Below are 70,994 nucleotides of genomic sequence, written 5' to 3'. Positions count from 1 at the left end.
AACATAGTATCAAAGGCAGGGCAAGACTGCGATCTCCAAGAGAAGAAAAAGCATGCGGTGAGCCCGCTAGCTCCTTGGATCTGCACCTGGGGTACTCCCTGGACCACTCCCTGGACCACAGTGCAGCCTGTGAGTGTCCACGCAGAACTCAGAGGGCCCACTGAACAGAGGGCGCAGAGATGGGGCTTTAGGGTCACTGAAGCAGCTAGGATCTTCAGGGCTGGAAGCTGCATGCGGGAAAGGGAGAAAGTCCATGTGAGGGTCCTTGGGTTCTGGTGAGACCATCTGAGGCTTAACAGGTGGTCTCAATCCCTAAAGTTTTGAAAGTGGAACAGAAATACTAGATGTCAAGCAATGCTAGGGAACTCTCGGATTTTTGCTCAAAAGTGGAACAACCTCACTAACACTAGGCCATCCAAACGTAACACAACAAAGGCTTCGTCTTAGTAATAAAGACCACACAGTGGAGTAAAGCCAATTGTAGACCTTCCATAACAGAGCTTAAAGCCAACTTCAGTAGAACTGGCAATTTGGAGTTTGATTCTCACCATGTTAGGGAAGTTTGGGAGATACCGTCCACTTTCATTGACCATAACAAATACTAAACCATGACCACACATACTCAAGTGATTGACTGGTAATTAACCTGACTGCTAGAACAAGAATCAACCCTTTTCAGAGGGAGATACTGGAACAGCATTTCTACAACACATCATTCACAATGTCCAGTATATAATCAACAATTACCAAATATACAAAGAAGCAGAACTGTGTGACTCATAGCCAAGAACAGAAAACAAGGATCAATAGAAATCAATCCCTATTGATTGATAGCCTATCCCTTCTCCAGAGGATCTTCCCAACCCAGGAATTGAACCAGGGTTTCCTGCACTGCAGGTGGATTCTTTACCAGCTGAGCTACCAGGGAAGCCCCCTAGAGAGCTTAAGTAACTGCAGATAACACCCATCCTTTCAACCCTACAACTCAGAGGACCCTGCACCCCTCAAGCAGAGCTTCAGCCAGCCTTGCACCTTTCGAAGCCCAACCACTAACTGCAAGATCCTTGTGAAGCAGAGAGAGGCCTTGGGGATCCTATTCTGCTGACAAGAGTTGCTTTGGGAAAACTGCTCTGAGTGGGGCTCCTCGCTGGGTACCAAGCAGATGAGTTCTCCTGCTTCCTCCCACTCTTGCTCAAAGCGCTCTGTGATCTTGCTTGATCTTGGGAGCCAGCAGTCTCCCCAGAGACACCCCATCCCCGTAGGCTCCAGAACATGAGGGGTGGGGGACAGTTGTCAGGACCTGCTCTTTTGTTGAAACAAACAAAAAAAATAGGAACAGGGCTGCTGAGACGGGGGTAAAGAACTAACCCCAGCCCAGTAATGATTCAAAGTAGTCTTTACCTGAACGCTCACCTTGGACCAGCACTGAGCTAAGAACCTTGCAGTAACTGTCATAGCATCCCTCTTCTCCAGGTGAGGACACAGAGGCCTAAAGGACTTTAGTGACTAGCACATGGACAGTAGTAGGGCCGGGTCATGAACCCCGGGTGCTCTGACTCCAGAGCCTGCGTATTTAAAGTGAGGTGTCTGCCTGCCTGTTCTTCAACCCTGTTTCTTAGAGTCATCCTGGTCTCTGAAAAGGATTCGTCATCCTCCCAGGTCCTCAGGCCAAACACCTGGGAACCACCCCACTTGCCTTCTCCCTCCTGACAATCCACAAACCACGTCTGTTGTCTGTACGTACAAAGTACATCCTGAACCTGCCCCGCCTTCCCAGCTCTGTCTCCATGGCCCTCATCGGTCTGTCTCCAGAGTAGCCTCATCCACGGTGATCTGCTCACCCCCGTCCTTGTTTCTCCTCCCGTATCACTCTGTATACCCCACCTGGGAGCCAAAGACATCCTTTGAAAGATTCACTCAGACCAGTCCTCCTCCTCCTAACGCTCTCCCTTGGTTCTACATACTGCTCAGAACAAAATCCACAGTTCTCACCTACAAGACTCTGCATGACTGGACCCTCCTAGCTTCACACCCTCCTTTCAGGTCATAAGCCTCATTATTCTTAGTCTGCTCCAATCATACCGGCTTTTAAAACATTCTTGACAGACCTAACTTTGCTTCTGTTTCAGGACCTTGGCAGGTCTGTGCCTATGTCTTCTTCAGATCTTCCTTCTTCAGATCTTCCTCAAATATTGAACATTTTCCTGACAGCTAAAGTATACCTTCTCAGCTACAGAACTTCCGTGAGGCAACAGGGGCATTTATTTGTCTTCTGTATGTTTCCCTTGACCTCACCACCATTCCCCTCACACACACTAGGAATGCTATCAGGAGAGGAACAATCTGATCATTTTCTAGGTCCCTGGAAGCTAACAGAGGAGGTAGCTGGGTATCAATTTTTATGGATGTTGACTGGCTGGCTGGATGGGTGGGTGGATGGATGAGAGATGGGTAAGTGGGTGAAAAGATGGGTGGATGTATGGATGGGTGTGTGGATGAGTGGGTAGATGGGTGGATGGATGGATAGGTGGGTAGATGGATGGATGGATGGGTAGATGGATGGATGAATGTGTGGATGGGTGGATGGATGGATGGATGGATAGGTGGATGGATGGATAGAGATGGGTGGATTGATGGATGGGTGGGTAAATAAATGGATGGATGGGTGGATGGGTGGATGGATGGCTGTGTATAGAGAGTCCCCACACCCTCCTTTTCCTCCACAGTGGTTAGTTTTGTGGCTGTCTCGGTGTTGTCCATTGAAGGATGGCTCTTTAGAGGGCAAGGGCAGGCCTGGGAGGTCTGGATGGGAGGCCCAGGCCCCCACTCCCTTCCCCACACACGTTCCCCTTCTCCTCACAGTCCCTCCTCAACGAGACCTCACATATGACACCTCTTTGAGGGGTCAGCTTTCCAGGAAGCTCCACCAGAATCAAATCACCGTGATCCCTTCCATGAACCACCCACTGCAGATGCTGCTGGCTTTGGCCTCCCTCTTCTCAGCGTCCCAAATCCAGCCCCTCCGCGGGCCCCCACCCCCAGCCCAGAGCTGTCCCCCTCACCGCAGCTGTCCACACTTACAAAGCCTGACTGTTCGATAAGGCTGTGCCAGCTGGAACGAGACACTTCCCGTCCAACGGGAGGTTCTGCACAGAGCCTGGGGGCAGCTGTCAGCTTGGGGGGCACAGGACCGGATCTGGGGCCTCCTGGGGGCCGGCACCCTCCTGGGCCTCAGCAGAGACTCCTCCGGGCCTGGTTTCAGGTCCCCACATTGGCTCCACAGAGTGGAGGGCTGGAGTGGGAGTCAGGGGAGCTGGGGGAAGAGGCTGCAGTTGCTAGAACCTTCAGAGACCTCATGTCCAGGGCCTTAGGAAACCTTCGCCTTTCGGAGACACAGGGGTCAGGAGCTGCTCTGGAGTCTGGGGCCTGGCAGGATCTGCTGGCCCCCTCCCCGAGGTGACACTGTCCTCCTTGGTCATTAGCCACTGGTGACTGTGGCAGAGGCTACAGGAAGAGGTGAAGGTCAGTATAAGCACCAGGCATGGCCCTCGGCTTGGCCCCCGCGGCCGGGATGGACACTGCTCTTGACCAGCATGTGGGCCAGGGTACTGAGTTCTGGCTGAGTCTAGCCCAAGCAAGGAGCTGGGGAATCTCTTCTGGACAAACCATCAGCAAAGGGTCTTTGGGGCAGCTGAAATGGTCACTCTCCAGGCCTTCAACCTGACTCCTATTGGTTGGGCACCTACTGTGTGCCGGGCGTGGGGACACCACAGGCCGGAAATCCCTGCCTTCATGGAGCCCATGGTCCCTGGTACGCCCCCCCAACCTGGGGCCGCCCTGCCGGGACCCCAGGCCCAGACCCCGGGCCTAGACCCCAGGCCCGTCAGAGCCTGCGCCTTTTCTGGCTCTGATTCCTCCTCAAAGTCTCTAATTATATCCTGGGAGAAACAATTAGAACGAAACTAAGGGGTTTTTTTTGTCTCTCCTCCAGGCCGGACCTGTTTAATAACTTAATTAAATAAACAGAATTATAATTATAATGTTAATATTTCCTTTCTGTAATGTCGACACCTTCTGCTGGAAAAAGCCTCTCTTGGGAATGGGGGCTCCGTGCGCTCCCCAGCACCTCCCCGGTTCGAGGCTGGCCGCCCACCGGCCCCCATCTGGGCCCACCCGGTTCTGGGGCCCAGCAGAGCTGGCAGGAGCCCCAGCCAGGGGGAAAGCGGCGTCCTCTTCATCGTGAGTGTTTACAGTCGAGCTCAAACCACACGATGGAAATTCCTCTGAAGCTCCTAATTGCACATTTCCTTCCTCCAACCATTTTCTTTTGACAGTCGACTTTGAAAACATTCAGCACTTAATTCTCCCCAGGCGGGAAGGGGGAGAAGGACTGAGCCTGCTGCAGTGGGGCTCCCTCCCCCACCCCACTAAGGGGCCGGCCTCGGGGACCAGGATGCTCAGGCATCTTTGGTGGGGACCCCGGGGGTCCCGGGCAGTGAATCTTGCTTACCTGCCTCTGTGCCACGAACCATCTCCAGCTGACCCAGGGGGACAAGTAAGCTCAGTGTCATTTCCTTGTCTGTAAGACACGATTAAGAATATTCATTTGCCAGGTGATGGTAGGAAATCGTCGGGCACATAATAGGTACTGATAAGGGTGAGACTCCTCCAGCTTCTTGGAGGAAACGCAGCGTGTCAAGATGGGATTCTTCCAGCCGTTCTCTCTACGTGCGTAGTGTGTGTGTGTGTGCTAAGCGGCTTCAGTCGTGTCCGACTCTTTGTGACGCCATGGACCATAGCCTGCCAGGCTCCTCTGTCTCTGGGATTCTCCAGGCAAGAATCCTGGAGTGGGTTGTCATGCCCTGCTCCACACATGTAGTGTAGACAGAGGTTAAGAGCAGGCTACCTGGGGTCACACTTCAGCCTGGCCTTTTAATGGCAGAGCAGTGAGGCCCGGGGAAGCCTCTTGTTTCCTTTGTGACTTGGTTTCCAGGTCCGTAAGAGGGGACCTGGCTGTGTCGACATCACTAGTCATCTTGAGGATTGTGCGACTTGACCATCATGAAAGGCCTGACACAGGGTGGGTGCAGAAAGCTGACATGGACAACGACCCCCAGGGGTCAGTCTGGGGATGGCCGGTGGGCTTTGGCATCAGACCGACTTGGCTTCCAGTCCCCGCTGTTCAGGGACCTGATTTCCCGGATCATGCACATCCCTGCTGTGAAACGGATGTGATAACACACGGGGCTGTTTGCAAGGTTCGAGGCAGACAATAGGCATAAAGACCTGGGCAGAGAGAGACAGGACTCCTGTCCCTAGACTGGGGGTCCCAGGGGACCTCAGTCTCAGGGGTGATGGGTCGCGGGGAGAGGCCGCACGGTCAGAAGAGACCTTCTGTTGGGGCTGAGCCTCCCCGTCTCACCGTGCCCAAGACCCAGCCTCTCTCCATCCACAGCCAGGCCCCGGAGCCGAGTGGCTTCAGCCCTGGCTCACTGGGTGAACTTGAGCAAGTTATGGAACCTCTCTGAGCCTCCATCTCTACATCTGCAAACTAGGAGCAATAGCTGGGCTGCTGGGACAATTGGTGAGTGAAAGCTGTCAAGTGTTTTCTAGTGCCTGGCACACGGTAGGTGCCTGATGTATGTTAGCATAACATCCATGTGTTAAAAGTCACTCAGTCGTGTCTGACTCTTTGCGACCCCACAGACTGTAGCCCACCAGGCTCCTCTGTCCAAGGAATTCCCCAGGCAAGATGGAATGGGTTGCCATTCCCTCTTCCAGGGGATCTTCTCGACCCAGGGATTGAACCCGGTCTCCCACATTGCAGGCAGATTCGTTACCATCTGAGCCACCAGGGAAGCCCCAAAGATTGATGTGTGTGTCACTTAGTCGTGTCCAATTATTTGCGACCCCATGGACTGCAGCCCACCAGCCTCCTTTGTCTGTGGAATTCTCCAGGCAAGAATTCTGGAGTGGGTGGCCATTCCCTTCTCCAAGGGGTCTTCCAAGACTGCTATTTATTCTCCTCAAGCAAAGTGCCGGGCCTGGGTGGTCCCGGAGCTGATGGAGACCTAGCCGTCTCCCTGAGCGTCATCCTGGGCAGAGGTCAGGATACATTTTCTCTGCCTGGAGCTCCTCTCCCGCCCCCACAGCTGGATGGGAGGCCCATGTCCCCACAGCCCCACGTCCGGGGGCCCTGCTCATCATCTGTCTCCTCTCGCAGGCTTTCCGCAGGCTCAGGCTCCAGGGCTGGACTCTATTCTCCCCAGACCCTCCTCTCGGCACGTCTTCACTCCCGGTGCGTTAAACAAATACTAAGGTTCTGTTGGACTTGATTCCCTAGGGCAGGGGCCGCTGGCTTATCTCCACCTGTCTCTCTGCTGCTCTTCCCCGCTAGGTGCCGTGGGAAACCCCAAGAGGCTGGGGTAGGACCTGGACCAAGATGCTTTCACTTGTGTGGGCGGGGAGTCAGAGGTCGCCATGGAGATGGAGAGAGGGACCTATTGTGAGGCAGGATGGCTGAGGGGGATACAGTGGGTACAGTGAAGATGCAGAGAATGAGATGGATTGAGATTCATGAAAGAAGCTGGAACACTGAAATGAAGTGGAGAATCTGAGAGCTGCGTCCGAGAGATGATGGACTGGATGGGCTTTGAAAAGACATGTCAGGAGTGACGGCTGTGTGTGAGGCTTGGCACCATTCCCTGAGATGGGGAGCACCGTGGAGATCCAGATTGGGGCTGGTGGGGTGGTCACCAGTTTGGTCTGGGGTGTGTTGAGTTGAGGGAGCCTTTGAACAACCTAACTGGTGGTTGGGAGATAGATCTGGGGGTGCCTTTGCACACTTGATGATGACAATGAGTAGGTGGTTGAAGACAGGTCTGGGGTGCCCTTGAGCACCCACGGTGACATTCTGATGGGTGGAAGAGGGGACCTGGGGCTTGGAGGAGAGGTTGCAGCTGTGAGATGCCCAGCCACTACTGTTCATGCTTTTGCCCCAGGATCACACAGAGCTATGAGCAGAGCTGGGCCCAGGACCTGGGTCTCCACTACCCCCCAGGTCCAGTCTGGAGACTGTCCATCCCTCCTTGTGGCTTTTCCAAGAGGATGCAGGGTGGACAAAGCCCAAAGAGGAATGTTCCCTTGAAAACACAGATCCTTTCAGCTGTTTTCCTCTTGAATCATTGGCGAGGACCCAAAATCTATACATTTTTTCCTGGTGAAAAAGAATGGCAAGCCTGCCCTGGTCACTCACACCGTGAAATCAGAGGCAGCAGACAGGGGGCCCTCGGAGCGTTCCCAGCCCCGGTGGCCTCCTGCTTCAGAGAGAGCCAGGCGCCAGCAGCTCTGTGCCCGCGAGGAACAGGTGCTGTGGGCAGGAGGGCCTGACACAGCTCGTGGGCCTGGAGTGGATGCAAATAAACGCCCTGTCTCCTCCATGCACCCCCTCCTGGAGGAATCTCATCATCATCTGAGGTCTCCAGGGGTCCCCCGGACCCTCAGATCGTATTCTCTGGCCAAGACTTCTCCCTGGGTCTAGAACTGCTAATCCAGCTACTCAGGGCTCCCCTTTGCCCTTGAGAGATCTGTGAGCAGTGAAACCTCAGCATGCCCCCACACCAACCCCACCCCTTCACGTCCTGTCCCCTGGGGTGCTCCTCCTGTAGGCATCCAGTCACCCAGCCACCAAGCTGGGGACATGTCCACAGAGCCCCGCTGAGCCACTCTTCTAGGCATTCAGGCTTCTGTGAGGCATCTCCCCCAGCTTGCTGCCTTGCCCGGCTCCCCTCCTGATGTGCCCTGCACCTGTCTCAGGAGTCCTTCGAGCAGGACCCTGCTATTGTTGCCTCCTGCTCCCGTGGGGCTCCAGGTGGGCTTCTGAGGCCCTCCGGCGCCTTGCCACCCCTCAGCCCTCCTCCAGGTCCCGTCCTGAGGTCCACACCACTGCCTCCTCTGTAAGACCCAGCGGGGCAACCACCAACCTGCCCAATCTTCTGGTTCATTGCCTTCACACATGCTGTTCCCTCTCCCAGCATGCCCTTCCCGCATCTGCGGCTGAGCCGGATCCCTCCTCCCCATCACCTTCTCTAGCTCAGCCTAGGGGCTTCTACTCTGGGGGTGCACCCCCAGGAGTAGCTTCCATCCTGGGGGCTGCCTAGTGGCCTCCTCCCTTGCCAGGAGGGGCTCTCTGTGCGAGAGGAGGTCGTAACGACCTTGGTGAAAACCCGGGTCTTGCAGTCAGACAGAGCCAGGTTCAGATTCACACAAGAACAGGAACGTGGCCGGCAGGCCGTCCGTTTCCAAGACAGGCAGCATCTCCACGCACTAAGTGCAGGCAACAGCGTGACCTGCCCCGCAGGGGCCTTCCCACATTGGTTCAGAGACTCCTTATGGAGCATCTCGAATGTGCCAAGCCTGGCTGTAGGTGAAGGGGACAGAGCAGTGGACAAAACACCAGAGTCTCTGCTGCCAGGCTGCAGGCAGACAGAGGCAGCGGCCACACGGCCAACACGGAAGACACCTGGCATGTTCGGGGGCGGTGGGGGGTGGGCAGTGGTGTAAATAGAGGCCCCAGAGAGGCGAACCCAGCAGGCCTTCATGTGCACAGACACTGCCATGTCAGAAAATGTCACAGCAAGTGCAGTCCCTGGGGTAGGAAGCCGACTGCCAGGCCAGAGGAGTGTCAGGGTAGCCACTGTGGCTGGAGACAAGGAAGGAACAAGGAGGAGACCAGAGAAGGAACCAGAAGGGGCGGGCAGGGATGTGCGGCTGCAGGTCTGGAAGACTCTGCCGTTCCCTCTGAAATGGAGCAATGGGAGGTGAGCGCAGGACAGGCGTGACAAGACTCAGATTCTAACAAGATCACTGCCTGGGGGGTCAGGGAAGAGCTCCGAGGAGGCCAGGGAGGCTGGAGACACAAGAAGGGGGTGGTGGTGGGACCCACTGGGGTCCATGCCATGCGGACGGACGGGGAGAACCAAGCATGGAAGGCACTTCAGAGTGCATCTGGCATGAGGTGCACGTTCAGGGGCCGAGAGGAGTTTGTTTTGGCCTGTTGTTGTTTTGTCAGTAAATCATGTCCAACTCTTTGTGACCCCGTGGACTGCAGCAGGCCAGGCTTCCCTGTCCTTCACTATCTCCTGGAGTTTGCTCAAACTCATGTCCATTAAGTCGGTGATGCCATCCGACCATCTAATCCTTTGCCACCCCCTTCTCCTCCTGCCCTCAATCTTTCCCAGCATCAGAGTCAGCTCTTTGCATCAGGTGGCCAAAGGATTGGAGCTTCGGCTTCAGCATCAGCCTTTCCAGTGAATATTCAGGGTTGATTTCCTTCAGGATTGACTGGTTGGATCTCCTTGCTGTCCAAGGGACTCTCAGAGTCTTCTCCAGCACCACAGTTTGAAAGCATCGATTCTTTGGCCAGTAAATAACACAAACATGCAGGGGACGATCCCCATGACTAAGGCCAGGGCGCAGGAATCCGATGGAGGGAGAGGCTGCTTTTCTGACCTGGGAAGGTGGGGTTAGGGGTCACATGGTCCTGATGGGAGAAACTGGAGGAAGCTACCTACTCCTGCTTCCCCCTGTCCAGTCCCAACCCTAACCCTTTGGGTCTGCTGGGCAGGAATTGGCTCCACCAGGGTTTTGGAGTGAGAGGAATCACCAGGACCCTAGGCTGTCTGGGAGACACAGACGGTGCCCAGGGGTCTGGCTGCAGGGGCGCCGGGCGTCCCCTGGTTCCCGAGCCAGCACCTTCTAACTCAGCTAGCTGTTCATGTGACCTCTGGCCCCGCGGCTAACTTCCTGGTGGCAAAAGGAAGCGGCAATAATGCAAATGCTCCTTGGACGGGAAGGAAGAACATTCTGGAGTTGAGCACACAGGGGGTGGGTGGAGAGCGGTTCTGCTGGTCAGCTATTTCATTCTGGCATGTTCCTCTGTCCCAGAGGTCGCAGGGTGACCCTAGTCCTGAGTTCACCAGGTGTCAACAGCGGAGGAGACCAGGGCTCCTGGGGACCACCCAGTAACCGGGTCCCTGTCTGGGCCTCCGGTCCTCTTCTCGTGTTGTTGGGTGTCTCCTGAAAGGAGACAGTCCACGGGGACTAACATCTGTGAGATGTAATGGCCTCCACTGATTGAAAGAACTCCAGTCCTAGGTCGCCTGGCCTCAAGCCCCCTCTCTCCACCTCTGTCTACACCGCCAGCGCCAGCTCACCATACGTATATGTCAGTGTCCTTCCTGACCGTGCACCTTCCCAGCTCAGTAAGTGTGTTCCGTAACTGGCCAGTGCCCCTGGAGGCCCTTCCTACCTCTCATCAGCTTCCCCAGAAATGGTTCTCCCACTGGCTGGGGTCTTTTTTGGCCTAAGCCCCACCCTTCATCCCCAGCTGCCCTCAAGAAGATGCCCATCAGGGCCCTGTTCCTTAACCACATGGGCAGCAAGAAGGCCTTGGTGAATGCTGCCGCCATGTGCCCAGCGTTCTGCCAGGCCAACCCCATTTCAAAGATCCTCCTGGAGCAGCTCCTTGTCCAGAGGCCTCCAGGCATACCACTGGGAATGGGGATGTCCAGGACCTCTGGCAGCGGGCCTTCTGCTTCCCGTACGACTGTGAACTCATCCCTGAGTTTCTCTGCCTCAGTCTTCCCATCTGTGAGATGGGACCCCACCTCCCTCACAGCTCTGACCATGCAGATCTCTGCTCAGGATGGAGCAATGAAGGTCATCTGCAACGTCGGCCCTTGACCCCGGCTCCGCCCCCTACAAGGGGTCACTTCAATAGGAAAGCACCTCCTATCTTTGGAGCTCTCATCTGGGGCCAGCCACTTTACAAATAATACATCTTGACATCAGCCCACATAGATTAACCCATTTTATTCTTTATTACTCCAGTCTTCTTGCCTGGGAAATCCCACGGATAGAGGAGGCTGTCTGGCTACAGTACATGGGGTCCCAAAGAGTCGGACACGACTTAGCCACTAAACAACAACAATCGTGTATATATGTCAATCCCAGTCTCCCAGCCCTTTTAATTCTTAAAGCAACACTGCAAGGAAATTATCACCATCACCCCCATTTTACAGATAAACAGAGGCTCCAAGAGGTTGCCCAAAAATACACAGGTGGAAGAGGCCAGCCCGAGCTCAGAGGCCCTGTTCTTAACCACTGCACCACTAGGCCTCCGTTCCGATGAAGCAGAGACTGTCCAGAGAGGGAGGAGGCCTGAAGAAGCTTACCCAGCGGCCGCTGGCGCACCAACCCAGGAGTCCTGGACCAGGAATTCCAGGCCTCAGTTCCTGCTCCTACACCCCTAATTCATATCTTCCGGGGGTAATCTGGGCAGGTTTTTTTGCAGGAGAGAAACACAAAAGAAACGTCTCCTTGAAGGAGGTGCCTCCTGAGATTCCTGAGCAAGATTAATAAAATCTTATCCAAGAACACAATGATTCACGCCAACCCACCGAGTCAATCAGGAATCGGCAGGACTGTAATTTCTATCAAACTATAATTAGTTGAATTTCCTTTTGTAATCTTGGGAATCTGAACAGCGTGCAGCCTATCATTGGAGCCGTGGATAATGACCAGCCACCTCGCGTACAAAACGGTTCGGAGTAAAAATGTCCTCCGGGTCCCTTTGATGTGTAAAGAGGAATCATGAGTGCAAAGACACGAAAAAATTAGTGGAATTTCAAATACAAAACAATTGTAGCCTTGTTGGGATACAGAGTTTAGCAGGGGGAGGGCTGCTGGCAAGGTCGTTAAAACCAGGATGCTGTTCTGGCTGCCTTGCCCCTCCCTGGGCTAGATGGCGTTTCTCCAGGGCTGGTACAACGCTGGGGAGACTGAATGCAGGCGAGAAACGTGTAGAGGATGAATGAACGAGTGAGTGGAGAGCAAGAGACAGGTGAGGCGAGACAGCAGCTGGGCCATTTCTCTCTCCTTGGTCCACTGAAACTCAATGAGCTGGCGAGGCCACGCGTCCCCAGGCCCCCAGATCTCAGGACCTCATGGAAGCAGGAACCTGGCCCGCCCATTGGCAGGCTCCTGGCCAGTGAGGCTCAGAGCGTTCCTGGGCCAGAGTGGGGCTCAGGAAGTGCCCACCCCCTCCCTGAGAAGTTGCACTATCTGGTCCTCTCTCCCTGCCAGGGTTAAGGGGCCAAGCCCTTGGTCCATCCAGTCAGGGCAGGCTGAGCGCCCCCCACACCCTTGGCAACTTCCCCAGGGAGGAGTCCAGGGAGGTGCTCTTTGGGATGAAACCGAATGAATGAGAGAATGTGCGGTAGGAAGTGACTGGTGACTCAGGGTTACTCAGCCTGGAGCCTGCCAGGGGCCTGCTGCACCACTGTCTGTGATCACAGCAGCTCGTCGCCCTCCCCACTCAGGGCAGGGGCCAGGTCTCCTTTCCCCGGGGCCCGGCTCTCCACCAGCTTTGTGCCCAGACACCTGGAGGGCACTGGGGGAGAGGGAGCATGGCAGGTGCCTGGAGCCGAGTCTGGGAAAGACGTGGAGGGAAAGCCCGTGAGCGGGAGGGGAGGGCTGAGCTGTGGCCCCTCCCCCGGGGGCCCGACCGCCACCCCCACCTTCCTCAGAAGCCCATCCCGTCCAGCATCCTCACATTACAGACAGACAGGGAAACCAAGGCCTGGAGAGGGGGCCACCGGCCAAAGTCAAGGAGCCAAGAAAGCTGGGGCACCAAGAGGATGCAGGCCCGGGTTCGTTGGGTCACTGACCCCCAAGCTGGTGCCCAGCTGGTGGAGGACATGGTCCTGGGGCTAGGCATGCGGAAACCCTCTCCAGGAGGTCCTGCCGGCCCCACCAAGGTCTCTGCTAGCATCATCTCTCATGGCCCGTGTTCCCTCTTTGAGATGGACCGATACACTTGCTCCACTGTCTTCCAGCCCACCAATCCATCCATCCGTCCATCCATCCGTCCATCCATCCGTCCATCCATCTATCCATCCATCCATCCATCCATCTATCCATCCATCTATCCGTGCATCCATCGTCCATCCAGTGTGACCCCTTGTAGCCTGGCCTTACCCTCAGCATCCCTTTGGAACACACACACACGTTTATCCTGTGTTCTTCATGCCCCATTCTCTGTCCATCCCTCCATCACCTATCCACCAGCCATCCATCCATCCTTCTGTGCTCTCACACATTCACCCATCACCTGTCAGTCCACCCATCCACCCCTCTATCTACCCACATTGTCATCCACCTATCCATTCACACACCCGCTCACCAACCCTCCCTCAGACTATCCAGGTGTTGGTCAGTCCGCTTATCCTTCCACATACCCATCTGGCCATCCATCTATCCATCAGTTATTTAGTCATCGAACCAAGCTTAGTAAGCCGTGACCAGACAGCGGGCTCTGTGGCTTTCCTCTACCCCCACTCTTCCACGGCCCACTTCCTCCTCTCCAGACATCAAACTCTGTCCATCCCAGTAGCCTCTGTGACTTAGGCCACGGCCCATGCCCTTCAGGAGCTTTCGGTTGCCAGTGTTCTGGGATCCAGACCTGGAAAGCCCTCGACCACGTGAAACCATCCCCTCCTCCCGTCCTGGTTGACTGTGGAACTTGGTCTTGCTCCTACCGCTGCTGACCTTCAGCATTCACGTGGTTGAATGAGACATGGCCCCCAAGCTCCCCATCCTCCTACCGGCGTGGTCAAGGACAGCTGGGGTGGTGCCTCCAGGAGGAGGCAGGGGCCCTGAACTCCAGGGCAGCAGTGAGTGTGAGCAATCCTTGCTGCTTCCTGTCTGGCCCCAGCCTGCCACTCCCAGGCTCCTAGGTGCCGTCTGCTGTCCTTGGCTGCAGGGCCTAATTAATTCTGGACCCGGGCGCTTTGAGATCACTGGATAAGAGGGAATTCCAGAGGGACAACTCAGCCTCATAAAACCTTAACTGGCTGTGTTTTGAATAATTGCAATGATCTCTTCGGGCTTTTGCATCTCAAAGTGTTTCTCTCCTGTGATTGGATTTAGGGCCTGCAGCAACAGCACAGGGGGATTAGAAGGTCAGTTGAAAGACCACTGGACGACACGGCCCTGTGTGAGCCAGGACTGAAATATCCCCTGGAACCTCAGTGTCCTCCCACTCGGCCAGGGGGGCACAAGATCTGAATGAATCCTCTACAGGAGCACCCAGCACAGTACCCTGTGGGTTCGTTACAGGAGGCTGTGGCCAGTCGGGCAAGGATGGCGGAATGGGGTGAGGTTCTCCCACCTGCCGCTGAGAAACTTCGTCCCCTCGAGTGGTTCAGAGGTACCACAAACATGAAGCTCCATGGCAACCTCCGGCAAACTTCCTCCTCTGGCCACACCCTGGCGGGCCCCTTCTAAGCCTTCAGCCACCTCTCTCATTTTCCCTGCTGCTTTGTCATGCTCCATTATTAACTGTAAGATGCAAGCAAGGTAACCGAGCTAGTCTCTACAGGTAAGAAACGGCCACGGATGGCAGATGGGACCCACAGCGCAGTCAGGAGCCCATGTGGCAGGCCTGGATGGGGGCCCAGCCTGCACCTGGGGCCGGCGGGCGGCGGCTTTGGGCCACCCCTGCTCCCCCATCCCCCCACTCCTCGGGGTCCCAGAGCCCCTGGAGCCTGCGGACAAGGTTGGCGCTGAGCCGCGTCCCAGGAGAGTGCCAGGGACACGGCTCTGCCCGGAGAGAGGGCCCAGGCCCCGCGTGGGGGATGCAGGGCTGGCTGTGGCTCTCTCATAGGACTCCCTCTTCGGTTTCAAGCTCAGGGCTGAGGCCCTCCCCACCTCCATCCTGTCTCAGCTTTCCCCGAACCAGCCAAGGTGCCAGGTCTTAGACCTCCTTCTGCCTACTGGGTCTGGGTGCGGGGAGCTGGGGGAGGGGGTTCCTCGCACCGTTCTGGGGGCAGTCCTGTGGCTGGGGCACAGCCTTGCTGTTGAGTGTAAGTAAGCCCTCCCTACCCACCCTGCCCACGGAGGCAGAGAGGAGCCAGTTCCCAAAGCAAACCAAGCCCACGACAGCTCCCCAGCATCGCTGAGTTCTGCCCCCAGGTTCAGCAGGACCTCCCTCCCCTCTAGCCTCTGCCTTGTCCTGCCCCCCACCCAGAGGACACTCTGCTCAGCTGCCCTGACAGGTCTCTGCCTCCAGCCTCCGCATGAACTGTCCCCTCCGCCTGGAGCCCTTCCTGTCGCCTCCCCTCCACCCTCACCCCGGCTAATGTCCCCTCACCCTTCAGGGCTCGGCCCCAGCCCCCCTCCTCCTGGAAGGCTTCTCTGACCCCCCAGCCGGGCTGGGTCTCTTCTCTGCCTGTCTCCTGCTGAGGCACTGCCCACCCTGTATTCTCACCGTCTGGCTGTCCAGCAGTCTCCACCCTCAGACTGGCAGCTCCAGAGGGAAAGGATCGAGTCAAGTCACTGATGGACCCGCAACGCCCTGGCCTGGAGGGGCCTCAGGACCAGCTGATGAGCCCTCGATGCGTGACGCTGGTGCGGCCCCAGGGCCCCCCGCCGGAGGGAGCAGCGAGTGGCTGGGTTGGGAAACGTGTGCCCCGAAGGCGCCTTGCTCTTCTTACCACTCTGTCTTCCCTCCTTCTTTGATCCACTCATCCTGGGGGGTGGGAACCACAGAGGGGAAGGCACCCATAGGGCAGGAGGCAGTCTGCCTGGTCTCCAGACTGCCTGGACCCCCGGGGGAGAAGCAAGGCCTCCGTGACAAGTCCCCACCTCCCATGCCTGCCCCCCACTTCACCCCGTCCCTGAACCAGCCTCCAGGGAAGATGAGCCAAGAGGCTGGAGGGAGATGCCTAGATGGTCACCAGCCACGTGGACGCACAAACTCTTAACCCCGCCCCCGAGCATCTCATTCCCTGCAAACCTGCAAACACAACGAGCCGGCAGGACCCGTGAGGCAGGCAGGTCCTGTTTTTGTGAATGGAGCCATGGCCTGGGTCCCTGCCTCTGCCAGATCCTGCCGGCCTCGCCTGACCACTCCGTAACCTCCCCAGAAACGCTGACAAAAAGGGGAACTTCAAAACCTAAGTGTGAGTCAGACAGAGGAGGAAAAGAGGGAAATTCTTCTTCAGCCTCACTAAGGCCTCATACTGAGACCTGCCCTGGGGCTGGAGCTCCAGGTCCGGCACCCACAGGAGCCCCCCAGGCTCATCATCACCCACAAGTCTCCTCGGCCTGCCCCCTGGCCCCCAGCCTCAGGGAGGAGCCAGCCCAGGCTCCAAACGGAGGACGCCTAGAATGCCCTGCAGCCACTCAGCCTTCATCTGTCCGTTCTGTGAATTGGCCGGGCGTTGTGCTGCAAACAAGACTCGCAATATCCCTGCCTTCATGGGGCTGATGGTCTGGAGGGCGTGGGGAAGCCCATGAACACGCACTGAGCAGGGTGGGAGCTGTCCCTCACTCTGGTAGAACTGAGGGAGCTCTGGGGCAGGCCTGGCAGGGGGACCTCGGGAGAGGGGACAGGACCGCAAACATCAGGGCCATGCAGTCCAGGTGGCCGGAGGGGCTGCCCAAGAGGCAGCTCGGACATCCTAGGACCTGCGATGGGAAGAAGGCAGGACCAAGAGGGTGGCTACGGAGTTCCGATGGCCTCTGAGCTTGGGTGGGGTTTCTTGCCAGGCAAGAAGCAAGGTCGCCGAGGGCCCGGAGCTTCCCGCCCTGCAGACGATCAGCTCTGGACGGGGAGGGGGGGCAATCACAAGCTCCTCTCCCCGGCAGCGGGCAGGAAACCCCCTCCATCCTGAGGGAGGGCGGATGGAGGCATGCTGCCTGCCAGAGGTCCCCAAGCTCCTTCCTGACCTCCGACCGCCGCTTCCCCTTCCTCGCCTGCCTGCCCCGAGGAATCAGCCCTGCCGTCCCTTTAAAGGGGCCTGATTCAGAGAATTAAGAATGAAACTGACTCACGATGGATGGACGGGTGGTCACTGGGCTGGCCGGGTGCCAGGGCTGCGGCGGCAGAGGAAGCCGGGCGACCGCAGCTGCCTGTGTGCGCTCTGCTGAGAAGGGCAGAAACCACAAAACCCCATTTGAAATTCCACCATGTGGCGTGGCTTGTGTAATGAGGTTACCCCTCATAAAGGGGGCATTCAGGGCCCACGCGGGCCTGTGGAGCTGGGGACTTGCCCCCCAGGGCCAGCTGATGATGATGTCATCTTCCGTTAGGAGTCTTCCCCCACCTCCCCCAATGAAGGACTTTAAAAAAAAAAAAAATGCACCAGGAAACTAAAGTGAGAGCCAGAACGGAAGTCTTGGTTTTATTTATAGTTGATAACTTACGTCCGGCCTGCTCCACGGGAGGCCCGGCAGGGAGGATGAAAGTATGAGGACGGGGCTGACACAAATATGACCCAAAGCCTAGGCTGATGTGGCCCCGAGAGTCAGCCCAAAGCTCCAGGCTGAGCTCCCTAGCAGACGGAGCAAAGAGGGGAACGGGACAGCGTGACATTATGGAAAACTGGGATCTGGGAAACCGGGCTTCAGACCCCAGCTCTGCCACACAGGAGCTGTAAGATCTCAGGAGCTTCTTTCTCACCCGGAAAGGGAGAGAAGAATGAAAAGTTGGTTTGGAGGGCCAGGCCAGGCACCCAGCACTACCTGGATGCATATTAGAGGCTCTGTTGGCCTGGAGTCTACAGGTTGAAGCACAGCTTCCCAAGCTCCCACACCTCTGGGCACGGCAGACATCATTAATGGATTGTAGCACACTTTCCCCGAGCCAGATTCTGCCTCCCAAGCCCCTCGCAACGCAGTTCTCCAGGGGAGTGAAGTTGCTCAGTCGTGTCCGACTCTTTGCAATCCCATGGACTATAGCCTACCAGGCTCCTCCGTCCATGGAATTTTCCAGGCAAGAGTACGGGAGTGGGTAGCCATTCTCTTCCTGACCCAGGGACCGAACCCAGGTCTCCCGCATTGCAGGCAGAAGCTTTACCATCTGAGCCACCAGGGAGGCCACCAGCAATGTGCCAGAATCAGCCTGGGCACCAACCTGCTTGTCATCCTGCCTCTAAGCGGCTGAGGAGAGGCCCAGGAGGGGCTGAGTCATCTCGGTATTCCCAGCACCTGGCTGGTGCCCGCACCCAGTGGATGCTCAATTAAAATTTTTCTAGTAAAGGGGGAGGGGGACTTCCCTGGTGGCTCAGAGGTAAAGAATTCGCCTGCCGATGTAGGTGATTCAGGAGACCCGGGTTTGATCTCTGGGTTGGAAAGATCCCCTGGAGAAGGAAATGGCAACTCTCTCCAGTATTCCTGCCTGGAGACTCCCATGGACGGAGGAGCCTGGAGGGCCACAATCCATGGGGTGGCAGAGTCGGACACAACGGAGTGACTTAGCATGCATGCAGGGAGCATGCTGCCCTGCGCTTAAGGGGGACTGCAGTGAACAAGAGGACAGACAGGAGCGGGCCGACCATCGGCAGGCCAGGCCCGTTGCCCAGGGAGGCAGACACTGCCGAGTCAGGGAAGCAAGCAGTGGGCACCACTGCTGCTCGGAATGGCCACCAAGGCCGGCCAAGGAGGTAACCTGAAACTGAGGGCCAAAGGCAAGGAAGAGGCTGCTCCGGGTACAGGGAACGGAGTGTGCAAAGGCCCGGGTGGGGACAGGGTGTGAGCAGACACGCCGCGGGCCAGCCCTCCAGGGCACGTGGAGCGGACATCCGTGGCCATTGTTCTGAATGCCTGGGACGTCGCTGGAGGCGGTGATCACAGCATGACCCACTTGATTTACTACCTGGTTGCTCCTAAGCAGATCCTGACTCCAGGAGACATGCCGGGGCTGACTCCCTGCAGGAGCCCCCCACCCACACGTCACCTCCTCAGGCTGCTTTCTCACACCACTTCTATCAGGGTGAGGGCCAGCAACCACGCCACACCTGGGTCCCATGGCCTCCGGGTCCCTCCACATCTTTATTCACCAGCCCAGAACCTGGAAGGTAGAGAGACCTGCCCAGAACCCCGGAGCAGCCCAGCCCAGGAGCCCCTCCCACTGTCCTGGAGGAAGGGACGAGCAGCCTTCTCAGCTAAGGTTCTCGACCCGAGATCAGGGGTCTTTGGGACCCTCCTGCCCTCCGCTCGAGACAATGACCAAGCAGAAGCCACTGGGCTGTCTTGGAGGGGGCGGCGGTTGGAGGCCTCGTGTCATACAATGGCCCAGCCTTGGCACTACCTCGGGCAGGCTGCCCTCTGCCCCCGCCAGGCAGCTCTCCACACTCCAGCCAAAGGGCTTTCCTTAAAACACAACAAACACCACTTTCCCCGCTCAGGCCAGCAGGGCCCAGCCACCTCACTCTGGATAAAACCCAGACTCTCCACCAGGCTGAAAGGGCCACGTGATTGCCGCCAGTTGTCTGTCCTCTTGGGGTGGGGGGTCCCTGGCCAGCGGATGGCCCAACAACTGCTCCACCAAAAGATACGAGACCAAGACAGGCCCCAGTTCCCTCTGTCCAGGCGACACCCACCATCGCCCCCAGATCTCCATGAGGCGGGGCCTGAGTTGAGCTATGCCCTCCTCGCCCCCCCACCCCAGGAGCCAGGGCCCCCCGGTAAAGAGCAGCAAGGTCCAGAAAGCTTGTGGCTCAGAGGCTGGCGGAACTCTCTGATACAAGGTACCCATCATCCGACCAGGCTGTCTCTGAGATGGTGAGGTCCCTGGCCCCAGAGGTATGAAAGCTGGGACCCTCGACATGGGTACTGGGGCTGAGACAGCTGGTGGACTCACCCGGCCCAAGAGTGTTCACAGCAGCAGTGCCCTCCCTGTCTCCTACACAGGAGGAGCAGAGGGTGGGAGACAGTCGTGGGACCCGGTGAGAGAGCACCCCAGCCACCGGCAGCTAGCCCAGCCCCAGCCCCATCTCCCAAGTCACCTGCCCTCTCCCAGACTCACCTTCCTCCTTGGTAAGACAGCGGGGCGCGTGGACGGAGCCAGCCAGAAAGGGAGCAGACCCAAGACCTCAGAAGTGAGGTGGGCGGGGCAGTCGGGGTGGGCGGGGCATCTGGGTGGGCGGGGCTTCCCCCATCACCCGTCCTTCCCCTGGGGTTAAGGTCAGGATGGAGAGACACCCACCCTGCCCTGGGTGTCAGGGCACCCCGCTTGGCTTGGGTCACCCCATGGAGGATCTACACAGCCACCTCCTTCAGGGAGGCTGGAGGCGCCCAGGGGACCAGGGGATGGTGCAGCCAGGGTGCCCCTTACTCCTTTCTTCCTTCCTTCATTCATTATTCATTGCTTTCACCATCCCCGTCCCAGGCAATAATAATAGGCCCACAGATACAGAACATTCTGCAGCTCCTCCATACCCAGTGCCCCCTCTCCCACCCCAGGTCGCTTTCATGCCCACCAGCACCACCTACTGGAGGTCCAGGGCAGGCCCCCAGTGGTGTCCTGATGTGTCCCCACTTTAGAGAACGGGGAGCTGAGGCCAAAGAGGCCTGTCTGAGACCATCCAGCGAGAGGCAGAGGTGGCGTGAGACCTCTGGGGTCCTGCCAAGCAGCCCCTCTCCAAAGAGCCGCTTCTGAGGAGCAGATGGAAAGAGGTGGGTGCCAGGAGATGCCTCATCCCACTGCTGTCTGCTGTCAACATCCCAGCAACCCTAGATACTTCCAGCACCCCCATGCTGACCCCAGACTCAGTCCCACCAGAGCCTAGTGTTGGCTAACAAAATGTATTCCCTTGAGCAAGTGGCTGCTTCTGTGACCACCCCACCACCTGCTGGGCCCTGCTGGGAGGTGATGACTACTATAGAATTGTGACTGGTCTTGGCTGAATTCTCTCCCTCTGGGTGCAAGTCCACCTGTTAAACCAATGATGAGATGATATGGTGATGCTGTGGTGATGATGGTGGTGGTGATGGTGATAGTGATGGTAATGATAACACTGATGCTGACCGTGATGATGGTGATGATGATGGAGATGGCAATGAAGACAGTGGCGATACTGGGGATGCTGGTGAGTGACGGACGTGACAACGTTGATGGAGATAATGATGATGGAGATAATGATGATGGAGATGGCGATGAAGACAGTGATCATATTGGTGGTGGCGTCAGTGGTGACAGGATGACAGTAATGATGACGACGGTGATGGTGGTGAGGGTGGGATGAAGACGATAAGGGAGAGGATAATTTTACGGAACACTCACTACCTGCCAATTGCATTCCCACACCAATTCATTTAATCCTCGTAACAACATTTTGAGCGCAGTCCCCTACTTATCTCCATTTTACAAGAGGAAGATGAGGTTGATTTCGGGGCGGTTCAGTCACATAGCTAGTTAGCAGTCGAGGTGAGAGGCTCATACAGGCGGTTGTAGCAGAGTCTGCTCACTGAGCACTCCCTACCCTGCCTTTGTCGTGAAACAGCTTGCCAGGTGTGCCCCTCCTATGATACTCATTGTTTGCCTCCAAAGGAAAACACCGTCCCCATCGATACCCTTCAGGCCGCTCTTTCCCAGTAAGACCCAAGGAGGAAGCTGAGGTCGCTGATGGGGGCACACAGGGTCATGGTGCCCTGTAAGGTACTGCCAACACCGCTCCATTGCTGGAGGCACATGACCGCCTCACCTGCCGCCACTCCCCACCCAAGGTTCCTGCTCTAACCCTAACCCTAACCCATTGGTCAGGCATGGCCCTGACATTCTTCCCCTCATAGCAACTGGCCAGCTGCAACCTCCAGCCAGGACAGGCACCGGTCAGCACACGGCATGTCTCTCAAGGACCCCCATCTGGTAATCAGGCCCTTTCCTGGCCACACTTGCCTGGAACAATGCCTAAAGTGTACTTGGATGCGTTGAGCCTGAAAACATGCTTTATATCCATCCCATCCTGCTTGAAATGAAATGGAAAGCTGGGTTGTTTTTAAAAACCGTGATACAGCAGCCGTGTTCATTACACGGTCCACCAAAACCCTCGTCTGCTTGACTCATTCGGCTGTCTTGCTGTCCCACCAGTGGCTCTCATTCCATTTTACAGATGAGCAAACTGAAGCCTGGAACAGTTAAGTTGCTTCCTTGAGGCTCTCAATCATTGGGAAAAAGTGAAAGTGCTAGTCACTCAGTCGTGTCCGACTCTTTGCGACCCCGTGACTGTAGCCCACCAGGCTCCTCTGTCCATGGAATCAAACCTGTGTCTACTGAATTGTAGGCAGATTCTTTACCATCTGAGCCACAGTGGAAGCCAAATCACTGGGGAGGGAGCTGTGATTCGAGCCCACCCAGCCCACCAGTCCACCTGCTGCTGCCATGGGTGGGGAGCCCACCCAGCCCAGCACCTGCTGCCTCCATGGAAACGAGCCCCTGGGACCAAGGTGGTCACATGCTGAGCGTGTTGCTTCATTGCGGTGGGCAGAATTCTAAAGTGGTCCCCATGATCCCACCAACCCGGTGCATGACCCTCTACTCCCTGCTACTGTGAATATGATGGGTTCCACTCCTGTGACAAGTGGTGTTACAACACACAACCTGTTCACTCTAAGAAAGGGATATCAATTAGGTCGGGGGGCTGACCTCACCATGGGAGCCCTTTGGAAGCAAGGGGTTTTCTTCAGCAAAGAAATGGGGACATCAGTCCCACAGCCTCAAGGAATTGAGTCTGGTGAATTCAATTCAATCTGAATGATGCAGAAGTGGATTCTTCCCAGAGCCTCCAGGAGGAATGCAGCCTGGCTGATAGTATGCTGGTATTAACAATAATTGAGCAGACTCTGGGAGATAGGGAAGGACTAGGAAGCCTGGCATGCTGCAGTCCATAGGGCCACAAAGAGTTGGATATGACTGAGTGACTGAACAACAACAACAATAGTTGTTTTATGATTTCCATGCAGATGGAAGAGGTGCCCAGCTAAGTTCTGGGACAGGAGAACAGACTTTGGCATCTCTGCCTCCCTGGTTAGAGTCCCAGGTGAGAATCTCACACCCAAGGAGCAACAAAGAGGCCAGTTTGTGCCTCCCCGCCCCCAGTTCCTGGGGCAGACAGGAACCCTGCCATCCACTAGAAAAGCCCACATACTCATGCCCTCAAGAACCTTTCAGAGGAGTTTAAAAAAAAAAAAGTATTTATCAAACACCCTGATGGCTCAGATGGTAAAGAATCTTCCTGCAATGTGGTTCCATCCATGGGTTGGGAAGAATCCTTGGAGGAGGGTATGGCAACCCACTCCAGTATTCTTGCCTGGAGAATCGCATGGACAGAGGAGCCTGGTGGACTACAGTCCATAGGGGTCACAAAGAGTCGGACATGACTGAGCAGCTAAGCATGGCATAACATTTATCAAACAGGGCTTCTCTGGTGGTTCAGTGGCAAGGAATCCTCCCACAATGCAGGATACCTGGGTTCGATCTTTGGCTCAGGAAAATCCCCTGGAGAAGGGACTAGCAACCCACTCCAGTATTTTTGCCTGGAGAATCCCATGGACAGAGGAGCCTGGAGGGCTACAGTCTATGGGGTTGCAAAGAGTCAGACACGACTGAGCATCTAACACACATACATACACACACATTTATCAAGCAATGATAAAAAGTACATCTTAAAAACCTACAAGGGCCTTTATTCTGTGTCCATGGACTCTGAATGAACTGGACACAGGTCCTCTGCTGGTACCACTAGGACCAAAATAAACCCAGTCGCTGCTTCCATGAGCCCTGGCAGAGGCAGACTCGGGAATGACAGCTGACACAAGCCACCAAGGAGAGAGGCAACTGTCCTGTGCCACTCGGAGGGCACCCGCCTGCACCACACCCCGGGCTGGGCTGAGTTCTGGGCCCTGGAATCGAGCAGAGGACAGAGACCCAGCGCATAGGCTGTTTATCATGTGGTGTGATCCGTGGGGAGGCTGTGGAGCTCGAAGATGGTGGGCCGAAACGGTCAGGAAGCTTTATCTGAGCCTCATGGAGCCAGAAGAGGCTTTCCGGGCAGACCAGGTGAGGAAAAGCATAGTGGGCAGAAGGAACAGCCTGGGCAAAGGTACAGAGGCTTGTTGGGGAAGCACGTGCTGCTGGGCACAAGGTGGGCTGTCGGCTCTGGGAAGGAGCCCTGGGCCCCACTTCTGGAAGGGGATTCCTTTGCTGCTATTTCTTCCAAGACTGACTCAGATGATTAATTAACCAAACGCACCACTTTCCCATTAAGTTTTACAGACTGAGCCAGCCACCAAATAGGGCCCAAGGGAGACCCCAGAGGGTGAGAGCAGAGGCCAAGAATCTGGTGATGCTGAGCTCAGCAGAGGTTTAGCCCTCACCTGGTGTCTGAGGCCATCGGGTGACCCTGGGCAATGGGCGAGGCCAATGTGGGTTTTTAATCTCAGGACGTGTCACAAGGTACTCCAGGCCCTTGAGATAAAGTTCAATGGCTTTGTTCAGGAACATTCACGATTTTTCCTCAAAAGCTACTTCAATTTAGATCTTAGAGCAGGGCCAGCACTTGCTAAGCACGCATGCTATCCCTTTCCATAATCCGTGGTAGAATTCTCAACCCAGTTACTCAAGCAACTGATCCTTCAGGGTATTTGGGGTTTGAGCCATTGTGCCCACTGAGATGGACACTAGCTTTGTCATGAAGCCCACTAGGGTCTGAGTCTCCATGCTCTGGCCAGTTTTGGCCAAGACAATTGGAAGATTATAGAAACCAGTATAACAGGAGTCACTGCGGATGGTGACTGCAGCCATGAAATTAGAAGATACTTGCTCCTTGGAAGAAAAGCTATGTCAAACCTAGACAGTATATTAAAAAGCAGAGACATCACTTTTTAACAAAGATCTGTATAGTCAAGGCTGTGGTCTTTCCAGTACTCATGTACAGATGTGAGAACTGGACCATAAAAAAGGCTGAGCATCAAAGAACTGATGGTTTTGAACAGCAAGGAGATCAAACCAGTCCATCCTAAAGAAAATCAACTCTGAATATTCATTGGAAGGACTGATGCTGTAACTGAAGCTCCAATACTTTGGCCACCTGATGCGAAGAGCTGACTCATTAGAAAAGATCCTGATGCTGGGAAAGGTTGAAGGCAAAAGGAGAAGAGCGCAACAGAGGATGAGATGGTTGGATGGCATCACTGACTCAAGAGACATGAATTTGAGCAAAGTCCAGAAGACAGTGGAGGACAGGGAGGCCTGGTGAGCTGCAGTCCATGGGGTTACAAAGAGTCAGACATGACTTAGCCACGGAACAACAGCAACAACATAATGCGAGAATGAGACAGCCCTCTTTCTCCCCGCCCCCTCCTCTCTCTCACGCACAGAGGAATGTAGGTAGAGCAAGGCCACTGGCGTCACAAATCACGTGAAGCAGAGTGAAATGCAAGCCACATGGTGGAAGGCACCCGTCAGGCCCGCCTCAGGCTCTGTCCCAGCATCTAGGACAGTACACAGAAGGCACTCAATTAATGCCTCTTGAGTGAAGGAACCCCTGTGCCTCCAAGCTGTCTTCAGACCAGCCCTGGCTTCCCCAGCACGGTCTCCTGGCTGCGTCAGTGTCTCAGCCCCCTTGTCCCAGCGCCCTGATGGTCATCTCTTCCCCCAGGAAGTGGTGTTGACGGAGGGCCAGCCTTCTCATTAAACGGTTGATGAATTAGGGTGTAGAGCAGCCTTCCCGGGGCCTTTAAATTACCATTGAGATGAAGTTCTAGATAAATGCCGAGTGAGTGATGGGGGTGGAAAAACCGGGCTTTCCGAGGGGTCTCCGCCTCCCCCGGCCACATCCCTGCTCCTTCCTCAGGGAAATTAATTGGTATCAAGAGAGGATTTTCGGAAATGTCTGTGTTTTAAAGGCCCCTGTTCAATGTTCCCTTTAATTAGAATGGGTTTCACTTGACGTTCCCGCTGACCCGCAGAGGGAGGGCGGCCCCGCCCGAGTGAGTGCCCATTGACCCTGGAATTCCTGAGTCTCAGTTATGCCCTGTTCGTGGGCCGGCTTATCCGAGTTCAAAAGAATGGCTTTTTCTGCAGCAGAACAACAGCCAGAGTTCAGAGTCACTCCCCTCGGTTCGGGCACCTCTGTGGGAACCTGGATCCAGGACATTCCTCGGGAAAGAAGAATGCACACGCGGAGGACAGCTGGGTCCCCGCCAAGGCCAGTCACCCAACAGGCTCGGCCGGCAGAGCCAGAGCCCTGGGGAGGAGGGACTCAGCAGGGCCCGTGAACGGAGGCGTGGGCAGGGTGCTATGCACCTGCCTCGGGGTATCAGGCCAGGATGGGGGTCCTCTGAGCTCGCGACTCCAGCAAGGTGGGATGTAACAGGAAAGGCCAAGTGCAGGGAGCCCAGGGGAGGTGATGAACCCTCCCGGCCGCTGCAGGGCACAAGCTGCCCAGGGCAGTTCTGTCTGGCCGTGCGAGGCTGGGCTGCCATCACACTAAACCTCAGATCTGTTCGGTATTCCCGTCGTGGTCCAGCGAGGGTCTTTGTGATGGGTCTCCAGCAGGGGTGCATGACGGGAGGGCTTGGGTGAGGGGCTGGGTACGGGCTATGCGGGCTGGAGGAGCTGAGGCAAAGGTTCTGGTCTTGAGCCCTGGGTAGACAAGGGGTGGGCTTGCCTAGAAGGAAAGGTAAGGACAGGAGCAGGGAGCAGGGGGCCAGAGCGCTGGGGACATGCCAGTGTGCGGTGCCCCAAGCCACCCCAGTGGGGATGCTGGTAGAGGCCCGGATGCACAGAGCTCAGGGCAGGGGGCTGACCCAAGCTTGGAAGAGGCACATTTGAAAAGCCCCCTTATTCTGGAAAGACAACTTGGCCAATTCGCCACATCTATGTGGTGGGAGTGGGAGAAAAGGGATCAACAAGCCATTTTATGGGGCAGGAGGAGAGCCTCCCCATTTTACAGACAAAGTCACCGAGGCTCAGGGAGGAGAATGCAGCCAGGAGGCTACGGAGCCTCAGTGGGTTCCATCCACATGCCTGTCCCCTGCAATGGTGGGAACCATTAATAGCCCCGTTTTACAGGTGGAGAAACTGAGGCTCAGAGCAGTTCAGCAAGGTCCCCAGGGTTACCTAAGAAGCCAGCAGCTGACCTGAGATTTAATTCAGGCCACCCGAGGTCTTAGCTTATGTTCTCACTACACGAAGCCTGCTCTCCTGATCCTTTGCCCTCTGATCCAGGTTCAGCTGGAATTCCAGAGCCTTTAGCCCCCCTCACCCCAGAGAAGTTATCAGCCTGTATCTGAAATTGCACCTCACTCGAAGCAAATTTGGGTCTAATTCCTCCCCTGCTATCGTTTTCAGCGGCATTCCTGGGCATAAGACATCTCCACTCGGCCCTGGGGTCTTATTGATGGAATTATCGAGTCTGGAATGTGGGACCTACCAGCTTTATCTCAGAAGACAGGTGGTAATTAAGTATCCTGTGCTGCCATATTGAAACTACAGACTGGCCACCAAGCCCAGCCTCCTGCTGTGTGGCCATCTGGCCAGGCCAGGGTCAGGCAAAGGAGCATCACCGTTTCTGACCTCGAGGGTAGAATCAGGAAGCTTCTACATTGCCCGCATACCCGACAGTACAGTCATCACCTTCGACCCCAGCTGCCCCCTGAGTCACCACCCCCATTCCACAGAGGAGGAAACAGAGGCTCAGAGAGGGCAAGCCTCCTGCAGAGGCCACCCCACCAGCAAGAGGCAGACGTGTGGACCTCAGTCATTTCTTCCATAAATACATCTTGAGTCAGGCTGGTTCAGGGCCAAGTTCCAAGATACGGGCTGGGAACAAGCAGATAAGTAAGACTTCATGCCTGACCCCGACGGTCTCATGGTTAGGGGGAAAGGGAACACGAATGGAGAAAGCCTTCACTGTGGAGTATTACTCAGCCTCCAAGAGGAAGGGCGCATTCTGACATATTCTCCAGCGTGGCTGGACTCAGAGGGCACCGTGTGCCGTGAAGCCTGCATCCACTTACGTGTGGCCCCTCGAGGAGTCAGGGTCCCAGAGGCAGAGAGTAGGATGGTAGTGCCGGGGGCTGGAGGAGGGGGATGAGGACTTGCTGTTTAATGGGGACAGAGTGTCGTTTAGAAAGAGGAAAAAATTCCGAAGTCTGGCCGCTCAACAGCGTGAACATACTTAAACACTACTGAACTGGACGCAAAAGTGATTAACAGGTGAAATTTTCCTTACTTTTATTTCATCACCATTACAATTTTTAATTACAAGAAAACATTTCAGGGACTTCCCTGGTGGTCCACGGGCGAAGACTCTGCACACCAAAGCAAGGGGCCTGGGTTAGATTCCTGGTCGGGGAACTAGATCCCACACGCCGCAACCACGGGCGAAGACGCTGCACACCAAAGCAAGGGGCCTGGGTTAGATTCCTGGTCGGGGAACTAGATCCCACACGCCGCAACTAAGAGTTCACACGCCTCAACAAAGATCAAAGGTCCCGCGTGCCACAACTAAGAGCCAGCCTAGCCAAGTAAATAAACAATTTTAAAGATTAAAAAAATAAAAGGAAACATGTATTCATTCATTGGGTCTGCAGCAGTGAGTACAGCAGAGTCTACTTCAGTTTTGGGCCAGGCACTGGGCCAGGTGATTGTGTGTGTGTGTGTGTGTGTGTGTGTGTGAGTGTGTGTGAGTGTGTGTGAGTGTGTGAGTGAATGTGTGTGTGTGAGTGTGTGTGTGTGTGTGTGTGAGTGTGTGTGTGTGAGTGTGTGTGTGTGAGTGTGTGTGTGTGTGAGTGTGTGTGTGTGAGTGAGTATGTGTGTGTGTGTGTAAGTGTGTGTGTAAGTGTCTGTGTGTAAGTGTCTGTGTGTGAGTGTGTGTGTGTGAGTGTGTGTGTGTGAGTGTGTGTGTGTGTGTGTGAGTGTGTGTGTGTGAGTGTGTGTGTGTGAGTGAGTATGTGTGTGAGCGAGTGTGTGTGTAAGTGTGTGTGTAAGTGTCTGTGTGTAAGTGTGTGTGTGTGAGTGTGTGTGTGTGTGTGTGTGTCTGTGTGTGAGTGTGTGTGTGTGAGTGTGTGTGAGAGTGTGTGTCTGAGTGTGTGTGTGACTGTGTGTGTGAGTGACTGTGTGAGTGTGTCTGAGTGTGTGAGTGTGTGTGTGTGACTGTGTGTGTGTGTGTGAGAGAGAGTGTGTGTGTGAGTGTGTGTGTGAGTGTGTGTGAGTGTGAGTGTGTGAGTGTGAGTGTGTCTAAGTGTGTGAGTGTGTGTGAGTGAGTGTGTGTGACTGTGTGTGTGAGTGAGTGTGTGAGTGTGTGAGTGTGTGTGAGTGTGTGTGAGTGTGTGAGAGTGTGAGTGAGTGTGTGTGTGTGAGTGTGTGTGTGTGTGTGAGTGTGTGTGTGTGTGACTGTGTGTGTGAGTGAGTGTGTGAGTGTGAGAGTGTGTGTCTGAGTGTGTGTGTGACTGTGTGTGTGAGTGACTGTGTGAGTGTGTCTGAGTGTGTGAGTGTGTGTGTGTGACTGTGTGTGTGTGTGAGAGAGTGTGTGTGTGAGTGTGTGTGTGAGTGTGTGTGAGTGTGAGTGTGTGTGTGTGAGTGTGTCTAAGTGTGTGTGTGTGTGAGTGAGTGTGTGTGACTGTGTGTGTGAGTGAGTGTGTGAGTGTGTGAGTGTGTGTGAGTGTGTATGTGTGTGTGAGAGTGTGTGTATGTGAGTGTGTGAGTGTGTGTGTATGTGAGTGTGTGTGTGGCGGGGCATAAGAGGGATATAAGAAGGTGGTGCTGACACCCCGGGCAGGGAGGGCAGAGCCCCTCACAGGCAACAGTCACGGCATCTCCACGGCCCCTGGGGATGCTGGGCACAGTGCAGGCTGCATCCCATTCGGTTCTCAGCACGGTCCTCTAAGGGGGTTACAGGTAAGCTTGTCTTGTAAAGGAGGGAACCAGGCGACTCAATTCATAAGGAGAAGCACACAGTTCAAAGCTCATGTGTTAATTATCTCTTGCTGGGTAACAAATTATCCCAAAACGAGGTGGCTGGAAACACCAAATTGTTATTACCTCCCACCATTTCTATGGGTCAAGGACCTAGGAGTCGCTAGACTGGGTGGTTCTGGGTCAGAATCTCTTGGGAGACTGGTGGCAAGGTAGCAGCCAGGGCTGCAGTTATCGAAGGTTTGAGCGAGGCTGGAGGATTCACCTCCAGGACGGTCTCTTTACCTGGCTGTGGGCAGGAGGCCTCAGGACCTTGCCTCCTGGCCTCTCCACGGGGATGCTTGAGTGTCCTCGCAACACAATGCGGGGCTTACCCCAGAGTGAGCAGTTGAAGAGAACAAGACAGAAGCCATAATGCCTTTCATGACTTGGCCTTGGGGATCGTGTTCCAGCTTCCTACCGCATCCTACTGGTTACCAGGTGAGCCCCATTCAAGGTGGGGAGGGGATACACAGGGGTGAATACCAACGGGCCAGCATCGTCAGAGGCCATCTCGAACTGGCTGCCACCCCAGGCCTGTCTGACTCTCCCACCAGGCACCTGAGTTCTCCTGGAAAGCCAGCAGCCAGTGGTACAGTGGCGTCTGGTGTCACAGGCAATTGGGAGTGGGGTGCCCTGGAGGAGGGGGGCGTGCCAGCTGGGGGCACTGCACCGATCCAGAGGGACCCAAACCATAGCGGCATCTGGGAGCTGTGTCTCAGCTGAAGGGAGACGCTCACACCTGGCTGTCATCACACTGGGGGAAACACAGAGGATGATCAGGCCCAGGAGGCACTGTTCTCAAACACATGGCCTGCTGGGCAATGGCAAGTGGACTCAGGGAGCGAATGACCAGGAGAAAGGCAGCCCCTCCAGCCGTGGCCCTCGGAGCTGGATGTGAGAGCTGTGCGACCCTGAGTGAGTCTCCCAGATCCACTCTGACCCTCAGTCTCCTCCTCTAAAATGGGATAATTAGCCGTTTCTCCCAAGCAAGAGAGAGAATAAAGCCCCACAGGCCCAGGGGTCTGGCACCTACCGGAGCCTCAGGGTCGGCCTCACACAGACCAGACACAGCAGCAGGCCCGCAGCTGACAGGGACAGACACACAAGGGCCCCCTTCCCCCCCGTTCAGCCAGTGAGCCAGGACCCTTCCACCCCCAAATCCAGATTAGCCAGAGCAGTGGCTCCCTCTGGGGTGTTCTGGGGAGAAAGGGCCAGCACGGCTGGTGGTTATTGGAATGTCCCATTGATGAGAAACGAGCTGGACAAATATCTCACACCTCCTTTGTCACATTCCAGTGAGAAAATAACATGGGCCGTGGAACGCTCCTTCCCAGGACCGCGGACAAAGAGCACGGACATTCCTTTATCTCCGCTGGAAGTTTTGTTTTCCTTTTATCAAAGAGGTGTTATCAGTGCTGCTTAAATATCAATAAAGAAGAAATGTGCCATAGAAAACAAGGCATGGCCAGCTAGGAAAAAGGAAGGCCTGGGCGAAGGAGAAACTGCAGAAAGGGATGGTTTTCATTAACCGGGCATTCGGGAATCACAGCAACCTCTCCTTCATCAGGTGCAATTGGACAGTCCAGCCTCTGTCAGGGACAGTTAATTATGGCAATAACACAGATTACTTACTCTGGGCATTTTGCTGTTACATCTCTCAGCAACAACGTGCTGGCGTGACTCTTCACACCATGTAAATTACCATGTCCAGCATTGCGCAGACCCAAAACCCAAGCTTCCCCAGCCCCACTCCATTTGACCTCCCAGAAGAAGAAGGGCAGGTGTGGCTGGCAGGGAAGCTGCCAGTGACTGAAAGTGTCTGAAAGTTGGTTCGATTTGAACCAACCTGGTTTTGACCACATCACCCAGAATTTATGCCGGCCAGCCTTGCTCTGAGCTGACAGCTTCAGGCCTGGCTCGGGGGATTCGCAGGAGGGCGTGGATGTGCAGGGTGGACAGAGTGACAACTCAGTGGGTGGGTGAAGGCTGCACGGGCAGATGGACAGTCAGTGGAGGATGCTGGTGGGTGAACAGCTGGACCAGTGGAGGGATGACAGGACGGAAACCTGCGTGCGTGGCTGGCTGGTGGGTGACCTGATGGGGTGGCTGCTCACACTGGGCAGGTGATGGAAAGTGTGGATCAGGAAGGAGGATGGGTGGGTGGGCAGGTCCAGATGTGGGTGGGCAGGACGGACCCCTGACTGCTGACCTGACTCCCCACTCCTTGGACAGCAAGGAGATCAAACCAGTCCATCCTAGAGGAAATCAACCCTGAATATTCATTGGAAGGACTGACACTGAACTTGAAGCTCTACTCTGGCCACCTGATGCAACAAACTGACTCATTGGAAAAGACCCTGATTCTGGGAAAGATTGAGAGCAGGCGGAGAAGGGGGCGACAGAGGGTAAGATAGTTGGATGGCATCACTGATTCAATGGACATGAGTTTGAGCAAGCTCTGGAAGATAGTGAAAGATGGGGAAGCCTGGCATGCTGCAGTCCAAGGGGTCACAAAGAGCTGGACACAACAGAGCGACTGAACAGCAACAACGTTAATTTAGTAGGATTCCTGTAAGGACTCAGGGGGATGGCATTTGCAAACCGCACAGGACAGCTGGCCCCGCCCCCACAGCTGGCCCCGCCCCCAGGCCAGCAGGCCCCAGGCTCACCTGTGGGTGGCTGAGGCCCCGCCCTCCTCCTGGCCTCCCCCCGCACCCCCACCCCGCAGGTGATTGCAGAGGCTCCAGGGCGCCAGCCCTGGGAGCGTGGGAACTTCCTGCCACCCTGTTTGTCTTGGGCTGCTTGGGAAGGGCTGCCACCCTCCGTCAGCTCCAGCGCACTCCTGCCAGGTCGCCCAGCGTGAAAGGGAGGAATTGTTCCCGCGACCTTTGCTTTCCTTGTCAAAGGTGCTTTCGGCAAGTACCGCTCCCCCCATTCCCTAAAGACCAGGCCCGCCTTGGTTCCCACTGCCACAGGGGCAGAAGGAACACCTGGGAAGTCGAGGGGAACCTGCAACCTCGTCCCTTGCTGGCAAGTATGAGGCCCTGTGCCCCTCTGTCCCCACCCCTGAGCCAGCATCTGGCCAGCGCCCCTTTCTTACCCCAATATCACTCCACCACTTACCTGGTCCCCATTCCTCTGTGCCCCCAGGACCCAGCATAAGACCCAGCCCAGGGTCAGAGGCTCTGGCATTCTGGATCAATCAAGCTCCCCAGCCCAAAGAGACACCCCCACCCACCTAGAGTAAGGCACCCTCCTCCTGCCTGCCCCCGCCCCGCCTTGCCCTGAGCGGGTGTTCCCCGTGCTGGTCTCTGCGGGTGGGCCACCGCTGGTCTCTACACGGTTGGAAATGCTTTCTCCACCAAGTCTGTATCACTCGGCCTCAGCCTCCTCCTCCCCCCGGTGATGTGGCCAGCCCACTGTCCCTGCTCTGGCGTGGCTGGTGGCCCCAGGGCATAACCCTGGCAGCCGTGGCGCCGTCGATAGGTCAGCCCTGTGGTGGCTGCAGCCAGCAGCACAGCTGGGGTTAAGGGCAGTCTCGGATCACGGAGGCCCCGTTTCCGATTTTCCAGAAGATGCTGATTATTAATGATCATTGTTCTTTCCTTCTGGGGCATGAAAAAGCAGGTTCAGCTCACAACCGGAAAAGCAGCGGGTCAAGGTTCCCAGAGTATGAAATGTCAGCCCCTGGCGGCAATGACATTCACCTAGAGGCACTAAAAATAGACGCAATACAGAAGGACCCGGTCTCTGGAGGCTGGAGAATGAGGTGAACTCAGGGCAGAAACGACACTCACTGGTTACGTGTGTGGCTGCATGCAAGGGTTTTACTGGGTTTGTCTTTTTTTTTTTTCCTTAAGAGACAACCAGAAAGTGAACTTGAAAAGGGTCAGCCCAGAAGGACCTTGCTTTTTCATGTATGACCTTGCTGTATGTAAAATGCGGATGGAAACAGAAGCTGCAGCGAGATGTGACCCCAGGCAAGTGTGAGGTTTGGCAGAACTCACGCCTTCTTGGCCCAAGAAGGTGAGTGTTTGCTGTCCTTCCCAGCGATGAGGGACGGGCTACGGTAGCCTGACTGAGGCCAGCAGAGTCCAAGAGGATGTCTGCGATGACAGAAATGTTCTGTGTCTGCTCTGGCCAACAGGGAGTTGCTAGCCCCGTGGAGGAATTGAGCTCTTGAGATGTGACTGCTGCCTTTCAGCAATAGAATCATTCATTTGATTTCACTTGATTGAATTTAGATTTAAATAGCCATGTTTGAATGGTGGCTGGTGGCTACCACTTGGGGCAACATGGTTTGGGGCCCTAGGGGAAGGAGAGCTACAGCTGATTAGCAGTGTCTACCAGGATTTCCCAGGTGGCTCAGTGGTCAAAAAACAATCCACTTGCAATGCGGGAGATGCGGGTTCAATTCCTGGGTCGGAAGATCCCCTGGAGAAGGAAATGGCAACCCATTCCGGTATTCTTGCCTGGGAAATCTCACAGACAGAGGAGCCTGGCGGGCTGCAGTCCATGAGGTCGCAGAGTCATGAACACAAATAGGCACACACGTGCGCGATGATAGCCATCTTTTAGGGTGGCTGGTGGCTACTATTTGGGGCAGCATGGTGTTAGGCTCTAAGAAAAGAAGAGCTGTAATTGATTAGCAATGTCTACCAGGGACACGGGATTAGAAGGTAAGATACGAGTACCGTGTCACCCAACGACCAAGGGAACTGGTATGACCTATGTCACCTGGGGTCCAAGTCGTCAATTCTGGCGCCTGCGTAGTTTTCACATTGATTATTTTTATGATTGGCTGCGCTGGGTCCTTGTTGCAGCACATGGGCTCGTCACGGTGGTGCTCAGGCTTCTGTGGTTGTGGAGCATGGGCTCAGCAGCTGCAGCACGCTGGCTTCTCTGTTGTGATGTGTGGGCTTCGTGGCTCTGCAGCACGTGGGATCTTAGTTCCCTGAGCAGGAATCGAACCCATGTCTTCTGCATTGGAAGGTAGAATTTACCTTTGGACCACTGGGGAAGTCCCCCCACGTTTAGGAAAAAAACACCTGTGAAGTTTTCTAACCGCATCCCTCCCCCCACCCATCCTTTAGTCTCCCAGTCTACTCCAGGCTGCCGCCAGTCTCCTGGCTGGTTTCTGTCCCTGTGGGACCCTTTCTAATCCATTCTCCATGCAGCAGCCAAGAGCGTCCTTCCAAAACACTAATCCAATCATGTTCCACCCTGCTCAAAACCCTTCCTTAGCCACCACGGTCATCAAGACCCTTCCCCACCACGCCTCGCTTGTCCTGGCCTCTTCCATTCTCCTCCATTTCCGCCCCACTAATGCTGGCTGCGTCCCTTTCTGCTCCACTGCCCAGGAAGCCCCAAGGACCAGGGCCAGCTCTTGCCCCATCTTGGCAGCCCCTGCCCAAATCACAGGACGCGAGTACCTCCTGCGGAAGGCTCACATGGTTCCAGGAAAACCCATGCATACTTTCTTATCGTGCCTGCAAAATAGGGAGACAAGTACCATTATTGCTCTGTTTCGTAGATGAGGAAGCTGAAGCTCACAGAGGCGAAGGGTTTGGCCAAGGACAGGAGTAGAAATGACAGATGTGAGACCCAGACCTGGGTAGGCATCACGTTCAAACTTGGCTTTCTGCACAGAGCACTCTGCTTCAACACTATGGCTGTGCTGAGATTGGAAACCAGGTCACAAGACTCAAGTCCAGTATTTCTCCCACTAACTCAAACCTGTGAGGTTGAAGAAGAGATGGATGGATGGGTAGATGAATGATGGATGGATGGATAATGGATGACAGATGGATGGATGGATGCAAGGATGGATGACGGATGGATGATGGATGACGGATGATGGATGGATGGATGATGTATGGGTGGGTGGAAGCGTGGATAGATGCATGCATGTACTCATGAATGAATGATAAATCCACAAAACATGGTAAGAAGTGAATAAAAGGTCATGACTAGGGAAGTGGGTGAGATAAGGGTCTGCCTTTTTCTTAACCATTTTCCAGGTTTATCAGAAAACCAGGTCATGCAAAAAATCCTTTGAGACGTTTGTTTTTAAAGAGACAAAGTAAACGGTAAGCCCTGTGTGCGTATCAAGAAAGCCCCAGGCTGTGCCAGGGCCTGCTTCCTTCTCTCCTCCTCCCCTGCCACCACCCCCTCCTCCCGTGCCAGCTCGCAGAGCTCCTCCCCAGCGCCACTTTCCCATGGGAAGGCTGAGAAACAATAGCAATTTCTTCTGAATGAAGCTCTTCCCTGAGCCAAAGAGTAAACAGGAGTCAGGGAAGAGCCGCCGGTGCGTAGCTGCCCCGCGGAGATTACATAATCGGGACATACCTGGGAGAGGCACTGATCCAGGGGATTTTTATCCGAGGTGGGAGAAGGCGGGTCACACCCAGCACAGGAACGGCTGTGCAGGTACCTGCCCCGCTGGGAACTGGAGCCACGGTGTCCGAGAGGAAGCGTCCCTTTCCAGGGGCGTTCTCACACTAAGATAGGTCCCTGCATGATCTCATCGCTTTGTTTCATCTTTGCAACAGCGCTCCGGGGTGGGCACAGTTACAGGCCCTTTTCTAGGTGAAAAAGATAGAAATGAGACGCATACAGGTGCCGTCTGCAGCCAGTCACAGAGCTGGGCTCTGCGCCGGCCGACTCCAGGCCTGCGGGGTTAACCACCTCCCACCTCTGCTTTCTCTCCGTCTCTCCTCTCCCTCCCTCCCATTAAGTCTTGTGTCCGTTTACTCTTTCCATTTTCCATCCATCTATCCACCCCTCAGTCCCTAGTGGTTTTTCTCTTCCTCAGGACTGGGCCTGCATCAGGAGGGGATCCAGACAGAAGCGGGGACACCCACTGCCCTCGAAAGTGTCAGCTTCTGAGATGCATCGGGGTCCATCTGCAGTGTGACCTTATCACTTCTATGTGCGGGACCCTTTCTGCGCGTGAGGGACATGGAAGGAGCTTCATAATGTTTTCTTGCCTAATCTGCCAAGCGATTTCCGGGATCACTCTCCCCTTTGGCAGAAGAAGAGTCTGAGGTCCACAGAGCCTCAGGAGCCTTGCCATGGAGACCTGGGTTCTCAGAAGAGCAGCCTGAGTGGGCTTGGGCAGGGCACCCAGGGGGTCCCCAAGCAGAGGAGGAAAGAGCAGATGCACCTCTGGTGCAGAGCCGTGATATCAAGGGGAGGTGGGGGAAAGATGGGTCCCTCATAGCCTGGTTGCCTCACTCGACTCAGAGGCTGCCAGCCTCAGAGCTCCCAGGGTGGGAGCTGGAGAAGACCCCAGGGACAAGCGAGCCAAGCCTGGCCAGGCCAAGCATAGGCAGCCCAGAGCAGGGGCCTCAGCGCTACAGCATGGCTGAGTCAGACCAACCCTTGTCTTGAACAAGCATCTCTCCTCCCTGAGGGTCAGCAGCCCTGTCCATAGAGTGGGGACAGTGGAGGACCCATGAGAGCCCGTGGCGATGCCCGCTGGACACTGGCGAGCCCGTAGGCATGTGTGTGCCTCTGGAGGGGCTACGCAGGGAGGAGGGAGCCTGCAGGCAGGTGAGGCGTTGGGCCTGACACCCCTGCCACTGGGGCCATCCAGGGCTCCTGGGCCAAACCAGCAACCCCCAGGAGCCGGCCCCAGGGTACAAGTCTTGTCATGCAGGAGGCCTCCCTCTCCTGCGGTGCCTGGGGGCTGCCAAGCACCACGCTACCATTACGTAAGCCGCCTACACCACCACGCAGACTGGCCGTGTTACTGCGTAACTAGACTCCTGTGTTTACCTTCCATGGGGAAGGCACGGGCCTGCCTGGTAGAGCGGGCAGAGATGAGCTCAGAGGCCTTTGGCTCGATTGCTGCTGCACATTCATGCCTGGCCACTGGACTGGGGTGGGGGCACGTCGGCAGGGGACAGGGGGAAGCTACGTCCTAGGAGTGCGGGCCACACACCTTCAGCTGCCTGCTGGGGTTGCAGCGGTCAGCCTGGGCCAGGAGAGGCAGGGCTCCCCTGGCAGGAAGCTGCAGGACAGGCCCAGGTCACACCAAGGTGGCAGTCATCTGATGGCCCCCGACGGCTCCAAAGTCCTGCCTGCTGTTGGCACCACTCAGCTTCACTGGGTAGACAGATGGCCATCTGAACAGGATGGCAAAGAGTTGGGAGACTAGAGGAACAAGACCTGGGCACAGCCCTGGATGCGACGGTCATTCCTCCCGACACAAACTCCTATTAAGAACCTACAACATGCTGCACTCTCTGCTGTCCACTTTGTGAGGACACAATAGGATGACGGCCTACAAATCCAGGAGGGTCTCACCAGACGCTGGACGCCAGCGCCGTGATCTTGGGCTTCCCAGCCTCCAGAACTCTGAGAAACGAATGTTTAGAAATCAACTCTGAATACTCATTGGAAGGACTGTTGCTAAAGCTGAAGCTCCAATACTTTGGCCACCTGATGTGAAGAGCCAACTCATTGGGAAAGACCTTGATGCTGGGAAAGATTGAGGGGCAACAGAGGATGAGATGGTTGGAGAGCATCACCAACTTAATGGACGTGAGTTTGAGCAAGCTCTGGGAGATGGTGAAGGACAGGGAAGCTTAGTGTACGGCAGTCCATGGGGTAGCAAAGAGTCTGAAACGACTGAGCAACTGAATAACAACATTCAAGAAAAAAACCTGCTATGCACAGAATATCTTACATGTTTTTCTTTAATTTCCAGAACAATCTCAAAGTTCATATTCTTGTTTTACACAGGAAGAAAACGGAGGCTCGGAGAGACAAGTGACTGACCCAAGACCACACGGCTAACGAGACAATGGACTTAGGGTTTGAACCAACGTCTGTCTGACTGAGAATAGTTTCCAATATATATGTGACCCTGGCGCCTCAGGGTTTTCACCTGAGTGGGGAGAGTCGTACTGTCCAAGAAATGACGTCACTCTGTGCTTTGTGGCCAATATGGTGACTTTGTGCGGCATTATCTGTTCATGGATATCCGACTGGATCGAGGAATCAGGTGGATGGACAGTGGGACAGCTAGATAGATGGATACATGGTTGGATAGATGACTGCCACATTTATAAGTAGGGTGGGAAGACAGAGGGATGTATAGATGGTTGAATGGATGAATGGATGGATGGATAAACCTGTGCATGAGTGGGCCAAGAGATGGATGAATAGATGGATAAATAAGCAATGAATGGATGGATGAGCCAATGGATGGTGGATGTGTGTCTGGATGACTGGAATGAAAGACAGAAGTCTGGACAGAGAGATGGGTTTAAAGTTAGGTGAGTGAGGCGATGGATGGGTCCCTGCTGACCGAACTCTAGTTGCACAAGAGACTTTCTCAAACACCCGGCACCCAGCCCAAGATGAGGCTCAGCCCTGTAGTCCAGATGCTGCCAGTGTCCCCTCTACTGTGCCAACAGCCCCGTTGCAGGCAGAGGCGAGTCAGCAGCCACTTTCCCTCCCAACCGGAGAAGCTGGAGGGAGAGCCCTGGGCTGGAGACACATCGCCAGCCTTGACACTCACCTGATGTATCCTGGAAGGCCCTGCGCATCTTGGGGATTCTATCACAGTGGGCAACAGGACAGGAGTGAAAACCCAGGCAGGCACTGGCCTAGAGGCCCCCTCGTAGTTCCCGCTGCTACTGCTCACAGGTGAGGGGTCTCCAGACGCACTGGCCAGGACCATCTCCAGGGCTCGTCCAGCTTCAGCAAATTGAGATTCAGGCCAAGAAAACCAAGTTCCGGCAGCCCACACTGCAAAGGCGGCTGGAGGAGAAAAGATCCTTGGTTTATCTGGGCTCCTAATTTTGCCTCATAGTTTCATTGAGTTAGACTTTATTTTCTTGGGCTCCAAAATCACAGCAGATGATGACTGCAGCCATGAAATTAAAAGACGCTTACTCCTTGGAAGAAAAGTCATGACAAACCTAGAGAGCATATTAAAAAGCAGAGACATTATTTTGCCAACAAAGCTCTGTCTAGTCAAAGCTATGATTTTCCCAGTAGTCATGTACAGATGTGAGAGTTGGACCATAAAGAAGGCTGAGCACTGAAGAACTGATGCTTTTGAACCATGGTGTTGGAAAAGACTCTTGAAAGTCCCTTGGACTGCAAGGAGATCAAACCAGTCAATCCTAAAAGAAACCAACCCTGAATATTCACTGGAAGGACTGATGCTGAAGCTGAAGCGCCAATACTTTGGCCATTTGATGCAAAGAGCTGACTCATAGGAAAAGACCCTGATGCTAGAAGATTGAAGGCAGGAGGAGAAGGGGATGACAGGATGAGATGGTAGGATGGCATCACCGACTTGATGGACATGAGTTTGAGCACACTCTGGGAGATGGTGATGGACAGGGAGGCCTGCTGTGCTGCAGTCCATGGGGTCTCAAACAATCGGACCAACTGAGCAACTGAACATCAACACTCTCACCTGGACAGAGGTGTCCCCTTGGAAGTGTGCTGGGCCAAGATCAACCCCTCCTCTGGGACCACCTTCCCATCTCTGTCTTGAGCCTGTATGGAAGACAGTGTGGGTCAGGAACATGGGAATTTTTCTGGGACTGGAGTCTGGGGTGTCCTGGGCCTGGCAGGGAGGGGCCTGTGGGAGGACTGGGGGGGTGTAGGCCACCATGAGTTGCACATGCCCCGGAGCAGGTTGGGGGATGGGCAATGGAAAGTCCAGCAGTGGGAGCCGGAGGCTCTGGGAAGCCTGAGGGAGACACGGTCCGTTCCGAGGCTCCCCCATCCCCTTCTGTGTTCGTCCCAGCCCCGGCAGGTGGATGCCTGGGGCTGACCTCCTGCCGCAATGCGGCCATCTTCTTGGGGTCACTGTGGTGCCCCAGCCCTTCCCTCCAAACTGAGCGACCAGGCCTGGAAGGAGCAGGAGGGGTGAGGTGGGAGCCAGGGGCTCACCGTTCCCAGCATACCCAGCCCAGGGCCGCCTGCCCCCCACTGATCAACCGTCAATCCCGTCCCCCGGGAGCCAGAGGGCAGGCCCTGCCCCTTGTCGATCTTCGGGGCCATTCGCAGCCTGAGTCCCAGAGTTCCCAGGCCCCAATGGCAGGGTCCCCCCGTGGCCCAGGCCTGGGGTCCCGGCTCCTCCTGAGGCTTGGCATCTGCCATCGCGGTGCTCAGCACAAGGAGCCCACCCAAGACCCTCGCAACCGCCTAGCCACAGAGCTCATGAGGTGTTTGCTGGGCTCCGGGCTGGCCCCCCATGGGTTGGGAAGGGGCTTCCAGCCCACCAAGGCTGGACAGCAGAGCCTCTGCCAGCTGCTCCGCTGGAAATTCAGATGCTGGGACTGGAGGTGAGCCTGGCTGGGGCAGGGGGCGGATGGGGGATTGGGGGGTCCTTCTTCATGCCCACACTGGCCCTCTGTGCACTCAGGGCATCCCCCTTGGTCTGACCGGGGGCCTGAAATTCCCTTCCCAATCCCTTGCAGCTGACTGGTTCCCTGGCTCTGATCTCTCCAAGTCTCTCCCTGCCCCCGCGCACTGACCCTCTGCACTCACTGGTTCCATGCTGGTCTCTGGTCAGCCCGGGTGGTCCAGCTTTGAGCCTAAGGTCTGGGAAGCCCCTCTCTGCCTCGGCATCTCGTTTCCAGGCCTCCTCTGCATAGAGCCAGGACTGCTGGGCCCCGGGGTCCTCTCTACCCTCCTGTCTTTTCTCCGTTCCTGGGCAGGATCGGGGGACCCCTGTCCCCAGCCTCTCCAGGGGCCAGCAGCCCAAGGAGAGACTCCACTGATGTTTTTCTGTGACTGCATGGGACCCCAGCACCTGATCAGGACCGAGTTCACTACTCTCGGTGGCCTGGCCATTTTCCCTCCGTCCATGGAGGCAGAAAGGGGTCTCCACCCACAGGAGCAGACATTCATCTACTCTCCCTGCCCCTCTCCCCAGCATGGAGGGTTCTGGATGGCCCCTTCCACCCACCCAACCCCCACCCCCCACCCCCATAGGGGAAGGAAGCACCATCTGGGCAGGGGGCGAGGGCGGCACCTGACCCACCCTCCAGACACAATCCCCCTGAGGAAATGAAGCACACAGCTCTGCAGACACCCATTTAGTGTGGAGAGAGCTCGGATACACATGGCCTCCACTTCCCGAAGCCAATTCCAGTTCCACGGGATGTCAGTAGGATCAGAGACTAGGGGGTCACAGAACGAGGCAAAGTCTTCCCGAGGACTGGGTCAGAGTCTTTCCTATGTGCCTCCAACGGAGAGAGCAAGCAGTTTCTCAATCTAATCTGACCTCAGAAATTCTTTACCTGGAACATCTTATGGAGCCAGTGTTCCTTGGAACCCTCTTTGAGAAACACTTCCCAAGGTGCCCACGAAGCCCCGAAGTGCTGGGTTCATGGCTCTGGCCCAACCTAGTGTGGAGTTGAAGTTGGAGGAAGATGCTTAGAAAGCTCCCGGTAGCAGGTGTGGGCTCCTGGCCCCCTCTACCCACACTCAATGACTGAGGACTGCCACTGTCTCCTTGCTCTGGGGAGTAGGTGGACTCAAAGCCACACCACCGCCAAGGATGTGGGGGCCAAACGGCTGCCTTCCTGGGTCCCTGGAGACACAGCACAGTCCCCCGTGGTCCAGAGGAGCCTGCTGCCTGGGACAAAAGCTTCAGGGGGCATCGGGAAGGCCGGGACAGGTGGCTGGGCTCCCTGGGGAGGAATAAAGCGGGGTGGGCATGGGGGTCTGCTTCTGTCCCTCCAGACCTCTCCTCACCCGCTGTACTTTCCCCTCGCCAGGAGCCTCCAGCAGGCAGGACCCCAGGATCTGGGAGGTCTGGCCACAGAGCTGGCAAGTGTGGAACCTAGTTTGAGGGTCTGGAGCACTCGTGAGTAGGCACCAGGCAGGTACCAGCTGCCCTGCTCCCCAGCTCCCTGGGTGGTTGCACCCCAGTCCTCCAGCCTGACCCTGAAGTCACCGCATTCCCCAGCAGCACCTTTGACCCTGCTGGAGCCTCTTCTATTGATTCAGCATCTAATCTTTCTTCCCATCTGACTTGCGAAGGGCCCTCCACGCCTCTCTTTTCCTCCTGCGTTTCCTAATCCTCCGGGCACTGCTTACTTACCGCTCCTTCCTGAGCTCCGGCCAGTGCCGCCTTCCCCTTGACATTCCTGCCTCATCGTCCCCCGCCCGCCCTCCCAGCCGTGGCCCTGCCTCACCGCAGGGCCTGAGCCTGGCAACCTCGAGTCCAGGTGCATCGCTGGAGCTCACAGCGTCCATCCTTCCCTGCCTTCCCTCCACGTGACCGGCTTTCCCTGAGTGCTCCTCTGTGCCAGCACAGGGCTCGCCTCCGTAGTCCTCTTCAGACACAGCACATCACTGGGGGCTCTCACAGGCCTCCTGGAGCAGTCATCGCATTCCCTCGGCCCCCACCCCTGCAGATGATGAGTTTATGCCCACTGTGCAGATGAGCAAACTGAGGCCAGAAGTTGCTCTCAGTCGCTCCATTCCAGGTAGGAGTGGTGGTGGTCTAGTCGCTAAGTCATGTCTGACTCTTGTGACCCCATGGACTGTAGCCCGCCAGGCTCCTCTGTCCATGAGATTTTCCAGGCAAGAATACTGGAGTGGGTTGCCATTTCCTTCTCTAGGGGATCTTCCTGACCCAGGAATCGAGCCCAGGTCTCCTGCATTGCGGGCAGATTCTTTCCCAACTGAGCTACAAGGGAAGCCCAGGGAGGAGAGCCAGGACTAAACTCTGGACTAAACTCTAGGCTGTTCTGGTTGGCATTTCATAGCCTGATACTCACACTGACCTGTGACAGGTGGCCCTGTGACAGCTCTGAGCCTTGGGCCCCAGGGAAGCCAAACGTCACCGAATGTGACCCAGACTCTGACACTGTCCTGACTTGAAAAGCCCAGGACCCCCTCGCTGCTGAAAGTGAAAGTGAAGTCGCTCAATCAAGTCCGATTCTTGCGACCCCTGTGGACTATAGCCTACCAGGCTCCTCCATCCATGGAATTTTCCAGGCAAGAGTACTGGAGTGGGTTGCCATTTCCTTCTCTAGGGGATCTTCGTGACCCAGGGATCGAACCCGAGTCTCCTGCATTGCAGGCAGACGCTTTACTGTCTAAGCCACCAGGGAACCCCTCGCTGCTGGGCACCCTCTGTTCACCCACAGCAAGTGCCCTGGGCGGGAGGCTCCCTCCACGTGAAACATCAGGCTTTGATGTTCCCGTGGACAGAGGATTCTACTCCTAATTTCTGATGGTCTGCAAGGTGGGCGGGCACTGGAAGGGGAGCACCTGGGAAGCTTCCATCCCTGCCCCATGCCGCCCCCAGCCCACCTCCCTCACAGGAGCACGGGGGCGGGGCCTGAGCCAGGGCTGCTCAGGCTTGGGCCTTTGGGCCACAAGACCCTTGGCAGGACTCACAGGGGCCAAATAGCGGGCTCTCCTTCAAAAAAACATGAGGCGCTTCCAGGTAGCTACTGCGGAGCAGAGTCAAGTGTGTGCCCTGAGGGCCGGGAGGCCCAATTACATGATCGCTCGCCCTGAAGCTGGCCTGGTGGTGGGTGCTCAACAGGCTCCAGGGTCAAGACGCACAGGAAAGCGTGTGGTATTTAAGGGAAGGCTGAGCTGATGCGCAGCCCCGGTCCAGGTTGGGGAGAAGGTGCCACAGAGGCCCAGGTGACCCCTGAAGCCTTCTCTCCAAGGGGGCATCAAAGCCTGATGTTTCACGTGGAGGGCGCCTCCCGCCTGTGTGACTGTAATGGGTTAACAGAGTGTAGTGGGGGGCGGGGGTCCTGCTCCGCATGTGGCAAGAGGGGCCCAGTCCCAGTGGGGGCCTTGGAAAATGGCCAGCTGGTCCCTTCGCAGTGCCGGAAGGGATGACCAAGTCAGGGGCAGCAACCTGCCTGAGGTCACATGGCCAGTCAGGGGGAGAGCTGAGATCTATTTGGTTTCAGCCCAGACCAGCACCTTCTGCCTCCCTGGAATCCAAGAGGAGCAATCTGGGTCTAGAGCAGGGGTCCCCAACCCCCGGGTCTCAGGCCAGTACCAGTCTGGGTGCCTGTTAGGAATGATGCCACACAGCAGGGGAGCAAGCAGTTTCACATGCCGCTCCCCGCTGCTCAAATTGCCACCGGAATCATCTTCCCCCGCATCCCCTGCCCTCAGGGTCCAGGGAAAAATTGTCTTCCAGTAAGTAGGGGACAACAGAGGATGAGATGGTTGGACGGCATCACCAACTCAATGGACATGAGTTTGAGCAAACTCGGGGAGTTGGTGATGGACAGGGAGGCCTGGCGTGCTGCAGTCCATGGGGTCGCAAAGAGTCAGACACAGCTGAGCGACTGAACTGAACTGAACTGAACTGAGGTTGGGGACCACTGTTTTAGAGGGTAAAATAATCAGGCCATGTCAGCTACCTTGAGACGCAGCCCAGCACAGAGAGGGGGTGTGAGACTCATGTTTTCAGAACCAAAGCGGGAAATGTTCTCGCTCTTGGCCCTGGATACCCAGTGGTCACTGTTTACTCAGCTGTCTTCCCACCAGACTGAGGCTGACACAGCAGGCACTCAGCGAGTCTTTGCCGGGACGATGGAGGTTGGGTGGTAGGTGAGTGGTGGGCGGGTGAGCGGACAGTTGGAATGAGACGGCAGAGAGAGGGGTGGATAGTACTATAGACTGAATGTACCCCCTCCAAAACTCACATGCTGAAATCCTAACCCCATGAAGTGATGGTATGAGGAGGTGGGGGCTGTGGGGTGATGAAGTCCTGAGGGTGAGGCTTCATGGATGGGATTAGAGTCTTTATGAAAGAGACCCTGGAGGGCTCCTTCCCTGCTTCTGCCATGTGAGGACACAGAAAGAAGTTGGCCATCTATGATTTAGAAAGGGGTCCTCACCAGATACCAAATCTGCCAACACTTTTACCTTTTCCAGCCTCCAGAACTGGAGGGAATAAATTTGTGTTGTTCATAAGCTACCCAAGTCTATGATATTTGTTATAACAGGCCAAATGGACTAAAATGGATGGATGGATGGATGGATGGGTGGGTGGATGGATGGATGGGTGGGTGGGTGGATGGATGGATGGATGGATGGTGGATGGATGGATGGATGGATGGGTGGATGGATGGATGGGTGGGTGGATGGATAGATGGGTGGATAGATGGGTGGATGGATGAATGGATGGATGGATGGATGGATGGGTGGATGGCAGGATGGGTGGGTGGATGGATGGATAGATGGATGGATGGGTGGATGGATAGGTGATGGATGGATGGATGGGTGGGTGGATGGATGGATAGATGGATGGATGGATGGTGGGTGGATGGATGGATGGATGGGTGGATGGATGAATGGATGGATGGGTGGATGGATGGATGGATGGGTGGATGGCAGGATGGGTGGGTGGATGGATGGATGGATGGGTGGATGGCAGGATGGGTGGGTGGATGGATGGATAGATGGATGGATGGGTGGATGGATAGTTGATGGATGGATGGATGGGTGGCTGGCTGGATGGATGGATGGATGGGTGGATGGATGGATGGGTGATGGATGAATGGGTGGGTGAATGGATGGGTGATGGATGGATGGGTGGATGGATGGATGGATGGGTGGGTGGATGGATGGATGGGTGGGTGGATGGATGGATGGGTGGGTGGATGGATAGATGGGTGGATGGATGAATGGATGGATGGATGGATGGATGGGTGGATGGCAGGATGGGTGGGTGGATGGATGGATAGATGGATGGATGTGTGGATGGATGGATGGATGGGTGGATGGCAGGATGGGTGGGTGGATGGATGGATAGATGGATGGATGGGTGGATAGATAGGTGATGGATGGATGGATGGGTGGGTGGATGGATGGATAGATGGATGGATGGATGGTGGATGGATGGATGGATGGATGGGTGATGGATGAATGGGTGGGTGGATGGATGGGTGATGGATGGATGGGTGGATGGATGAATGGATGGGTGGGTGGATGGATGGATGGATGGGTGGGTGGATGGATGGATAGATGGATGGATGGATGGATGGATGGATGAATGGGTGGGTGGATGGATGGGTGATGGATGGATGGGTGGATGGATGGATGGATGGGTGGGTAGATGGATGGGTGGGTGGATGGATGGATAGATGGATGGATGGGTGATGGATGGATGGATGGGTGGGTGGATGGATGGGTGATGGATGGATGGGTGGATGGATGGATGGATGGGTGGGTGGATGGATGGGTGGATGGATGGGTGGGTGGATGGATGGGTGGATGGATGGATGGATAGATGGATGGATGGGTGATGGATGGATGTAGGGGTGGATGTGGACAGGCATGATCTCATTGGCATAAATGCACTGTTGTGGCGGCAGGGACCACATAGTGGAAGGAGAGCCCACTGCAGCTGGGGACCTGGTGCTTCCAGGGAGCAGGGGTTAAAGGGGCCCTGCAGTGTAGTGAGGGCAGATCCTCTCTGCTAGTCTGGGGATGGGGGGCTGTGGGAAACAAGGAGTAGAAGGGACCACAGCCAGGCAGGTGGGGAGAAGGAAGGAGCAGGTTAAGATTCTTAGGAGCACCCTCCCCACCCCTAAGATCTAGGTAGGTCACCTTATTCCAGAAAGACAAGCCATGGCTGGGCTCTTCTTCTAATGACAGCCTTATTGAGACATAACTTATGTTTTGTACAATTCATCATTTAAAGTATTTTTAGTGAATTCCTAGAGCTGTGTACTCACCACTACAATCTTTTTTCGAGCATTCAAATCACTCCAAAAAGAAACTCTGCACCATTAGTCATCAGCCCCAGGAAGCCACTGATATACTCTCTGTCTCTATAGATTCACCTACTGTGGACATTTCATCTAAGTGAAATCAGACAGGAAGTATTTTTTTGTGACTGGCTGTATTCACTCAGCATGCTGTTTTCTATCGTCATCCATGTTGTAGCACGTCAATGTCAGCACTTCATTCCTTTTTATGACTAAATAATATTCTATTGCCTCTGCCACAGTTTATTCATCCGTCCATCAGCTGATGGGCACTTGTTTTCTTTCCAGCCTTAGTGCTGCTGTGAACACTCACGTCAAAGTATTTGTTCATATCTCTTGGGCATCCACCTAGGAGTGGAAATGCTGGATCATACAGTAACTCTGCTTTTAACCTTCTGAGGAGCTGCCAAGCTCTTTTCCACTGTGGCTGCACAATTTACATTCCCACCAGCAGCATAAGAAGGTTCCAATTTCTCCACATCCTCGTGGACACTTGTTACTGTCTGTTGTTGACAAGGGAAGGAAGGCAAGAGTGGGTCATCTTGAAAGGGTCCTGCCCAAGAAGCTGAGACCACCACCTGGGGCCCTGTGGGGACTCCTTGGAAAGTCACCCAGACAGGAGCTCAGCTGGAGGGTGCCTGCCCTGGCCAGCGGTTCATGCCAGGTCCCACTGAGGACAGCCTGGTGGAAAATCAACACAGCCAAGCAGGCTCTGATCATGAAGCTGCAGGTCTTCCACCACTTAAAGTCACATTGCCAATGCTGATGTCTGGCCCTTTAGGTCTTAAAGGGCCCCAGAAGTTTTAAACATGTACATTGAAGGCACAGGAGAAGGACCCATCCCTTAATCTCACCATCCACCTGGAAATTTCCAGATGAATGTTGATATCACAAGTGTAAGTTCCAAGGAAACATCTTGCTCAGATCTGAACCTGACTCTGGAATCTCCCCAAGCTGGGGTTACAAGCCGGGGTAGCCACAGACCCACAGAGTAAGAACTTTCTAGATACTTCCTTCATCGTCACATGGGATTGGTTTTGCCCTGCTTCCCCCAGGCCTGCCACATCCTAATTCTCCAACCTCAGTGAGTGAGCTATGAAATACTTCAAAATCAGTTTAACACAAAAAGGGTAAGATCTCTATGGTGAAAATGACAAAACACCGTTGAAGAACTGAAGTCCTGAATCAATGAGGAGAAATGTTCTCCAAGAAAAAGACATTACTGTCACAATTGGCCAAATTTCCAAGGATTAATATGTTTATTCTAATTCATTCTGGATCCCAGAAAGATTCTAAATATGAGTCCGAATCATTTCTTTAAAAACTAGACTAAATCTTCATTTTTTAAAAACTGGACCATGTAAGTAACTTCCCTGGTGGTCCGGTGGTTAAGACTCCATGCTCTCACTGCAGGGGCGTGGGTTCGATTCCTGGTCAGGGAACTACGATTCTGCATGTCTGAATCTGATGTTCAAGTGGAAAAATCAATCTGCAAAAATTGTCAAAACAACTTTGGAAAGAGACCTTGCAGGGGTTGTGACCAACTAGATTTTAAACCTCACTCTGCGGCCGTGGTCATTAAACTGTTCCTACGATAGGAACAGACACAGCAACAGAAGAAATAGAGTCCAGAAGCCCCTCCAAGTATATACAAGAACTTAAAATATGACAAAGGACAGGTTTTTTTTATATGAAAGAGTTGGGATGATCGACCATTCATTTGGAAAAAGTCGAACTTAAATCCCTATTTCACACCATACATAAGAGTAATTTCCAAGTGAATCCAAAGAAAGTAGTGTTATTTTTTTAAAAGCTATAAACATATGGAAGATCACAGAAGCAAATATTCTTCAATCCCACTGTGCAGGAAGTCTTCCTAAGCAAGACCGGAAACCATAAGCCACTAAGAAAAACAAATAAACAATAAAAATTGAGTACACAACACATGTGAAATCTTACAAGGTTGTGCTCTAGGAAGGCCACTGTGGTGGCTGGTATGGGGGAAGCAGTGGCAGAAGGTGCTGGCCAGAAGGTTATGAGGAGTCCAGGGGGAGGAAAGTGCACTTGGTCCTGCAAGGAGGTATCAGAATGAACCAGAGCTGGGCCAGCAGAGGTGCAAGAAAGACACCAGCATTACATTAGAGTTTAAAATACATATGATAGAAAAAAACTTTACTCATGTGTGAATGTAACTTGCCTTTCCCTAGGCATCAATGATGCTAAAGAGAGCTTCATCTCCACCCAATCAGATTCGCTCCAGAAGGGACCATGGTGTGTGTTTGATGGAGAACAGAGATGTCAGCCATCAGGTGAGTCAGGCTGAGTGGAGTCCTTGAGGCTTCAGCCCAGGTAGGATGATGGATAAAAACAGGGAGAGGGACAGGCCAGGGATCAGAGACACTGCAGACCATTGCCCCCAGGAGAGGGCTTCGGGGGCTGCTGGGACCGGATATGCAGGGGCTCAAGGAGTGAGGCCGCCTCCAAACGTGGCTCCTTCTGCACCCCCACCTAGCTTCCTTGTTCCTCCAACAGTTCTCAGACTGTGCCCGAGAGTCACCTAGAGGATTCATTAAAACAGACAGCTGAGTACCTCAATGTACCCCAGTGTTCACTGCAGCACCATTTACAATAGCTAGGACATGGAAGCAACCTAGATGTCCATTGACAGATGAATGGATAAAGAAGTTTATCCATTGGAATGTTCAGTTCAGTTCAGTCCCTCAGTCATGTCTGACTCTTTGCAACCCCATGAATTGTAGCACACCAGGCCTCCCTGTCCATCACCAACTCCCGGAGTTCACTCAGACTCACGTCCATTGAGTCGGTGATGCCATCCAGCCATCTCATCCTCTGTCGTCCCCTTCTCCTCCTGTCCCCAATCCCTGCCAGCATCAGGTCTTTTCCAATGAGTCAACTCTTCACATGAGGTGGCCAAAGTATTGGAGTTTCAGCTTCAGCATCAGTCCTTCCAGTGAACACCGAGGACTGATCTCCTTTAGAATGGATGGTTGGACCTCCTTGCAATCCAAGGGACTCTCAAGAGTCTTCTCCAGCACCACAGTTCAAAAGCATCAATTCTTTGGCGCTCAGCCTTCTTCATAGTCAAACTCTCACATCCATACATGACCACTGGAAAAACAATGGAATATTATTCAGCCATTAAAAGGAACAAATTTGAGTCAGTTCTAATGAGGTGGATGAGCCTAGATCCTGTTACACAGAGTGAAAGAAATCAGAAAGAGAAAAACAAATACTATACATTAATGTATATATATGGAATCTAGAAAAATGTTACTGATGAACTTATTTGCAAGGCAGGAATAGAGACACAAACAGAGAGAACAGACTGTGGACACAGTGGGAAAGAAAAGGGTGGAACAAGTAGAGAGAGTAGCATTAAAACATATACATTACCATATGCAAAATAGATAGCCTATGGGAAATCGCTGTCTAACATAGGGGCTCACCCCGGTGCTCTGTGACAGCCCAAAGGGGTGGGATGGGGTGAGGGGTAGAAAGGAGGTTTCAGGGGGAGGGGATATGTATGCATATGATTGATTCATGTTGTATGGCAGAAACTAAGACAACACTCTAAAGCAAATCTCCTCCAATTAAAAAAAGAACTACCAAAAGTACTAGCAAAAATTTCTGAGTAAAACATTTTTTAAAAGTTTGTAACTAGAGCATTCTATATCATTAACATATAATACTATGTACTCAATTTGATAGGTTTTCTACATAGATTATTTTTAAAATAATATAGATTAGTAAATTTGACAGGCTTGCCCACTTTTTCAGTTCAGTTCAGTCCCGTCCGACTCTTTGCGACCCCATGGACTGCACCACTCTAGGTTTCCCTGTCCTTCTCCGTCTCTGGTATTTGCTCAAACTCATGTGCATTGAGTCGATGATGCCATCCGACCATCTCATCCTTTGCCATCCCCTTCTCTTCCTGCCTTCAATCTTTCCCAGCATCAGGGTCTTTTCCAATGAGTCAGTTCTTCCCATCAGGTGGCCAAAGTATTGGAACTTCAGCTTCAGCATCAGTCCTTCCAATGAATATTCAGGACTGATTTCCTTTAGGATTGACTGGTTGGATCTCCTTGCAGTCCAATGGATTCTCAAGAGTCTTCTCCAACACCACAGTTCAAAAGCATCAATTCTTCAGCACTCAACTTTCTTTATGGTCCAACTCTCACACCCATACATGATTACTGGAAAAACCATACCTTTGACTAGACGGACCTTTGTTGGTAAAGTAATGTCTCTGCTCTTTAATATGCTGTCTAGGTTGGTCATAACATTTCTTCCAAGGAGCAAGTGTCTTTTAATTTCATGACTGCAGTCACCATCTGCAGTGATTTTGGAGCCCCGACTGGATGCCATGATCTTCGTTTTTTGAATGTTGAGTTTTAAGCCAGCTATTTCACTCTCCTCTTTCACTTTCATCAAGAGACTCTTTAGTTCTTCTTCATTTTCTGCCATAAAGGTGGTGTCATCTGCATATCTGAGGTTATTGATATTTTTCCCAGCAATCTTGATCCCAGCTTGCGCTTCATCCACTCCAGCATTTTGCATGATGTACTCTGCATATAAGTTAAATAAACAGGATGACAGTATACAGCCTTGACATACTCCTTTCCCAATTTTGAACCAGTCTGTTGTTCCATGTCTGGTTCTAACTGTTGTTTCTTGACCTGCATACAGATTTCTCAGGAGGCAGGTAAGGTGGTCTGGTATTCCCATCTCTTGAAGAATTTTCCAGTTTGTTGTGATCCACACAGTCAAAGGCTTTGGCGTAGTCAATAAAGCAGAAGTAGATGTTTTTTCTGGAACTCTCTTGCCTTTTTGATGATCCAACAGATGTTGGCAATTTGATCTCTGGTTCCTCTGCCTTTTCTAAATCCAGCTTGAACATCTGGAAGTTTTTGGTTCACCTACTGTTGAAGCCTTGCTTGGAGAATTTTGAGCATTACTTTGCTAGCATGTGAGATGAGTGCAATTGTGCGGTAGTTTGAACATTTTTTGGCATTGCCTTTCTTTGAGACTGGAATGAAATCCTGTGGCCAGTGCTGAGTTTTCCAAATATGCTGGCATATTGAGTGCAACACTTTCACAGCATCATCTTTTAGGATTTGAAATAGCTCAACTGGATTCCATCACCTTCACTAGCACGCCAAGATGTCTGGCTCTAAGTGAGTGATCACACCATCGTGGTTATCTGGGTCATTAAGATCTTTTTTGTATAGTTGTTCTGTCTATTCTTTCCACTTCTTAGATAATATTAAAAACCCAATATAGTTTAAACAATTTCGATAAATTTTTCAAAATTTAAAAAAATTGTAGAAACTTTAGTTTTTCACAGATGAATTTAATTTATAGGCTAATAGGTTTGATTTTTTAAGTAAATAACATCGGTTACATTAGAATATAGACTTTCCCAGTCGCAAAGAGCTGGACACACCTGAGGGACTAAGCACAGCACCGTGGCTCAGAGGTAAAGAATCTGCCTGAAACGCAGAAGTCTCAGGAGATGCGGGTTCAATCCCTGGGTTGGGAAGATCTCCTGGAGGAGAAAACAGCAATCTGCTCCAGAGTTCTTGCTGGGAAAATCCCATGGACAGAGGAGCCTGACATAGCCTTATAGTCCATGAGGTCACAAAGAGTCGGACACGACTAAGCTGCTGAACACACACACACACACACACACACACATTAGAATATACGGTTTCTTTTTAGGATCTAAAGGGACTAGTTTTGTCTAAAACAACTGTTGAGTGGATAAAATAAGGATGACTTTAGTTTGCCTTTAAACTCTTCGTGATTCAGATTGGAATAAAGTGAAATCTGTAGGTCAAAAAAAAAAAAAAAAATGTTGACCCTGCTCCTAAAGTTTCATAGTTTCTTAGGGTTCTTTTGGCTGCTTTCTTACCGTGTCTGTCTGGCTTTTAGAGTTGGTTTCTTGATACCTGGTTTCCCTGGTGGCTCAGTGGTGAAGAACCCGCCTCCCAGTGCAGGAGATGTGGGTTCGATCCTTGGGTTGGGAAGATCCCCTGGAGAAGGAAATGGCAACCCACTCCAGTACTCTTGCCTGGGAAATCCCAAGGACAGAGGAGCCTGGCAGGCTACAGTCCAAGGGGTCACAAAGATTCAGACACGACTGAGTACACAGGCATGCGTGCACACGTGTTGAATCTACAGATCAAATTAAGAGGAACTGACATCTCGACAATATTGGGTCTTCCAATCCATAAACATGGAATACTTCTTCCGTCAACCATGCACCCTGAGTTTCTCATTCAGCAGTCTGGGGACCTGAGGCTTTGTATTTCTGCCTCATGCCCAGGGGACCCCCACTTTGAGAATTGCTCTCCTAGATCCCTGCCTGGCTTGGGAGTTGGAGCCATTCTAAAGACTGGGAACCTTCTGGGCTGGGCCCCGGGGTAGCAGAGGGAGCTTTGGTTCCCATGCAAATCACAGCAGGCTGGTTCTGCTGGAATTTGCATGCTAACACTGACTCTTTCAGATTTTTAATCTCCATCAGATAAACAGTGGGTGACAGGAATTCACAGGTGTGGAGGTTCAAGGAGACACTGCCACTTACGGGAAAGGGCTTTTTCTCTAAGTATCTGATTCCTCAATTTCCTGGGTGAATTTCTTGCCTCACGGGACTCTCCCCGCCCCCAATAAATACCTCCCAGGAAACCTCAGAAAATCAACTCCAGGTCTAAAACTAGCAGGGCGTGGAGGTGGCCTCTGGCTGACCCCAAGGTGAGTCCAGCTGGGTGGGACTGAGCCGTCAGAGGATCCTTGGAGGACAGAAGGTGACCCTGCCAGCAGAGGGCAGGCACACGGGATACCCCGCTTCCCTTCCTAGAGGAGATGAAGGCCAGCCTGCAGAGGGGCCCGGCCTCCCAGGAGGAAGGAACAGCCTGGGCGGGGCTCAGAGGCTGACACCAGGCCTCCACTGGGTCAGGCGGGTGACTCGGTGGCTGCCCTCCTGCCTGAGACTCCAACTCCTGGTGTTCACGCAGCCCTGCCCCTTCCCCTACTCCTGGGCTGGCCCTGCTATGTGCCCCCTCGCCGGTGCCAGCCACACAGAACCCCTACCAGGAATGCTCAGCAACATGAGTGGGAGTCCCACAGGGTGCTAGCTCTGGCCCATCTCCTTGGCTGGGACGATGAGAAGGCGTGGAAGCTTGGCTTCGGTCTCCATGGGCATTCTGACAGTTCTTTCTGCTTCCCAGAGTCTGCAAAGGCTCAGAGTCCTCACGGGACCAGCCCAGAGTCTGCTCTAGAGAAGCAGAGGCCCCCAAGAGGGAGGGGTGGGTGGCCGTGGCTTCAGAATGCAGGAACACAGCCACTGGGATTGTTGTTGGGATTGGGGTGTCTGATCAGGGCACACCGAGGGCCAGAGTTGTTTCCATGGACCCTAGACCCAGCCCTGTGGGCCCCCAGAGACCACAGGCTAGCCCTTTTAGCCAGCAGATGGGCCATCCTGCAGACCCTAGGCCCCTAACCCCACGCCTTCTCCCAGCATCGGGGCTCTGGTGCCCCAAAGTCCAGCAGCACCTCTGAGCCCAGATCCTGACGCTGGGAGTGGGGAGGACCAGGGAGACACACGTGGCCCAGTCTGGGGCTGCCGAGGGCCCCTAGTCAGCACCCCCAAGGAGTCTTTGTAAACGGGCAAGAACCACTCTTTGCTGAACGTCCACCTGCAGCCAGGAATCGAGTGGCCGGGGGCCTGGGCTTCAAGTGCACACAGGTTTGAATTGTAGCCATGCCGCCCAACAGCCGTGTGGCCCTGGGCTTCCCAGGGCCTTTCCAGGTTCTGGAAATCGGGACGAGGACCTGTGCCCTGAGCTGCAGCGAAGGTTACAGGGCTTGCAGAGCCACAAGCCTGCGTCGGGGCAAGGCCTGGAGCGAGTGAACCAGGGATCCCGTCACTGCCGGTTCCGATCGGGAGCCCTGGGCACCCAGCTGGGGAGCATCACAGAGTGGGTGCTCGGGAAGTTTGAGAGGCCTGGCTCAGCTTTTCCAAAGCCGTGCAAGCCCACAGCCACCCTGGCCCTCGAAGTGGGGACCTCAGTGTGCCTTTGGCCTCTCTGTGATGTGGCCCGAGCCCAGGCAGGTCCCGGCACACAAGCTGCTCACCAGCGTCAGCAGAGGGTGGACACTTGTGTCCGAGTGTCCTGCCTGCTTTTTCCCTGTGTCCACAGCACCCGCCTCCCCTTGCCTGGGCCTGGAGTCCTCTCTGTAGACCCACTACTCTGCAAACAGGCATCTGGATGGTCCGCTCGGGCTGCCTTTCTAAAGGTCCCATGGACTGGGATGCTTGAATGACAGAAACTTACTCTCTCCAGGCCTGGAGGCTAGAATCCCAGGCCCAGGTGTGGGCAGGGCTGGTCCTCCTGAGGCCTCCCTCCTGGGCATGCAGATGGCCGTCTCCTCCCTGTGTCCTCACAGGGTCGCCCCTCTGTGTGTGTCTGTGTCCTGACCTCCTTTTCTATAAGGACACCAGTCCTGTGGGATTCAGACTACCCTAGTGACCTCATTTTACCTTAATTACATCTTTAAAGGCCTGTTCTCCAAATATGGTCACATACTGATCTGTTGGGAGTCAGGACCTCAGTATAGGGTTTGGGAGGCTACAACAGCCCATAGCAGCATCTGTCTCCAGGAGCCTATGAATGGCATGTGTGTAATGGGAGAGGAGGCCCAGTGCCCGCTTGCCCCCACTCACTGTAGCTGGACCAGTGGGCTTTGCTCCTTCCCTTCCTCTTTTCTCAAGAAAGTAAAGCCTGGTGTTCCCAGGAAGCCTCAGGGTTGGATGCCCAGTGTTTCTGGTTGTATAACATCCCCTATGGGGGCTGGAGGCCTGTCCAGCCAGGTTTGCAGCCAGTGAGGCCAGGATCCCAGCCAGGATGCATCCATGGGCGATGCTACCCATGCTTTCCAGGTGGGACGCCCACATCCATCCCACAGAGCCTACGGATGGGACCCCTGCATCCATCCCACAGAGTCTATGGATGGGACCCCCCGCATCCATCCCACAGAGTCTATGGATGGGACCCCCCGCATCCATCCCACAGAGTCTATGGGTGGGACCCCCACATCCATCCCACAGAGCCTATGGATTCCTCTGGGCAGCCCAACATCCAGCTGGCAAGGTCTGGCATCCATGGGCAGAGGGGAGCCGTGTGATGGTGCAGCTCTCAGGAATGGGGGCGGGTCAGCAGAGGAGACCCAGCCAGAGAGCCAGCTGTGTGCCCACCACCATTCATCGTCTTGCCCTCAAGTGGACAATGACCACTTCCCATCCTCGAATGGTATGTGCTTCTAGGGTTTACTGATTTATGTAAAACCATTTGCCTTTGCACCACATGGCCCCAATCTGCGCTCACAGGGTTTCTTTATCTCCATTTTCACTGCTGTGTCGTGTTCTTGTTCAGTCATTAAGTCGTATCTGACGCTTTGTGACCTCATGGACTGCATGCAGCATGCCAGGATCCTCTGTCCTCCACTATCTCCCGGAGTGTGCCCAAATTCGTGTCCATTGAGTTGGTGATGCCATCCACCCACCTCATCCTTTGTCATCCCCTTCTCCTCCTGCCCTCAATCTTTCCCAGCATCAGATTCTTTTCCAATGAGTCAGCTCTTTGCATCAAGTAGTCAAAGTATTGGAGCTTCAGTATCAGTCCTTGCAATGAATATTCTGAGTTGATTTCCTTTAGGATCGACTGGTTTGATCTCCTTGCTGTCCGAGGGACTCTCAAGAGTCTTCTCCAGCACCACAGTTCAAAAGCATCAATTCTTCGGCACTCAGCCTTCTTGATGGCCCAACAATCACATCTGTATATGACCACTGGAAAAACATAGCTTTACTATAGCATTTTATGGACCTTTGTTGGCAAACTGATGTCTCTGCTTTTTAATATGCTATCTAGATGTTGTCATAGTTTTCCTTCAAAGGGGCAAGTGTCTTATAATCTCATGGTTGCAGTCACCATCTTCAGTTATTTTGAAGCCCAAGAAAATAAAATCTGTCACTGCTTCCACTTTTTCCCCTTCTATTTCCACTGCTACCCTCCCACTAAATCTCGCTCTCCATGTCTCTCAATTTCTCCCTCTCTCTCTCCTTCACACAGACCCACACACATCCAATTTATGAGTCCCTGATTTCCTATTGAGTAGAAACAGAAGTCTGAAAATCCATTATTACTGTTTGTAAAGTAAGAGTCACCAGGCTATGACCGAGGGCCTACTGAAAGTGGATGTATCAGCATTGAGCCTTTTGGGAAGACCTCGTGCTCCATTTGCTTCCTTCTTGTCTGGAAAGCTGACGTTCTCAGAGCTAGGGCTTGGTGATTCTCCTAACTGCTCTGTCTCCCTTTATCTCCCGCTTGGCCCAGCTCCTAGCTAAGCTAATCTTCACTCCGAGTTCTGAGTTAGTGAGGACTTGATCAGCTGCAATTCAGCTATTACAACATCCTTACCTCTTGTCCAGCCCACACTACACACCAGAGAAGCCATTGTATTCTGTCCACAGCATGAGTGAGTGAGTGAAAACCACTCAGTCATGTCTGACTCTTTGTGACACCATGGACTATAGAGTCCATGGAACTCTCCAGGATTCTACTGGAGTGGGTAGTCTTTCCCTTCTCCAGGGGATCTTCCCAACCTAGGGATTGAACCCAGGTTTCCCACATTGCAGGCAGATTCTTTACCAGCTGAGCCACAAGAGAAGTCCACTGTGTAAATCAGATCAAACCCATGTGCTTGAGACCCTTCAGTGGTTCCTCCTGCTTGGTGGATACACTTCAACTCCTTAGGCTAACTCTGAAGGTTTTTCATTGTTTGACTCTGGTTCCAACTAAGATACTGACAGCAGTTCCAGTTTGTGGGTTGTTTCCCACAGCAAACAATTCTTGGACATGAGCTGGGAATCCTATAATTCCACTCAATTCTGACACTACCAGCCTGGAGATAGTACAGACCCTACAATCACAGCCTCACCCACAAGAGCCCCCAATCCCACTTAGATGCCAGTATCAAATCCAGGTCACCATCTGTGCTTCTGACCCACTAGCTACGGTTTAGGGGTTCCAGCTACTCTCTCCTGGGGTTCAGTTATTTTGTATAGCAGTTCACAGGACTCAGAGAAACATTTTGCCTCCTAGTTCACACAAACACACACACACACAGAGTCACTCAGTCGTGTCCGACTCTTTTCGAGCCCATGAACTGTAGCCCACCAGGCTCCTCTGTCCATGTGATTCTTCAGGCAAGAATATTGAAGTGGGTTGCCATTCCATTCTTCAGGGGATCTTCTTGACCCAGGGATCAAACCCAGGTCTCTCGCATAGCAGACAGATTCTCTATTGCCTGAGCCCCCAGGTTTATTACAAAAGGATATAACCCAAGAACACACAGATGGAGGAGACACACAGGACAAGGTATGAGGGGGCGGTTCGGAGCTCCCATGATCTCTGAGCACTGCTCTCCTCAAATCTGCACATGTCCACCAACCTGGAAGCTCCCAGAACCCTGTCCTTTCGGGGGGTTTTGGAGGATTCATTACACACGCACAATTGGTCAAATCATTGGTGATTGGTGATGGGTTCACCCTCCCTGTGGTGGGGCTGAATTTCTGTCTCTGATGTGTGTGGTTGGCTCTCCTGGCAGCCACCCTCCATCCTTGGTAGTTTCCAAAAATCACATTGTCAACATAACAAAAGACACCTTTGTGCTCTCATCACAGGAAACTCCAAGGTGTTTAGGGTCTCTGTGCCAGGAATGGGGACTAAGACCAAATTTATATTTCTTATTAAAAATCATAATATCACACTTGGCCAGACCTCAATTCTGCCTAACCAGCCCTTTGGGCAATCATGCCCATCTCTGCCCTGGATGTAGAATGTTCTCCAACTTCTCCAGCGTGGAAGACCCTGGCACACGCGCCCCTGTTAATAAATGGAACGTCGTGGTGCAGTGTGTCTTGTGCCTTGATGCCACTCCCAGTGCAAACCTCTCTCCGTCCGTGAGATTCAAAAGATGCAAAAGATGCTCCCCAGACCCAGAGTGGTCAATCAGCATTTCTTAGCCCCCTGGCTATTGTGGCTGAATCAGAAATGGGCATGTGACCCCGATCAAATCCACGTGAGCCCATCCAGGGATTACAGCCTTCTCAGAGGAAGGCAGAAATGAGAAATGGAGAAAGTGAGACTGAGATCTGATGATAGCATTTGAGCCTCTGGATCCAGCCATTCCTGAAGCTGAAATCTCTGGGCTTCTCAACACATGCTTAAGCCACCTACACTCAGAAAGACTCCTGTCCCATAGAAATACGAAATGTGAGTACAGCTGCCTGGTCTTGGGAGAGACTGACACCTGGATGGACATAATTATTCCATCTGGGCACTCTTTCCTCCCCCAGCTTAGCACATGCACAGGCAGCCTGGACCAATGGGTCTAAGATGTAATGAGCTCCTGTGAGCTCAAGCGTTGCCACTCGTGTGGTTGAATCATTTGATTGGCCCCCTCGTTGGACACCAGCGGTGGACGTGGGAGGATCTGACACCTTCCTGACAGTCTGTGTTCATGCTTCTCGGGGTGTCCCTTCTCCTGGGTGTTCTCCGAGGGGTGCTGAGCAGGGCCATCACACGGCTCCTTCCCGCTGCCCTTCCTCCTCCACCAGCTCTGGGAGCGATTCCAGCCTCAGCGACTTTCTTCTCCCGGTCCGAACTGCTGCATGCAGAGCCAGGTCCGAGCTTGCGGCTGAAGACACAGGGAGGAGCCGGGCCGCCCCACTTTCTCATTCTTCGTCAGGGTGTGCCTGGCCTCAGACCCGGGAGAGACAATTCGCTTTCGGTGGGGGCCCTGCCAGGAGGAGCGCCGGGGCTGGACCGGGAGCCGGTCCCGGGGGTCAGCCCCCCGCCCCGCGTCTGAGACGAGGGAAGGGCAGTCCCAGGACACGGGCTCCGAGCGGAGGAACAGAGCGAACACGACTGTGGACAATGGGGCTTTGATCTGCCTAATGTCACCAGACAGCCGGGGACAAACGCCAGGCCCCGGGTGCCTCCCGGTTCCCACAGGAGATGCCCTGCGCAGGTATTCACACGGGGAAATTCTTGGCAGGCCCGGGGCCCTGGGTCCGTGCCCGTCGCAGACACAGCGCGCGGCAATTAGGTTTTGGAAGACGGTGGGTGAGGCTTCAGCCCGCAGCCCGAAGGTGGCGTCGGAGGGCGGGGGCAAGGCCAGCCCCAGGGGGAGCGGGTGCCCGCCTGGTGTGGACGAGGGTGAGCGCGAGGAATGCTTGTGGTCAGGGCAGCCGGCCGGCTGCGGAGACTGGGCTGGCACCCTCGACAATACACGCTCTGTCCCCCAGCTGGCGGTGACCTTCGCTAAAGCCCTCGATGGATGTGCCATGACGCTCCCAGGTGCGGTCCCAGCCGCCGGCGCTGGAAACACATGAAGAGGCCGCGCCGTGGGGAGCGTTCACAGGACGTGTTGTAACTCGGGTGCCCACGAGGCTTGCCCTGGGGCTCGGGCCAGGCCGGTGGGGCTGCCAGGGGCCAGTCCTCCGGGCTGTCAGGATGCATTATCTCCACCTGTGCTCAGGAACAATGGCCTCACCTGTAACTCGCTCCCGTCCTGGGGTGGATGAAAGGCCCGCGCCTCCTGCCAGCGGCTCTGGTTTCCCGCCCGCTCCCCAGGGAAGGAAGCGGCAAGAGGTGCCCGGAGCCGGAGAGATAGCGGCTGGAGGGAGGAGACCACCTGAGTGCTTCCTGCTCTGGCCTCCGGACCGCTGGAAGCGTGGGTCACTGACCTCGGGCCCCCTGCGGACGAAATCTCCATCAACCTCTGTGTCCTCCGTCTTGGCCTCTGAGAGCGGTGGCATCAGCCCTGCGATGGCATACGCATAGCTGCGTATTAATAAGCCCCCAGACGCGTTCGCTGGATGCTGTGCTGGGCATCACAGAGCGCTTACTCATTTAATCCACAGGAGCAGCTGCCACCAGCATTGCCTGCTTCACATCTGGGGAAACTGAGGCCCCAGCTGGTAACAAACCGCCTTGGCTGTGAACCTGGGCATCTGGTATCCCCGTCCACACAGGTCCCCTTGATGACAAGGGGATTCCCTGAACACGCTTCCCTGTTCGTGCCCTTCCCACTGCCCGCCCACCCCCTGGGGCAGGGAGCCTCGCTCCCGGCTCAGGTGACTGTCAAACCAGTAAGAAGGCAACTGGGTGAACAGGCATCATTTCTTGAGCTTTTCCCCAGGCCGGGCACGTCCCGAGTGCTTCCATGCAGGACCTCAGCTTCCTCTCCCAACATCCCAACCTGTGGAGGCAGGATCACCATCCCCATTTTACAGATGAGAAAGCTGAGGGGGAGAGCGATTAGGTAGCTGACTCAGGTCCGCCCAGCTCATCAGTGGTGGTGATGGATTTCCACGTCTAGTCTGGATGAAGGGAGACCAGGGGAAGGGGCATGTCAAAGATGGGAGAAAGGACGCTGGCTCACTCGCAGGCATCGTCTCCAGCGGGTGCTCCATCCCAGGGAAGTCACCTCCCCATCCCCGCCTGTGATGACCCACAGCAGCCATGCCTCCGGGACCCCCACTTCTGAGGCATCAAGGCCTGCATTGCACTCTCCATGCCCTGGGTCTGAACAGTTTGGGGGTTTTGAGGACCCGACTCGGAAATCGTAACAGCGAGTGGCATTTTCCGGTCCCAAGAGAGTGTTTGCTGAGGTCCAGAGTGGGTAAACCCGGACCCACGGAGAAGGAGAAATGGCAAGCATCTTGCCAGAACCCCCAACCCTGCTCAAAGCTATCGTGTGCAGACAGACATGACCCTGCACGTCCCCAGCAGTAAAATATTTAGATACCAGAGAGCAAGTTCACATGTCAACAACAGACCCTTTGTCCCGGAGGAGGAGACAAGGAAGGGTGGGAATCTGCATTTCTGAGCACATCTTCCAATTCTGTGGATGGCCGAGCCTACCTGGCACTCGCCACCCCCGTGTCTGGGCGACCCGGTGCAGGCGGGCGTCTGGGCGACCCGGTGCAGGCGGGCGTCTGTGTGCCGGGCGCTGGGCCAACACGAGAGCCCCGGGAACGGAATAATGAAGAATTAATTTACCCAGCAGGGCCCTTTCAGTGTCTGGGAAGCTCTCGCACCTTCTCCGAGGGGGCAGACGTGTTTCCTTGGGAGGAATGCCGTTACACAATCGGTCTGTCAAGAGGCCACATTAAGAATCCAGGCGAGGTTGCTTCAGCTGCGGCCGGCTCCTTTGATTCACACACTCCCCACGGGCAGACCCAGACCCCTGGCTCCCTGCTGCCCCGAGAAGGCACAAACCACCCGCAAGGGACCCCACACAGGAGCCAGAGAAAACACGGTGGGAACGCACCCCGCCCCCAACAGGCAGGGGCTTATACCCTGAGTCCCGTGGAGCCCCCCGATGTCTGCTTTGTAGATCCAACACCCATTGTGCAGAGGGGCACATTGAGGAACACACAGCCCCAGGGCCAGCAAGGAGCAGAGCAGAGGTGACCAAGCCCACAGGACACATGCAGGGCAGCTCACAGAACAGATGGGGACACGGCTGGGGCTGGAAGGGCAGCTGATGTGCTGAAACCAGAGAAGAAGAGAACAAAGGATTGACCAGCTGCTGGAGAGAGTGTGGAGGGAAGGGAGCTTTCCTGCACTGCTGGTGGGAATGTAAATTTATACAGCCACTAGAGATTCCTTCGGGGGGAAAAAAAAAAAAAAACTAGGACTAAAACTACAGTATGACCCAACAATCTCACTACTGGGCTTATGCCTTGAGGAGACCATAAATGAAAAAGACACATGTACCCCACTGTTCGTGGCAGCACTATTTACAATAGCTAAGACATGAAAGCACCCTAGACGCCCATCAAGGGATGAATGAATAAAGAAGTTGTGGTACATACATACGATGGAATATCACTCAGCCATAAACAGGAACGCATATGAGTCCGTTCCAGTGAAGTACATGGACCTATTATACAGAGGGAAGTGAGTCAGAAAGAGAAAAACAAATATCATAGTGATGCATATATACGGAATCTAGAAAGATGATACTGATGAAGCTATTTGCAGGGCGGCAGTGGAGATGCGGACGTGGAGAACAGACCTTTGGACGCAGTGGGGGAAGGAGAGAGTGGGACAACTTGGTCGGGAGCGTGGAGACACACACGCTGCCACGTGTGAAGCAGAGAAGCAGTGGAAACTGCTGTGTGATGCAGCGAGTTCAGCCTGGTGCTCTGTGACGACCGAGAGGAGAGGGATGGGGTGGGAGCCGGGAGGGAGGTTCAAGACAGAGGGGACATACGTACACCTATGGCTGATTCATGTTAATGTATGGCAAAAATCAACACAGTATTGTAAGGCAATTATCCTCCACTTAAAAATAAATACATTTTTTAAAAAATGCATTAGTGTTAGTCGCTCAGTTGTATCTGACTCTTTGCGACCCCATGGACTGAAAAAGAGAAACCAGCTGCATCAAAATATAAAGGGAAGGAAAGGGAGCCCAGTGGGCTCTTCACAGGTTGAAGGAAGGAGCTTCCAAGCTCACCAGGCTGGGGACCCTTTGAAGATCCCCAGGATTCAAACCAGCTCCCCTGTCGAATCACCAGAGGCTCTGTGAGAGGATTCCCACAGGAGAAGAAGGGGGAGGTAGAGGGTGAGATGGTTGGATGCCATCACCGACTCAATGGACATGAGTTTGAGCAAGCTCTGGGAGATACTGAAGGACAGGGAAGACTGGCATGCTGCAATCCATGGAGTTGCAAAGAGTCGGACAGTGAGCGACTGAACAAAAGCAATATTATTTGATGATTAAAAAAAAAATGACCCAGGCATTTTGAATAGCCAACATTATAAAGACAGGAGGTGGAATGGTGGATGCCAGGGGCTGGCAGAGGGGAGGATAGGGAGTTAATATTTCGTGAGGACAATTCCCAATTCACAAGATGAAAAGAGTTATGGGATGGCTGATGATGGTGGCTGCACAAAATATTTCCTGTATCTAAAACCATTGAAATACATACTTAAAAAGGCTAAGATGGTAAGTTTTGTGTTATGGGTATTCTAACACAATGAAAAAAGGGGGCAAGAAAAATGCTTCTGTACATATAAAATCATCTTCAGAAGGATGTTCTTTTAAGAAAGTGTTAACCCCGGTTGCCTCCAAGGAAGGGAAGCAGGTAGCTAGAGGATCGGAGTAAGAGGGGGACTTGGGTTCCTTTTAAATTCGGAACCATATGAATGGATGGAAGTCAAAAACTTTCTTCATTTTTAAGAGCAGAAAAAGAAGAAGAAATGAGCTGTCAAGCCACAAAAGACATAGAAGAAACATAAAAATGAGAAGTGAGGGAAGCCAGTCTGAAAAGGCTATACTGTCTGATTCAACTACATGACATCCGAGAGAAAGGTAACACTACGAGACAGTAAAAAGATTAGGGGAAGGAGGGACAACAGGTGGAGCACAGAGGATGTTTAGGGCAGTGACACAGGAGGAAGAAATGGCAACCCACTCCAGAATTCTTGCCTGGAGAATCCCATCAACAGAGGAGCCTGGTAAGCTACAGTCCATGGAGTCACAAAAAGTCGGACACGACTGAGCGTGTTCACAGAAGACGCTATTCTGGACGTTATAACAGCGGATACGTGATATCATGCATTTTCCAAAACCCACAGAATGTACAACACGAAGTGTGAACCCTAATGTTAACTATAGGCTTTAGTTACTCATAATCTGTCAAGATCACCTTGTCGGTTGTAACAAATAAATTGGAGATCAAGACTGCTCTCCAATGCCAGCCGCCGGTAAAAGAGGGAACTGTGCAGTGGGGAGGAGAGGAAGCATTTGGATCTCTAAATCCGCTCAATTACTCTGCAACTTAAAAATGCTTAAATTAATGGGGTAGTCACTATGCAGAACAGTATAAAGAGGTTCATTTAAAAACTACAATTGAGATGCCATATAATCCAGCAATCTCAGTCCTGTGCATATATCCAGAAAAGACAAAAACTCTAATTTGAAAAGATATATGTACCCCAATGTTCATAGCAGCACTGCTTACAATGGCCAAGACATTGAAGAAACCTATATACAAATATATATATTGTTGCTCAGTTGTCCTGTCATGTCAGACTCTTTGCAACCCCATGGACTGTAGCACACCAGGCCTCCCTGTCCCTCACCGTCTCCTGGACTTTGCCAAGTTCATGTTCATTGCATCAGTGATGCTGTCCAGCCGTCTCATCCTCTGATGCCCTCTTCTCCTTCTGCCCTCAATCTTTCCCAGCATCAGGGACTTTTCCAATGAGTCATCTGTTTGTATCAGATGGCCAAAATACTGGAGCTTCAACTTCAGCATCAGTCCTTCCAGTGACTATTCAGGGTTGATCTCCCTTAAGATTGACTGGTTTGATCTCCTTGCTGTCCTCGGGACTCTCGGGAGTCTTCTCCAGCACCACAGTTCAAAGGCATCAATTCTTTGGCGTTCTGCCTTCTTTATAGTCCAGCTCTTGCAACCTTACGTGACCACCGGGGAGACCATAGCCTTGACTCTAAGGACCTTTGTCGGCACAATATCGTCTCTGCTTTTCAACACGCTGTCCGGGTTTGTCATCGCTTTCCTGCCAAGAAGCAACTGTCTTCTGATTTCATGGCTGCAGTCACCATCTGCAGTGATTTTGGAGCCCCAAAGAGGAAATCTGTCACTACTTCCACAATTTCCCCTTCTACTTGCCATGCAGGAATGGGGCTGGATGCCATGATCTTAGTTTTTTTAATACTTAATGTTAAGCCAGCCCTTTCACTCTCCTCCTTCACCCTCATCAAGAGGCTTCTCTTCACTTTCTGCCATTAGAGTGGAATCATTCACTATATGAGGTTGTTTGTGTTGTTCCCGCCTATCTTGATTCCAATTTGTAACTCATTCAGCCCTGCATTTCTCTTAAAATCATACATATATATATATATATATACATATATATGAATTCAGAATACTCCTCAGCCATAAGAAAGAATGAAATAATGCCATCGGCAGGAACACGGATGGACCCGGAGATTATCATACCAGGCGAAGCAAGTCAGAGAAAGACAAGTATCACTTGATGCTACTTATCTGTGGAATCTTAAAAATGATACAAATGGGCTTATTTACAAAGCAGAAATACTCCAGGCACAGAGAACAAACTTAGCGGTACCAAAGGGGAGGAAGGGGGTAGGAGGGGTAAATTAGGAGTTTGGGACTAACTGCTATATATAAAATATACAACCAGCAAGGACCTACTGTGTAGCACTGGGAACTGTATTCAATATCTTATAAGAACCTATAGTGGAAACGATTCTGGAAAAAGAATATATGTAAGCAACTGACTCACTTTGCAGTACACCTGAAATTAACATATCATTGTAAATCAACTATATGTTAATTTTTTAAGTTCCTCATTTTTAAAAAATTTAAATTTAAATAAATAAATATTTAAATTAATTAAAATAAATAAATTAAATATTTTTAAATGTTTGTTTTTTAAATAATTAAAAACAGAACAAAACCTCCCGAGGCCCATTTCAGAGCTGAGCACCACTTGGGCAGGGCCCACCCCAGGCTGAGTTTTGACACACAAAGCTATCTCCTGGGACCCTATTAAAGAAGAGCTGTAACAGCGGGCCAGGGTCCCCGGCTGACATCGTCATGGCTGCAGTCACAGCCCACAGCAAGAGCCTCGTACACAGTAGGTGCTCAATACATATTTGATAAATTAATGAATGTCTGAAAAAAGAAAATAAAAGTGTTATCCGTTCAGTTGTGTCTGACTCCTCGCAACCCTAGGGGCTTGCCTGATGGCTCAGAGAGTAAAGAATCTGTCCACAATACAGGATACCCAAGTTCAATCCTTGGGTCCAGAAGATCCCCTGGAGAAGGGAATGACTACCCACTCCAGTATTCTTGCCTGGAGAATTCGACAGACAGAGGAGCCTGGTGGGCTACAGTCCACGGGGTCACAAAGAGTCGGACACGACTGAGTGACTAAATACTTCCACTTTCCACAACAACAGCAATCCATCATCCAGACCAAGCCTGATGCGGTGTGGAGGGCACTATACACGGGTGTGGAATCCGGGGGGTAAGGGATAAGCACACCCGCGCAGACTGGCTCCCACACTCCGGAACCCCTCCCGAGAGGCTGAGGATGAGGTCTGTCTCTTGGTCTGGAATGTCCTTTTCCATCTCCCTCCTCCTGAATCCCTTGTGCTCCTCAGGACAGAGTCAAGGCCTCCTCCCCTGTGAAGTCTTCCTTGGTCTGCCTCCAGCTGAGTTGATCCTCCTGGGGTGCCCACTGCACTGACTTCAACCAGAGCATGGATCCTGACACGCTGCAATTGTTTCTCCCCGATCTTTCTTCTGTCTCCGACGGTAAAGAATCTGCTTCTAATGCAGGAGACCCAGGTTCAATCCCTGGGTCGAGAAGATCCCCTGGAGAAGGGAATGGCTACCCACTCCAGTATTCTTGCCTGGAGAATTCCATGGTCAGAGGAGCCTGGTAGACTGTAGACCATGGCATCACAAAGAGTCAGACACAGGACTGAGCTAACAGTTTCACTTTGATCTTTCTTCAGAATGGAGCTGAGAACAACTCAGGGAAAGGACCACATCTGATTCCCCTTTGCCCCAGGCAGCCAAAGCTGGTCCCAGAATAACACGTGGTTCATTGAGCATTGATCAAGATAGATGGGTGGGTGGATGGTGGGTCAATGGATGAGTGGATGGATGGATGGATGGGTGGGTGGATGTACAGATGAACCAAATGGATCCATGGATTGATGGAGGGGGTGACTGAATGGATGGATAGATAGGTGGATGAGTGTATTTATGGATGGATGGACAGATGGGTAGATGGATGGATAGATGGATGAATCAAATGGACCAATGGATTGATGGATGGGTGAGTTAGTGGACAGACGGGTGGATGACTGGATGGATGGGTGGATGAATGGATGGCCATGTGAGTAAATGGGTGAATATATGGATACCTGGATGGTACACGAATGGATATATGGTGGGTAAATGGCTGTATATAATTTCCTGTACATCTTCTACAGAGTAACTGCTTGGGACTCCTTGAAAGCCCAAGCCAAGAGAGACCATAAAGTTCATCTACAGACATATGCCCAGCGTCAGTAAGGCCGAAGAGCCATACTGAACAGGTCTGGATCAAGTGCTGGTGAGGCGAGTTCCTTACTCTTGGTGTGATCTGCCTCCCAGGAGTGAAGCCTCTCCTTCTCAGGAGGTTCAGCTGGGGACCCACCCACAGAGATGCACACACAAGCCCCAGAAGCCAGGCTTCTGCGGTCACGGGGCAGCCTACACAGTATCGGCTCAGCAGGGAAGGGCAGCTTTCACTGGGGGTAGCAACTCCACACAGAGCCAGCTTCCTCTGACACCTAGTCCTGGGCCGGGCAAAGGTGGGCCCTAGAGACCCGAGGGGGCAGGTATCCTGGAGCCCCGCTCACCTACTCACCTGTTCACCTGCTCCTGCCATCTGCTCTGACCCAGATCTCAGAGACCAGCCCCCACCCCGTCTGCCTCCCTCACTTCCTCTTTCACCAGAGGCCTCCATGGGGACCCAAGGTGCCCACAAACACTGGGATCGGGGAATTGAATACCAGTGGCAGCTTTTACTCCTTTTAGGAGGATGGGAGAGACTCTTCCAAGTGGGTGTCCTCGTGGGAAGAGCAATAATACCAAGCCTGGAACCCCACCCAGGGCCTGAGTGAGAAGAGGAAAGCTTGTCTCTGAGCAAAGAAAAGGCCGGGGCTAGGTGGATCCGGACTTCTGGGGCCTGAAGCTCATGCAATCTGGAGGCCCATTTAAGAAAAAGCACCCACATTACAAAGACAAATTAAGTACAAAATGGTCAATTTAATGAAAGAGGAATCAGAACAAGTGACACATTTTAAACGTCACTAAATGCAGAAAAACAGCTCACGGTGGCACAATTAACTGATTGCCTAACCTTCCCCATCACACCGTTTTCCCCCACGTTTTCAGGGCTTCTTTCTTGGCTTCTCTTTGCATGATGGTGACTGTAATATGATTTTCTACTTCAAAGCTGAAAGACCCAACCTTAGCACGTTTGTGATTTTCTACTTCAAAGCTGAAAGACCCAACTGAGATTGGGTTTGGCTGAGATTTGTTTATTTTTAAGGCCAAATCGGGCTTCCCAGGTGGTACTAGTGGTAATGAATCTGCCTGCCAGTTCAGGAGACATAAGAGACCTGGATTCGTTCCTTGGGTCGGGAAGATTCTCTGGAGTAGGAAATGGCAACCCACTCCAGTATTCTTGACTGGAAAATTCTGTGGACAGAGGAGCCTGGCAGGCTACAGTCCATGGGGCCGTAAAGAGCTGGACACGACTGAGCGACTGAGCACCAAAGCCAAATTGGAAAAGTCCTTTGCAGTTTCTTGGGGGGGAGGGGGTGGTATCTGGCTGGGGGCCTCTAGCTCTTTGGCATCACTCACACCCCCAACAAACACAGGGGAGAAGCCAGCAGTTCAGGTAGGTCCTGGCCACCTCTCGTCCCAGAAGGAACAGGAGGCCTTGAGTCCTGATCACTGGGTCCCTGAGCAGTAATCTCCAGGAGGTCCACCTGGAGCGAGTTGTCCTGAAAGCCAGCCCCCAACCCAGAAACAAGACCCAGGGTCAGGGGTGACTTGTACGCTGGGGCAGAGAAGCCCTTGGGAGGGACCCTGGTAAGCAAAGGGGAAGTGTTTAAATTTCAGTATCTTCACTGACAATGTGGTGAGGGAGTCAGATCAACCCCTCACAGCAAGAAAGCAGCCTGCCCGTGCTCTTAGAGGGGGACAGAGAGGAGACAGAGCAAAAGGCATTGGATGAGGGTTGTGACCTTACCCACAGGCACTGGGACTTGGAGGACTCTCAATTATGGCCCCAATCCAAGCTTCTAAAACCTACAATTCCAGATACCTCCAACTGGAGGCGCTCAGTCCCATGGTTGGAGACCTAGGCGTTGTCCTGCAAATGTCTCTCCTGGGCCTCTAAAGGGAACTCACAACTGGAGAAAGAACTCACAGCCCCCAGCACCAAAAGCCTTCACTGAGGACAAGGGAGGGGATTTTCATCAAGTGGGAGAACCAGTAAAAGTCTCAGTTTCATCGGCTTGGGAGAAACTGCCCAGCCTTAAACCCTCTTCATCAGCCCCCTTCCACCCCCACCACACACACACACTGACCTCAAAAACTCTTTGGGTAGAGGTCAGATGCCTGGGCTGGACCCAGATGCAACCTACTCCCCAGAGAAAGGATGAAAGAAACTTTGCAGTTTCTTGCGGGGCAGGGGTGGTATCTGGCTCAGGAACTCTAGCCCTCTGGCATCACT

At 53.7% G+C, this 70,994-nt stretch overlaps 3 long non-coding RNA genes across 3 annotated transcripts; 2 read left to right on the top strand and 1 right to left on the bottom strand.

The window, feature by feature from the left end:
- Positions 1-3,149: 3,149 nt before the first annotated feature.
- On the bottom strand, positions 3,150-6,442 carry LOC139180642 (uncharacterized). The gene is made up of 3 exons (XR_011564878.1): positions 6,370-6,442; positions 4,511-4,579; positions 3,150-4,338 (listed from the first exon to the last, which is right to left on the bottom strand). It is a non-coding gene; the product is annotated as an uncharacterized lncRNA (long non-coding RNA).
- On the top strand, positions 6,411-12,283 carry LOC139180641 (uncharacterized). Its single transcript, XR_011564877.1, has 3 exons — positions 6,411-6,684; positions 10,150-10,262; positions 11,082-12,283. It is a non-coding gene; the product is annotated as an uncharacterized lncRNA (long non-coding RNA).
- A 21,009-nt stretch (positions 12,284-33,292) lies between these two features.
- On the top strand, positions 33,293-39,616 carry LOC139180592 (uncharacterized). Its single transcript, XR_011564821.1, has 3 exons — positions 33,293-33,575; positions 33,667-33,832; positions 38,555-39,616. It is a non-coding gene; the product is annotated as an uncharacterized lncRNA (long non-coding RNA).
- Positions 39,617-70,994: the final 31,378 nt, after the last annotated feature.

This window comes from Bos indicus, chromosome 29, assembly GCF_029378745.1.
Source record: "Bos indicus isolate NIAB-ARS_2022 breed Sahiwal x Tharparkar chromosome 29, NIAB-ARS_B.indTharparkar_mat_pri_1.0, whole genome shotgun sequence".
In the NCBI taxonomy this organism is placed as follows: domain Eukaryota; kingdom Metazoa; phylum Chordata; class Mammalia; order Artiodactyla; family Bovidae; genus Bos; species Bos indicus.
Note: the sequence above shows the minus strand (reverse complement) of the source record. Positions and strands in the feature narration are given on the sequence as shown.